The sequence below is a fragment of the Eschscholzia californica genome, unplaced genomic scaffold (assembly GCF_041429995.1).
Source record: "Eschscholzia californica isolate CP2 unplaced genomic scaffold, dmEscCali1.0.p SCAF_2, whole genome shotgun sequence".
NCBI lineage: Eukaryota > Viridiplantae > Streptophyta > Magnoliopsida > Ranunculales > Papaveraceae > Eschscholzia > Eschscholzia californica.
The window spans coordinates 55,044,342-55,116,430 of NW_028238309.1; the positions used below are offsets into that span (position 1 = coordinate 55,044,342).

Here is a 72,089-nt window from a genome sequence, read left to right on the forward strand (position 1 = left end):
TAGCCGGTAAGCCCCTCTCCCACTAAGGGACTCCGCAATCATTGAAGAGTTTACCTCATGATACATATATACCTTAAGTATCTAAATAAGTTTTTGATCACCGAGTTCGAATAAGAGAGCCGTCCCCCAATACCCATGGAAGGACCTGAACCTCATTCTCTTCGGTACCCTGTCATGCATCTAATGCGATCTTTTAAAATCAGTTTCATTCATTTATCAAAACCAATATTCATATTCAATTCATTATCTTATCAAACACGGAAGTGGAACAACCAATAGCCACATCACACACAAAGCAGAGGGATCCCAATCAATGTCGCCTCCCCAACGAGCGGTCAGGGTGTACGGCCCTGAGCCTCGAGCTAGAGGCACGAGCACCAATGGCCAGCAAGTGAAGCACTCTACTCCCACAGGTCTCATGACTAGTGTCGCCCACCTCAGAGGTCTCACACGGTTCACACCCGTGTTCACATGTCATCCTACCCTCAATGGCTACGTGCCCGTAGGTTGACATAATCCGCAGTCGGGTACATACAAGAAAATCCCAAGTAGTTCGCAAACAGTTCGAAAAACATTTCTCACATCACATCAAAACAATTCAAGCATATTTCAATTCATCACTTAAATATCGAGTTTCATGCTCCCTCACTCTAGTTATAATGACGCATATATAACTGTAGAACCTAAAATATTTCATTATCTATAAAACCATGCTGAGAAATGGATTCAGAACCCCTACCTCAGTCCTTGCATCACCAAAGACTCCCGCCTACCAGACGACCCAATTCCTCCTCATTCGCAAACTCTGGGATAAGGAAGAATAACCAAAAATCGAATAGAAACATTAGGTTCTTATACTAAGAACCTTCGTAAATAAAAAGAATCATTAAAACAAAACCATGAAAACTTAAAAGCAAATTCGCTAAATTCGGAAGACTTCAAGTATCTGTCGAATCGATCTCTAGCTTTCATAACCAAGTCCATTGAATACTTGAAATGCATCGAAACCAACCAGTATACCGAAGTTTCACACTAACGTTTAGGTGTCTGCCACGTGTCCTATAGTTTACCTTGGTCAACTTGATTTTAACTCAATACTTTGACCTGGTCTATCTTGTTCATCCGGACTCCGATTCGAGTTCCGCTTTCGCCGCCGGGTTCGTCTTGAACTCTTCTTTTCAATCAAGTACTAGAATTTCCAGAATACTGTAACCTCCAAATGAACAAAATGCCCTCAAGTGTGTCTTTCTCCCGATTTTATCTGTTTTTCGCGTTCAATTCTGTAAAAGAAAGAATAACCAAAAATCGAATAGAAACATTAGGTTCTTATACTAAGAACCTTCGTAAATAAAAAGAATCATTAAAACAAAACCATGAAAACTTAAAAGCAAATTCGCTAAATTCGGAAGACTTCAAGTATCTGTCGAATCGATCTCTAGCTTTCATAACCAAGTCCATTGAATACTTGAAATGCATCGAAACCAACCAGTATACCGAAGTTTCACACTAACGTTTAGGTGTCTGCCACGTGTCCTATAGTTTACCTTGGTCAACTTGATTTTAACTCAATACTTTGACCTGGTCTATCTTGTTCATCCGGACTCCGATTCGAGTTCCGCTTTCGCCGCCGGGTTCGTCTTGAACTCTTCTTTTCAATCAAGTACTAGAATTTCCAGAATACTGTAACCTCCAAATGAACAAAATGCCCTCAAGTGTGTCTTTCTCCCGATTTTATCGGTTTTTCGCGTTCAATTCTGTAAAAGACACCTGGACAAAAGAAACACACAATTCATCAGAGTAACTGCTCGAATTGGACTAACTGGCCCAAGTTAAGAGATTCAGATGGGACATTTTCATGTCTCATCAAGTGGTCAATACCAAGATCCCGAAGTAGATACTTCAACCATTGAAGTTCACTAGGTAAATGTGCAAGAACACGATATTCTGCCTCAACAGAAGATTTAACAATGGTCGGTTGCTTTTTTGATTTCCAAGAGAGTGGGCTAAAACCCAACATAGTGAAATAGCCTGTAGTAGAACGACGAGTGGATGGACATCCAGCCTAGTCGGAGTCACAATATCCAGTGATGTGGAGAGAACTGGTGGAAGACAGAAATAGGCCATGACCAATAAACTATTTAAGATATCGCAGAACGTGATGAGCAGCATCGAGATGAGTGGTGCTTGGCTTCTGGAGAAATTGACTGAGATTATTGACTGCATAACTGATACGAGGGCGGGTGACAGTAAGATATAAGAGACGAGCAATCAGGCGTCTATAAATGGTGGGATCTAGAAGAGGGTCACCATCGGAGGGACTGAGACAAAGCTTCAATTCCATTGAAAATGAAGAGGGATGACAAGCAGATAGACCCGAGTCTGCAATAATGTCAAGAGCATATTTACGTTTACATAAAAATATACCTTTAGAGGATCGGGAAACTTTGATCCCTAAAAAATACTGTAGACGTCCTAAATCCTTGAGAGAGAAAGTGGTGTGAAGAAAGGATTTGAGTTTAGAAATTGCGGATTCGTCATTTCTAGTGATAACATTGTCGTCTACATAAACCAAGACATATAGACTGACAGAGGATGTGCATAGAGAAAATAATGAATAGTTAGAAAGGGACTGTGTGAAACCTTTCTTGATTAGAACCGAAGAGAATTTCGAGAACAATTGACGGGATGTTTTTTTAGGCCATAAAGATATTTTTGCAAACGGAAAACTTTAGACTCCCCCTGTTAGGAAAACCCAGGAGGAAGTTTCATGAAGACCTCTTCATCGAGGTCACCTTGGAGAAAAGCATTGTTGTCGTGCAGCTAATGAAGGGACCAACTTTTAACAACCGCGATTGATAGAAGAACGCAGACTTTAACTAACTTTGCAACTGGAGCAAAGGTGTCATGAAAATCGAGACCCTCGATTTGCGTGAAATCCTTTGCTACAAGACGAGCTTTATAGCGTTCGATGGAGCTATCGGCTTTGAATTTAATTTTATATACCCATTTACAGCCAATTGCCCTTTTCAGGAAGGGGGGTCTGTAATGGTCAAAGTGTTATTGGATTCTAGGGCGGCGACTTCTTTTTGCATTGCCTCGCGCCAATGAGGTGATTTATCAACCTGAGAGAATGAAGTAGGCTCTACGGTAGTGATTACCGAGTTGAGAGAGACTTGCTGAGAGTCCGAAAGTGCTTAAAATTGAGGAAATCAATAAGGGGGTACACAACTGTAAAAGCTGGGTAAGAATGACAAACATAGTCGTCAAGGTGGGCCGGTGGACGCGGACGCGTGAAGGCCTGGGAGTGGGATCTGGTTGAGCCGGTGAGGGTGCCTCTAGAGGATCGGATGTGAGATCGGGTGAAGAACGGGAGGGGCTTGCGGTCCTAACTGGAAGCAGCTCGGAAGTGCTCGTAGAGGGAATAGTATGGAGCTGGCCAGAGGTGCCTGTAGTAGTAGGAGGAATGACGTTGTCCCTCAGGGGTGTGTCGATGGGCACACTGGTTGGGCCTCTCGAGAGCGAATAGGAATTCGAAGAGGGAGACGAGGTGTTTGGAAAGATGAAAGTTCCATCGACCGGAATGGATATCATCGGTCGCGTTTGAGTAGATGTAGTAGCCGGATTTGTTGCTATCATCGGAAACTTGTTCTCGTGGAATATAACCTCACGGAAAGTGAGAATTTTGCGAGACGTGAGACCAAAAACTCGATAGCCTTTTTGACTATGAGGATACCCAACAAAAATTCTCGTGGAAGCACGAGAATCTAATTTGGTCTTTACTAATGGTCGTCTAGTATAACATAGACAACCAAATACTCGAACATGGTCAAAATTGGGATGAGATCTCAATAATTTTTCATGAGGGGAAAGACCCTTTAAAGTGGGTGTTGGCAATTTATTTATTAAATAAAGGCCGCGGCTTTGGGGAATAAAAAAAATTCTCCACAGAATAAAGATTTAGTAAAGAAATATTGATATAGGAATATTTTTTTTTTTCAGTCCAAAAATTGACTTAATCAAACATTGCCTCCTAATATTCATCCTATTTCTACTTTCTCTCTCTACCATGGCTAGTGTTGTTAGACCTTCTCATTCATCATCAAACTTTTGCTTCTCTTGTTCTTCTCATTCCAACACTTTTTCCATTAACCCTACCTATACTTGCTTTCATTCTTCAATAGAGAGGTGGTTTAAATGGTCCGACTACTAGTTGCTCTACAGATGATACCCATGAATTTCCTAGTATAAATACTACCTCAATGATCATCTTTGCCACTCTTCTACTGATTGCTCTGATCTCCTTGGTCGAAGTTCTTCCCCCAGATTTCATTATTATTGCGATTGGAAGTTCGATTATGAACCCGATCTGAAACCCAAGGTCATAAATTTACTGTTTTTATCCAACATGGATCCGTTTTCCTTTGATTCTTTTATTGATTGAGTTTGGGTGATTATCAAATTATCCCTTTCTTCTCAAATTTTTCTGGGTATTGTTGGATTGTGTCTAACTGTAATGTTTCGAGTTATTAGATTGCCATGTATTAGGGTTCAGTCTATCAGTAAATTATATCAATTCTGTTGATTAGTTTCTTTATTTTTCACTTCAATTTCCTCAAATTGGTTATAATGTAAGTACAAGTTCAACATAAACAAAAATGGAATACGGGGTTCTTCTAGAAATTTGTTTAGGAATGAAATATCACCTCAATCTTATCAAGTGATATGATATGCCTTCTAATGTTGGGGAGCGAAGGGGGTTCTATGCCGGCACCGCCCATTTGATTCACCGTGACCTATCCTGGCAGTGAGAAGTCGTGGTGGCGAAGGTGATAAAGAAGGTGAAGATTAGGGGTCAATGTTTGATCAAGTGAATTTTTGGATTAACATAAAATATTCCTCCGAGAATGTACAAAAAAACGTAGATTCCCTAGAGAATTTATTCTCCGGAGATTATTCTTTATTCCCCAAAGCCCCGGCCTAAATAAACTGTCGTGAGAATACATTCTCGTCAAAAACAAAGCGGAAGATGAGCCCGAAGGCAAAGAGAACGGGCGACTTCTAAAATGTGTCGATGTTTTCTTTCGGCGATCTCATTCTGTTGTGGAGTATGAGGGCAACTAGTCTGATGGAGGATGTCCTTTTTATGGAACCATGATTGCATATCATTGTTCATAAATTCTGTACCATTATCAGATCAAATGGTTTGAATTTTTGGAAGAGGAATTGTTCCTTGTCCGGATTTTAAGTGAGAGATGGACGCATGATATTGAGTGGACACATAACTAGAAATTTTTTTGATGTGTCGAAAGTGTCAAATTTGTTGGACATCAAAGAAATCTAAGTACAACGAGTGAAATCGTCAACTAAAGTTAGAAAATAATGACAACCTGGCGAACAAAATCCAAGTACAACGAGTGAAAACAATAGTACCAATAGGACGTACTTGAATACGAGTTCCATCTGGGTGACGGACAAAATATTTGGATGGAACATTAGTATAATGAAAGAAACGAGACAATGAGCAACTTATGTGCTTGGCGGCACCGGAATCAACAACCCAAGGGGAGGAGATGAAATTAATACCTGTGAGGTTAATATTTACGTCGTTGAGGCCTTGAAGAGAGGCGGAGGTGCCCACAGAATTTTGTTGATTATCAAGGAGGGAGAGAAGTCCTTGTTATTTTTCTTGGGTCAAAGAGGTTGCTAGAGGCACACCCGTAATGGGTTGTTGTTCGGTCTGATCGACAACGGTGGCGGTCGTTTGGCCGATTTGGCCGTGGTGGCCGATTACCCTTGTTGGACCGATTTGGATATCCATGGAGCTGAAAATATGATGCCCTAACGTGGTCGTGTTGTTGACAATAAGCACAAAAGGGTAGTGGACGTTTTGGACGGGGACCATTCGGTTTCTCCATCCGAGAAGTCCTTGAATCGGAATTATAAGTGGCAAGAGCGGCGACTTCCGGCGGATTGGAAGTAGCTAGCATAATGTTTTGTTGGACCTCTTCTTGTTTGACAAGTGAATGGTTTTTTAAATTTAAGGAAAGGGATCCATTAACAAAACTTGACTTCGAATTGCCAAAAAAATGGTCATGAAGACCTTGAAAGAATTTCATTGCACGTTCTTGATTATAACGATCAATGAGTGATTTTCCTTGTCCACAAATACATGGATCAACAACTAAAAGAGATTGGAGTTCATCTTGAAGTGATTTTAGTTGTGTGAAATAAGAAGAAACATCGTCTCCTTGTTTGAAGGAAGAAATTGCACGTTTTAACTAATAAATTTTCGGAGCAGTTTGGAAAAACCTGTCATTGAGATTGCGCCAAATATCGACAGTATTATCGTCATATAGAACAGAAGACCGAATATCAGGATTAATTGAGTTGATTATCCAACTACCGACAAGATCATTACACCTTTCCCATGCATGTAATTCAGAGGGAGGAGAGGGTTTATCAATGGAACCATCCACAAACCCTAACTTATCTTTTGTTCGAAGAGCCTTCTTCATAGATCTTAACTAGGAGGCATAGTTATCTCCAGTTAATAATGGAGTAATGAGAACCGTAGTTGGTGAATCCGAGTGATGAACATCAAACACCGGATTAGGTGGAGTATGAGGAGTATAATCAGCAGAAGAGATATCAGTAGTCATGATGAAAGAAATTGATATTCAAAATATATTGAATTGGATTTTATACCATGTGAAGAGGGAAATCACCTCTTGAATAATTAAAGTAATAGTTGGTTGAACACAGAGAGAGTGAAAGAAATCGTGGGAGAGAGAGAGTGGTGTGAGAAAGAATTCTCTGTGTGTGTTATTAATGTAGTTTACATGGGTATTCATAATTTTACATGTAGGTTACAAATAACAGTAAATCTAGGAAACTAGATATCTTCCTTATACACAATATTACATAAAATAACAACTTCTAACTATTAAACCCTAGCTCATAGTCGGTTGGGCCTTGCCCTAGTCGTTCGGATGGCTACATGGTGTCGGTTGGGCTTGTGTTGATTGGGTCGGGTGACATACCTTAACAAAACTGAATGTTCCTATGTGTCCAGTCTTAATTTAGATTCATCTTTTAAAAGACTCATTACATCCATAACCCCATACAGCATGAATACATTAAGGGGTGGATTCATCTTTCTCACAAACGATCACATTTGTACACTTAAGTCATCATATCTGGTAAAAACTAGAAAACAACCGAAGTTGAGAAACTGCTAAAAAGAACAATGAACATAAAAAAGCCTAGTTATAGGCTTGACACCCTAAAATAATAGAAATCTAAAATTAGTAAAAAATCTAAAATAACTAGAATCTAGAATACTGGTAAAAATTAGGAAAACAACCAAACTTGAGAAATTGCTAAAAACTAGAAAATCTTCTCTAAAACAACTAAAATTCTGAAAATGCTAAAACTAAGAAATATAAAATCCGAAAACTACTAAAAATAGAAAATCTTCCTATAGGTCATCCAATCCTTGACTCGTCACATAGGGGTGAACATCGGTTGGATAACCAGACTTTTTGAGCCTATCCATAGTCCAATCCAAAGGGTTCGGTTATTCTAAATTTCATTCTGAACCAATCCGTTCATGGTTTGGTTCGGTTACCGAACCGAACTATGCATGAACGGTTTGGTTCGGTTAAGGTAAACAAAATTTCAAGAACAAACTTTTGAATTTTCAACTTTAAAACTAGCTACAATTATACTTCGAACGTGCTAAAAAATAGTATTATCTCACAAACCCTTAAGTCTACATGTACGTGATTAATTCGACATAGTTTATCAACATTCGCGGAAAGAGAAAAAAATGATAAACAATTGAATCATATTTCTCACATATATAATATATGGAAAGTAATAATAAATGGTTTGGTTCGATTTCTTCGGTTATCCGTCAAACAAATCCATAGACCGAACCAAACCACTCGGTTTTCATATTTTAGTATCCAAACCAATCCGGATAACCATTGGATCGGTGTCCAAACTGCCCAAATCTGTTTGGATCGGATTGGTTTGGTCGGTTCGGATACTAAATAAACACCCCTATTGTCACAGTCCCACTTAGCATAAAATCCTAATGTTATTTTGTCAGATGCATCATCTTCCCCAGGTTGGACAAAATTTGACCTCGAATTCGAATCATCCGAATTATCTCCAAAATATGAAAATAAATGTTTGACATTAAAAACATCCGAGGAGCGCACATGACTTGGTAATTTCAGACAATAAGCATTGGAATTGATTTTTTCAATTATCTCTAGTGGACCGAGTTTCCTTGCTAATAACTTGTTATATTCGCCGACTGGGAATCTGCCTTTGGTTAAAACGAGCCAAACATCCTCGTCCTTCTCATACGCCATGTGTTCCTCTAGGCTCATCCAATAATGAACTTTATTCGGTATGGTCGCACTGGAAACTCGATTTATTTGATGTTGAACATCTTTCAGTAGTGGTAAACCGCCAGATAGATTTTCAGGGAAAACATTCGCGAATTCTTTCAATGTTGGACGAAAGGTATATGGATTCACGTCATCCAAAATACTATTTTTTTTTACCAATCATCATATATCCAACATTAGTTTGTTCAACCTCTTCAATAAACAACCCCCGAGATAACAAATTTAATTTTCCACCTTTCTCAGTTGTAGGCGGAATCAACCTACTTGGTAGCAATATAATTTTCTTCTTGTCAAATAGAAAGTTATAGGTGTTCTTTCTACCATCATGAAGAGTCGATCTATCAAAATGCCAAGGTCTGGCCAATAATAGATGACACACATCCATAACGACGACATTACACCACACACTATCGCGATATTGTGTTCCAATAGAAAAGGAAATAAGACACCGTTTAGAAACAGTTACCTGAATTCTCTTCTTACGCCACACCAATGTGTAAGGATTTGGGTGTGGTTCTGTCTTCAAGTTAAATTTGGTTATATACTTTTCGGAAATAACGTTTTCACACACACTGTTTAGAAACAGTTGCCTGAATCAATGATTAGTTTACACACCTTCCCTCCGATTGTGCAACTAGATCGGAAGATATCATTCCGTAACCAATCTTTTTCTTCGTGGCTATGTGGTGCATAACACGACCGTCTAATTACTAGTAATGGTCCAACATCTCCCTCAACGAATTCTCCGATAAAGAAATAGGTGACTTGGAGAAAGAGGTAAGTTGTATAGAGATGTAAGGTGGAGAGAGATAGAGAGAGAGAGAGAGAGGTGAGGTGGAGAGAGATGTGAGGTGGAGAGAGAGAAGTAAGGTGGAAGTGAGGTGGAAATTCATGGCTTTTATTTAATTTTATTTTAAAAAAATATTTATAGGAAGGGTAGTTCTGACATTTACATTAAAAAATGGGGTCATATTTGAATTTACGGAAAACATGCAGTCATAGAGGAAGCTGGTCACAAAGTAGGGGGCAAAAAAAAAATTAACTCTATGATTTTCTTTAGGTTTTTTGAGTTGGAGGACCAAATATTAGTGGGTTAATAAGGTTCTCCTCCACCATAGATGAAATATGAGGTGCAGGTCCAAATTTCAGCTTTTGTGGTATCCCAAGTAAAAAGGTGTTTTGGAAGTTGTGTTTTTTTTTTTTCTCTTTTTACCCTTTTCAAATCTCTCTCTCTAATTAACACATTTTCTTTCTCTTTCATATTTCTCATTCTCAGTTTCTCTCTCAACTTAATGGGAGATTTACTTTCTCTCTCTAAAATATCTCCACTTAAAACCTATTGCTCATCATCTTCTAACCTGATTCAACTTAGAGTTACAAATTGTTGGCAAAAGTATATAATTGTAAAACACTAAATAAATTTCTAATCCAAATCACGAAGTAAAACAAAACCTCATCTTTTTTTTCTCTTAATGTTTTTTCCATCGATTTACACAGTTTTAAAAGAGTTCAGACCTTAGTTTCTTCTTTCTTGATTGAAGACTGATTAATCAATTTTAAGATCAATTGATAACACCAGAAACTTGTACGAAACTAAACTCAACTTCAAAGTTGAACCACATCTTCTTCTTCTTCTCTTCAAAGCCTTAGATTTACTTTCTCTCTCTAAAATAACTTAATATGAAAAAGAAATAAAACTTTAAAGATAGCGAAAATAGGAAAAATCTGGAGAGAAATTCCAAACTGGAAAAGAATTCTCGGTACAGAAAAAGAATAAAAATAGGAAATATGGAGAGAGAAAATTCCCAGGCTAGTACATAAAATAATTCCCGGTACACAAGAAAATTCCCAGTACATAACTAAATGACCAGTACATAAAACAATTCCCGGTACACAAGAAAATTCTCAGTACAAAAAGTATCTAGTACATAACCAAATGCCAAGTACATAGAACAGTTCCCGGTACACAAGAAAATTTCCAGTACAGAAGTGTCTACTACATAACCAAATGGTCAGTACATAAACGTTTAAATTTTTCAATTTAGGAGTTATCCTTAACTTTTTTTTCTTAAACGTTTAAATTTTTCAATTTAGGAGTTATCCTTAACTTGATCTGCGTTGACTATTTTATTTTCTTTACTAAAAAATTTCCAGTACACAAGACAATTCCCGGTACACAAGAAAATTCTCAGTACAAAAGTGTTTAGTAAATAACCAAATGGCTAGTAAATAAAACAATTCCCGGTACACGAGATAATTCCTAGTACAAAAGTGACCTAGAAATATAAAAAAATTGTATAGTACATAAAACAATTTCCGGTACACAAGAAAACTCCAGTAAAAAATGTTTAGTAAATAACCAAATGACCAGTAAATAAAACACTTTTCGGTACACAAGAAAATTCCCAGTACAAAAGTGTTTAGTACATAACCAAAGGCTAATAAATAAAACAATTCCCGATACACAAGATAAATCTCAATACAAAAGTGTCCTGTAAATAAATAATTTCTGATACACAATAAATTATCATATATCGTACAATTACAATGTTTTGTAAATAAATAATTTCCGATACAAGATAAATCTTAATGTAGGTTACAGACTTGTACATGTACATTTCCTAATTTACAGTACGTTTCCTAATTTACTGTATATTCCAAAATGTGAGTACATTAGATTATGCACATTTCTAAATGTAGGTTGCAAACTTCTATACGGAGTACATTAGACAATGTACTGCACATTTCAAAACGACATGAACTTACGGTTGAAATATCACCAAAACATAATTTTTCAACATATACATTCGTGTGCAATACACATGTCTATTAGTAAATAAGCAAAAATACAGTAAATGTTACAAAATACGGTAAATTGTTTCACTAAGATTATTTATGTTTTGGAAGAAATGTATATGACATTTGATTATAAATGGAATGAAACCTGAAAAGAAAAATATAAATCTGTAGATAAATTTGAAACTTGAAAGACTAATATAAATAGAATGAAATATTTGACAAAAAATAATGCAACATCTATCCAAAAAAGAAAAGAACTTTAAGATTTTAAGAAAATATCATACCTAAAATAAAAGAAAAAAATTACAAAGAGAGAAAGTATTTAAAGTACATTTCCTAATGTGGGGTACAGACTTGTACAAGGTACATTTCCTAATTTACAATACATTTCCTAATTTACTGTATATCCCAAAATGTGAGTACATTAGATTATGCATATTTTCAAATGTAGGTTGCAAACTTCTATAGGAGTACATTAGAAAATGTACTGCACATTTCAAAATGACATGAACTTACGGTTGAAGTTTTACCAAAACATAATTTGTCAACATATACATTCGTGTGCAATACACGTGTCTATTTGTACATAAGCATAAATACAGTAAATGTTACAAAGTACAGTAAATTGTTTCACTAAAATAACTTATGTTTTGGAAGAATTGTATATGACTTTTGATTATAAATGGAATGAAACCTGAAAAGGAAAATATAAATCTGTAGATAAATGGAATTAAAAATTTGACAAAAAATAATGCAACATCTATCCAAAAAAGAAAAGAACTTTAAGATTTTAAGAAAATACCATACCTAAAACAAAAGAAAAAAACTCACAAAGAGAGAAAGTATTTAAAAAGAGGAACAAAAATATATTTGTAGAAAGAGAAAGAATTTATTTTAGATTTGAGAGAGAGAGAGATGGAGAGGATGACGGTGGATAATAGAATGTAGAGAGAGAAAGTGGAGAATAAAGTGTAGAGAGAGAAACGTGAAAAGCCGGATTTTTTTATGGCATTTCTGTAATTTCGGGGTGGCAATTTATGTAAATAAGAGTAAAAGTTTCCCTAGTGTTGTAATTTCCCACCATCATTTAATTATTGGACCTGCCCCTCATTCCTTGTGTGCAGTGGGCCTGCTTCTCTTTTTGGAGAAAGGAATGGGCCTTTTGCCCAACCTCTCTTTTCTTTATGGATTATATAATTTTTTTTATGAAATTTATGGATTAAGTGAAAATGACTTTTTATGTAGTAAATAATTTCAATATAATTGAAAAAACCCTAATATTTTACTATTAACTATTTTCTATCAAAATATTAAGGCTAACTAGAGGTTAGGTTTAAAATAATTTCATTAATTATTTAAGTTCGAAATGTTAAAAGAGTTTTTTCATTATTCCCGTATTACCCTTATTCTATTTTGCTCTGTCTCTCTCTCTCTCCTTACGGCTGCAACTCGACGGGAGAAAACTAGGGCAGAGATTTTCGATCGAGAAGACGATGATTTGAAGTTTTCTTTCTTCTTTCATTGATTCATATGTAGTTCTAGGTCTTCATCTTCTCTTAGTTTTCTTTTTATACAAAGAATTAGGGTTTTTCCATCTTGCCGAAGTTATCTACTTCACTCATTCGGGACGTAATTTGTTCATCAACTATTCACATTCGTTTCCTAAGTTCATCTTCTTCATCTTCTTTACTGTAAGTTCATCTTCTTCATCTTCTTTACTGTAAGTTCATCTTCTTCATCTTCTTTATTGTAAGTTTGTTTTCTTCATCTTTAACCTAGTTTTATTTATATAATAAATTATAATTTATCTTTTGATTTGTTTGTTGTTTATATTCCTCTATCTACTTGATGAATCTTCAACCCTATATATGAATTGTTTATTTTTTGTATTATTGATTGCTTTATGTTTATTGTTTTGATTTTTTTCATACATGGTTTGTTGGTTCTGATGATCAAGTAAATATCTATTTCTGATGAATTTGTTGTGCAAATTGTGTTTGCACAATTGGGGTAGAGCAGCAAATGGTATTTTCACAATTGGGTAGAACATTACTTTTGTATTTGCAGCATTCTTAACAGATTTTTGATGAATCTTCAAACCTAAATCTGAATTGTTTATTTGATGTTATTATAGATTGCTTTTTCTTTTGTGTGTTTGATTATTTTCATACATGGTTTTGTTAGTTCTGATGAATGAGCACATTTATTTTCTGATGAATTTTGTTCTGCAAATGGTGTTTGCACAATTTGCATCATTGTTAACAGTTTTGTTTTCATGTTCAGGAGATGGATTTAGTTGAGTCATCTAGTGTGTCATCTTGTTTTACTCAAGCTGGTTCTTCATCGAACTTGTTCCAATATCCTCTCCGGTCTGAATCTTGGGGATCTGTGTTTACCGAAGTTGGTCAGAAGTTTGAAGGAGGTGTTGATCAATTTAGGTTTGCATTGAATAGGTATTCCATCAAATTTGGTTTTGGGTATAGATTGAAGAGGAACCATGCTCATCGGGTAGTAGCAGTATGTCCGGTTCAGGGTTGTGGGTGGAAGGTTCGTGGTTGTTCAAGGTTTGATATATCATCGTTATTTTATTTGAAGAAATATATTCCTGAGCACACTTGTGGTGGAGGTTTTACTGATATAAACAAGCCAGCAGTTCATTCTACTGTTGTATCTAATTTGATAGAAAGTGAAGTAAAGGTTGATCCAATGAAGAAAAACAAAGCTATTATTACTACTTTTCAATCCGATTATGGTATTAAAATCCCATACCATATTGCTTACAATGCAAAGAAAAAAGCTCTTCATTCTGCATTTGGTGATGAGGAATCTGGATATGCTAAACTTGATTGGTATACGAAGTCCATTATGAAGTGGAATCCTGGTAGTTATGTGCAGCTACAACTTGATATCGACACTTATCAGTTTGAAAGGGTTTTTGTAGCATACGACGCTTGTATTCATGGCTTTAAGTACTGCAGGCTTGTTATTTTGGATTGATGGGACGCATCTTAAATCCAAATATAAGGAGACTTTGTTAACAGCTTCTGCGAAGAATGGTAAGGAAGGTATGATTTCTAAGTTCATGAATTTATGTATGCAAAGATAGTTGGCTTGAAACTGTTATAGGTACTTTCTTAGGTTTCTGTATGCACACCTGATTGGGAACAATGTGTGGTATGCAAACATCTGTTTGCATGTTTTGTTATGCAAACAGGTGTTTGCATCTGGGTGTTCTGCAACCATATTTGCAAACATGTTCGCATGTTCAACCTTTGCAAATATATGTCATGCAAACATGTTTGCATGTTCAACCTCTGCAAATATATGTCATGCAAACATGTTTGTTATGGTTTCTTAAGTTAATGAACTTATATAGTTTTGTTTAACCAGTATTTTAGTTGCAATTTATTTATTTAATTACGTTTTCTTTTCAGTATTTTTTTACTATTGCTTTAGCTGCTGTTAGTGTTGAAAACAATTCAAATTGGAATTGGTTTTTGGAGAATTTGGCTCTTGTTGTAGATATAAGTCGTACATATACTTTCTTATCTGATCGTCACCCGAGTATTATCAAAGGAGTTAGTGATCTTTTTCCAAATGCACACCATATACTTACTTTAGTGTTGATTTAGTCGATTGTAGAGAAATTATAATCTTTAGAAACCCTAAAATTCGAGGAAGAAGATGAGATGAACGAAGATTTCACTGTGGAAACTCAAGGGTCTCTGAATCGCGAGGGAAAGAAGAGAGATTTGATTTTTTTATTTCTAAAAATTCCTTATATATGTTGGATAGGCGCGTCATTTGCAAATTTGTTAAGGACAAGGATGACACTTCACATTTTCGAGACACTCTCGGGATCTTTTTGACCTCTTTGATAATTTCCAAATGTTATGTGTCTTTCCAACTATTTTGCATATTTTTTTGACCTAAATAGTTATTACCTCATGGATTAAATACTTGGTGTCTTCTAACCGTTACTTTTTGATGATTTATTTCATACTAGGTTCCTACCGCGCCCTACGGGCGCGGTAGATCCCTTTTGGCTACGCCTTTGTGTCAAGAATATTGTAACAGTTGAATAGCCATTTTACATGTAGAGAAAACAATAATTATGCATTAAACAACCAAGAGGAGCAATCAAATACTAAGCTATTTACATTTAAAAAAAGAGAATTACATTCAAAAAAAGAAAAATAATATTTCATTGAAGCCTGCACTATAAAATAGATGTGAGAGATTGTTTTTTTTCTTATAGTGAAAAGATATCAGTCTCGCAAGAGTTCTATTTATATATTTTTCGAAGTAGTTACTTTGGGAAGTTTAATGTGGAAGAGAGATTTTCTCCCCCACAGAGAGAAGATGATGATGTGGTCGTGATAGGTGACTTGGCACAGAGAGAAGATGAGATGGAGGAGAAAGAGTAACGGGCAGTTAAAGATAACGGAAAAAGGGGGCCATACGGGAATATTTGCTAAAGTAGGGGGCCAGGCAGGAAGCTGGTCACAAAGTTGGGGGCCATTTGGTAAATAACCCGATTAACAATGTTGTTCCTCTGGTTATGATTTGAGTTCACTTTAACTCTGTCTGGTCTTGATTAAGCTAGAGTCTGGGTTGAATTAGGGAACTTCCTTTCTCTAAGCTATAGAGAGATAAACGATAAGCGAATACCGACTTTATCAGTAATTCCTTCTTTCGGATTAACCGAGATAGACAAAAGATAATGGAGTCGAGGCGAGAATATATTCTCTTTCCTTAGGGTGTATGCCTTCGGGATACAACGACTATCCTTTCAGAATTTTAAGATGGTACTTCTATATTCTGAAAGCGGACGAACCTTCGTAAATAATATGAGCTCTTGAGGCGAATAAATCTTCTAGACACTCGGATACTTCTCTCTTCCTTTTCTAGATATACTAGAATACTTTTCGTTTCTGAGTTTGACGAGTCGGGTCGAGCCAAAATCGGCTCTGATTCCAACAATCCCCCACATGAATGAAAATTTGAGGTTTTATGCTATGATATATGCAGACATTCTATACTGATAGACTGACACTGACAGAGCTCATAAGCGGAACTTCGCTGCATCGGAAGAAGGTAGTCTTTGGACTTTGAACCTTTCCTAGTGAATAACTACAAGGTCTAAAAGGACGGCAGTGAACTTTTCGTCTTGAACTGATACTAGGAATTGTAATCCAAAATAGCTATCACACAGCTAATCCCTTACTTACTTAGGTTCTCGGTTGTGTTCATTTCGGCCCTGAACAATCCCGATTTCATGTGTGCTTTAGAGAAGTCGGCATCGACGACCTTCCCATGGAACCGGCATCAATTCACACACATATAGGTTATCCGTAATAAGGTATCCTGCTATACCTCACGTTAGAATCAAGTTCTAAGTTTTCGGATTCATTAAAAGCTTAATGCTTAGCCTCTCACTGCAGGCAACACTGTTTTCATCCTATGAATGGGTAAGAGATAAAAAATCTCTTACAGTGTTACTGTCGAGTCAGGATATAGCTTCAGTTTCCCTTTGAACCTAGATTGTGGGATCTCCAGTCATCTAGGTAGGGTTTCACCATGCCTTCACTCATTTACTTTAGGCGTTTTTGCCACATTCCCCTTGATGATGCAATTTCAACTCTCTTGTTCACCCTTGTTCTTTACGGATCCGCCAGGTAACTTAGGATTGAGCATAATTTTAATTTATGCATTCCTTGAGAGCAATTGCTTTAAGGTGCTAGTCTATTTATTTTGAATTCTCTAGACTTACCGTATTAGTGCCTAGGCAACAACTACTTAGGTTTATTGCGTGCACTGGCTTCAATCACAAACAAATATCCTCCAGGAAGTTCACCTACTTCCTTTGCTTTCTCCAGAGCAATGTATCCATCAAGGCCTTTAGGATTACATTGTTGATCCAGCTATGCACGTCTGCCCTTTGAGGAATTTTGTGATATCGTAGCCCTTGGTGATTTTTCCAAATCCACTGTTAGACTTTGTATCTGAGATTCAAGTGTTGTCAACATATCTCCATTTTCATTCATTTGTGATATGTACAACCAAATTATACGAGTCTACTAAGATACCTAAAAACTATTTGTTACTCAGATAACTCTTTCTTGAATTTGTTCAAATTCATGTATTTATGCTTATCGTGGTTCTTGAGTGGTTATTCTACCATTCTCTGTCTAACCATGCACTTAGATTATCAATCATGACTAACGAGTCAATCTGGAAAAACATCGAATAATATCTTCTCAAACACTTTCTTATTCCTAACTAGTATTTTCTGTTATTTTGAACAGATGATTCACGGTTGAATCTCGTTACTTAGTTTAGGATTAGAAAGAGAAGTTCTTTCCATTTGTGTTTTTCCAGATTTGTTGAGTGAATTAGACATTCACGTCATCACTATATTCACATACTTGATTTCTCAATCCTATCACAACTTAGTGAATATAACTACAGTTCTTAGCTCAATGAAACCTTATCGACCAAACATTCTTTTTGGCTAAATCTGGTTTCCGAGGTGTTCCATAATTTCCCTTTTCTCACGTCCCTACGACGTTATATCTTAAGGAGAATTTGGAGACTTTTATGCCATTTATTTCTTTATAATTGGCTTTTTGGTTCGTTTTTGGTTCCCCCCACATTTCAAGAGTATTTTCTCTTATTCGTCAACTTGGGTGGAATCTTACAATATTCTATATAGGGTACCGTTCAGATATGTAACAATATCTGCCCCCACAGTTCTAGGGTAACCAATGGATTCTCCTATTTGACAAAACTATTTTCGTACACAATTTCTATAGTGTAGCGTTTTAGTTTTGTTTCATAACATGATCATTAGAACCTTGAGATATAACACAAGGTGAGTTTCTCTTTTAACTCTTTCTTAAGTTATATGTCTTAACATATATACTCCGTTGATAGATTTAAAACTATCGCATGATCATCAAAATTATTATTTTCTATTTTGTCCTTCATCGTCTCTAGATTTCGTTCACACTCTTGAATCGAAAATCTTACTAAGACCCTTGAATTTACTATTCGAGTCACGTCTAGACCGAATGATGTAATATTTAACTTTACGTCTTATCAACCTTAATTCTCTTGTCTATCCAAGAAGATTAGGTTGCCATGAGGATTTATGAAGAACTATTCTGTAATGGTACAGAACTAGGGACCTCCTTACAAAGACTTAGGGATTTATTTATAATAACTCCTGATCTCGAGATCTTTCAGCAAAGGTCCTTCCTTTTAACATATCTGAGGATCCTCTTGTGATTCTTAGACAGGTCTAAGGACCTTCTAGAGAATTTACCGTCTGAGTATGTTATGCGAAATAACTAACTTTCTCGAAGACAAGTTTAATTTTCTGAATTTTGCATTCTCCGTCAACTTTGTATTAGAGACTGTTTCACAAAATTTTCATTGTCTCAGACCGATGAGTTATTTCGAACATTTCATCGTCTTGTAACTCTTTGTACAATGAGAACATTCTGTCGTCAGCCTTGTCTAACCGCTACCCGTCCGCCCATACCCGAATTACTCGAGCTTCTTAATGGGCTTGGACGGGTAATGGACAAGGCGAATTTCAAAATTGCCCGTCCGATTAACCCGTTTACCGTAATAGCCATTGAAAATTGGTGCCTGACCCGCCCAACCTGATGCTTCAAGTGCCCATGGACGTCCATACCCGCCCAATTCCCACCCCTACTCTGTACTAGCAGCTCTATGCTTTCACACTCCGACTTAAGGGTTCATCATACGCACCACACACATTACATCTTTATCTACTTTCTTACACCTCGATGACATCACCACTTGACTCTTTTTTCTTGCAGTTTTATTTGTTTTCTTGCTCTAGTTTGAATTGCTTCACATTGTTTTTGTGTTAGTTTTCTCTTTTTGTTCATCAACTCCTCTGTTTTTTGTTAGTTCTCTGTTTTTCTATTTCGCAACCACCAAGGTTGCTTCCCTCTTTTTATCAATGAAATGACCTTATTAAAAAAACTAAACATATTCGTTCTTGACACTTTCTAAACAAATAATTTTGCCTAAATGGATTAACATAAAAGGCATGATATGGAAAGAAACCCTAGGTTCTAGTAAGTATTCAAATCATTTGGTTCGAGGCACGCTGACGATTCAAAAAAAAAAAAAATGCATTACAATCATTTTCTATCAGAGAACAAATCATTTTGCCTAAATGGATTAGCATAAAATGCATGATGGAAGTTAATAAAATCCCAAAGAAGATATTTCCTTCTTTATGACAGAGATAGTAAGAATATTTCCCTACCCAACAATTCCAAGGGATTAAGGAAAGTTTCTAATCATTTCCTTAATACCCTTCTCACTGTGATGGTCATTATATTATACTAATCATATCTCCAAATAACCCATTGGAAAAAACTAATGGGGAACAGAGAAAGACTAGGTTTCTCTCTCTCTCTCTCTCTCTCTCTCTCTCTCTCTCTCTCTCTCTCTCTCTCTCTCTCTCTCTCTCTCTCTCTCTCTCTCTCTCTCTCTCTCCTTCTTCTATTCATCTAACAATCAGGTGTAATGTTGATTTGCAGATGATGTAGATGAAGAAATAAATGACAACCCAATAGAGGCAGTGAGACAGACAGTACCCATCACGGATGATCCCACATTGCATGTCTTAACATTTAGAACATGGATAATAGGTCCAATTACATGCGCTTTATTGGCATTTGTCACACAATTCTTGGGTTTTCGGCAAACTCCCATCAGCATAGATTCTTCATGTGTCCTAATTTTCACCCTTGTAACTGGAAGGCTACTTGCAGCAATACTACCTGCGAAAACCATAAGAATACCAATCATAAATTGGTCTTTTTCGACAAACCCGGGTCCTTTCAATATTAAAGAACATGTTTTGTTAAATATGCTAGCAAAGTCCGGTCTGGATGGCCCGTATACATTAGTTATAGTTACCATTGCCAAGGCTTTCTACCACAAAAATGTTAGCTTTTGGGCATCATTTATTTTAATTCAAACCACACAGGTGAGTTATTTTATTTATATTCATCCCATTATAGTTTTATGTTTGATATGCATTGTTTATTAATATGGTTGGTATGTTTTTTATTTTCGGAAATGCTATAACCTGACAAAAAGTCGTTCGAATGGCCCCAGCAAGGTAAGTTTCTGACATCATGTGCGAAATTTGTCTTGTCGGGCCAATCAGACGAATTTTTGTAGGGACAAGTAACACTGTTGTTTAATTTTACATACGAAGAGAGCACTCCTATAACGTAAAGATTGACTTGTATTGTTGATTTACATTATTTCAATAGATGGTTGGTTATGGATTCGCCGGAACAGTCACGAAGTTCCTTGTCAATTCCCCTTATATGTGGTGGCCTTATACTCTTCTCGATGTCTCTCTGTACAGGTCTCTCTCTCTGTCTCTCTCACTCCTATATATGTGTTTGTCTCTGAGAATGTAATGGGGTCTTCTCTTTATGTAGGTTGTTGCATGAAACGGGTAAACCAAGAGCCAAAAAACAACTAAGAGGACTCCAATTTTTCATGATAGTAACCGTCTCAAGCTTTGCCTACCATATCATCCCATACTATTTCTTTCCTTCTATTAGTACTATCTCACTTGTCTGTTTGGTTTGGAGAAATTCGATTTTCGCCCAACAAATTGGTTCGGGGCTTCATGGTCTTGGCATTGGATCCTTCTCACTAGACTGGAATGTCATATCTGGTTTCTTAGGAAATCCCTTAGTTATACCAATGTCCTCTATCATAAATACAATGGTTGGTTTCATTCTAGTGGCATACATTACCGTTCCTATCTCATATTGGGGTAATGCGTACAATGCCAAGCGATTCCCTTTCTTCTCCAGTAGTGTTTATGATTCAAATGGACAACAATACAACATCTCCCGCGTCCTTAATAATGACGATTTAACTCTTAATAAACAATTATACGATAACTACTCAGTCATCTATATGAGTATTTATCTCCTCTTTTCGTATGGGTTTAGATTTGCATCTGAGACAGCTTCTTTGACTTACTTCTTTATTTACCATGGTAAAGAGAGTTGGATCATATTCAAGAAAGCTTTGAAAGGCAAAGACCAATTCAATGATGTCCATAACAGGCTAATGAGGAAATCATATAAACCCATTCCACAGTGGTGGTTTTACACTATCATAGTTCCCATGATTGCTCTTGCTATAATCAATTCTTTCTACTTGGGTACTGATTTTCAGATCCCATATTGGGGAGTTCTATTGGGATACTTGTTCCCTCTTATTCTAATTCTTCCTTCTGGTGTCATAACAGCTACCACTGGCAGAGTACGTATGTCGTTTGACATTTGTTCATAGATACTTTCAATATCTTTTTCTCTGAAGAAAGCTAATTTGTTTTATTATTTTCAGGAAGGCATTGATATTTATGGTCTTTCACAGTTAATTATGGGTTCACTATATCCTGGATACCCTCTCGCAAACTTGGCTTTTAAAAGTTATTGTTTCGGCACCTCGTATACAACCATGACCATCATCCCTGAACTTAAGATTGGACATTACATGAAGATTCCTCCGAAGTCATTATTCTTCACTCAGGTAAACAAACAACTAGTGCATTGATTTTTATTCATCCACGCTACTATTACGTTTAAACTTATGCATTTTGTTTAGGTTGTTGGCTCATTCATCTCATATTCAATTGGTCTTTGTACATTGTGGTGGCTATTGGGGAGTGTGAAGAACATTTGTGATCTAGACAAACTTCCTGTGGGTAGTCCATGGACATGTCCGTTTGAGCATAGACAATTTAGTAGCACGATGGTATGGGGAGGAGTCGGGCCGTCTCATGTTTTTGCACCTTATGGCCAATACAAGAATTTCTATTATTTCTTTTTGGTCGGAATTTTCGCAACTCTGCTAGTGTGGTTAGTTGGATATATGTTTCCCAACAAGAAGTGGATTAGGCTAATTAACGTACCTGTTATTTTATCGGCCGTACAAAACTCTCCCCCGATTGCGGCAATACATTTTTGGTCTTGGTTTTCTCTCGCGGTTCTTTTTAATTGGATTTTGTATAGGAAAAACAAAAGGTGGGCTAAATATAACTATGATTTGTGTAATGGGATTTCCCTAGGGGCGGCGATTGTGGCTCTACTAACATCCTTTACCCTTGGTCTGGGAGGTGTTTATGGATTGAGCTGGTGGGGATTGGATTATGATGATCATTGTCCTTTTGCTACTTGCCCTACCGCCCGCGGTGTTATCGTCGATGGTTGCCCTATTATTATCTAGCACATATATTCACTTACTGAAGCCTATATTTGTCATAGAGTACAAATTTTACTTTGAATTTCAAGGATTGTGGTTGTCTTTAGATAGAATCTTATGTCGATGCCTCATTCAATATTAATTTCTACTCATGCATTTATATATTCTAGTCTTTGGCTTACGTACCTTGGTCGATATATAACTTCTTTCTCAGAACTAGAACATGACAGATTATGTAAAGGTAGATAAGAGCTCTGAAAGCTCCCTCAAAATGAAAGGGGTATAATTTAGTTGCATCTGTCATGGATTGCTCATATAAAAAACATTGATTTATCTATGTATGAAGTTAAGGAATTGTACATGGTTAATCAATTTGTCTATGTACAACTGTAATATATATTTTCTGCACTATGATTACTATATATCTAGTACATATGTTTAGGAAGAAGAACTTGCTTGCATCTTCTACTCAATATTATGTAATATTGTGCCGAAGAGTGCTAATGAAACAACTAAGTTGAAATAAATAAATAATAAAATCCAACTTTTATATAGTTAAATATTTTATTTATTAAACCAATTATTGAATTACCCACCTCGATATATTGTTAATCCTATAATGCTCTAGTTCCAGACATTTGGTGTTCCTTCATGTCCACCTACAACTCTAATCATGGAATCCTTTTAAGCTCGTAGAAAGGACTATACTCAAGTACTTCTTTTTTTCTCTTCAACAAAAAAAAACAACCGATTTCATACCCAGGCATTCAAGAATCTGATTTGTAGTTGCTTGATATGGATACATCATTGTGAGGCTCGCCTTCTTTTGAACCATTGTGGCTTACCCATTTTAAGATTGCATGTTCGAGGAGAACAAGTTCCCGCATGGTCAAGGAGAACAAGTTCCCGCCTGAGCCCAAAACCTAGTAACGCATAGGTACTCATCATGAGAAAACTAGGCTACGACGAACATTGGATCAAGATGATCTATACTTGCATCTCTACTTCATCTATGTTAGTGCTTATTAATGGTCGACCAGGTAAAGCTTTTTATCCTTCTAGGGGTATTCGGCAAGGTGACCCGCTTTCCCCGTTCCTCTTCACCTTAGCTATGGAAGGCCTAAGTCGTAAGTTGATGATGAATAATAATCAAGCTAGGTTTTTGGGTTTTCCAACTTATCATGCCGACTTTGAGATCTCACACCTCCTTTTTGCCGACGATTGCATCCTTTTTGGTAAAAACACTATAGACAACATTCACACCCTCAAAGATATTCTTCAGGACTTCTGTGATAGCTCGGGACAAATGATTAACTATGCTAAATCCAACATCTTCTACTCTAAGGATTCACACCCCAAGTTCAAAAGACTGATTATGCGCACTCTGAAAGTTAAATATGCCTCCGCCTTAGAGAAATACCTGGGAGCCCAGTTGTTCATCGGAGCACAGAAAACCACAGTTTTCAAGGATATTCTAGAGCACATCGAAAATAAGCTCAACAAGTGGAACCACTCGTTCCTATCCCAAGCTGGTCGCACCGTGGTCATCTCAGCCATAGCGGCGGTCGTACCCCGATACCAGATGCAGTGCTTTGCAATTCCTAAAGGAATAAGCAAAAGCATCAAGGCCGTTCAACGGAATTTCTGGTGGGGTAAGTCGAAAGGTATTTGCACCAAAGCCTGGTCTGGTATCTGCACTCCTAAGAAACTTGGAGGGCTAGGGCTTCATCTGCCAGATCTGGATAATACAACTCTCCTCTCTAAGATGGCCTGGCGTGTCAAAACTGAATCTGAAGCAATATGGGTCAAACTCCTTAAAGCCAAGTACTTCCCGCACTCCAACACCCCAGGCTCTGCTAAAGCTCATCACTCCTGGAATTGGAAGACGATCAGAAAGCACTATAGCCTTCTTGATGATCTATCAACTTGGGAAGTGCAATCGGGAAACGACATTAACACCTGGACTGACAATTGGATCCCTGACATCAATGGCACGATTCCGAACAACAATCAATCCGATCTTACCAAAGTAGCTCAACTCATCTCGAACAACAACTGGAATAATGAAGTGCTCAGAGCCAATTTCGACATTAATACTCAGAATCTTATTAAAACCATCCCGGTGAATAGCAAAGGTAAGGACCAGCTCAAATGGAAACTTACCAAATCAGGTAAATTCACGGTTGTTTCCATGTATCAGCACCTCAGCAATAATAACAGTAATCACAACGCTACTAATCAGAACTGGAATTTCATCTGGTCTCTCCCGACTGTTCCGCTCATCAAAATGTTCATCTGGAAAATCTGCACTAAAGTACTCCCCGTTAGGGAAAGAATTGGTAAATATATCAACAATAATAGTATTTGTCCCAACTGCACTAGTATAGAATCTATTAAACATGCTCTTTTACACTCCGCGTTGGCTAAGAACATCTGGTTTAACTACAATATCATATCTGAAAATATTACATCCATATCTGACTGGATCTTCTCATGGGAAAATCATAGTCATCTCTGCTACACAAGAGAAAATATTCACTTTGCGACCATTTTATGAATTTTATGGAAAGTGAGGTGTGACCATTGATTTCAATATGAAATCAATGACCTAAACAAAATTATCAGAATGATCGAAAACTTTCCAAAAATAAATATTAAACAAGAAAAAATTAAACATACTTCTAGTGAGAAATGGCAACCCCCGCCCCAGAATTTTATTAAGGTGAATGTCGATGCATCTTTTACTAATATAACATCCAATGTGGGAATTAGCTTGATTGTTCACAATGCAGAATCGAAATTCATAGAAGCGAAAGTAAAATCCACTAGAGCCAGAAATAGTGAAGAAGGAGAAGCGATGGCAATCTTACTCGGCCTCAAATGGGCGAAAGCTAATCAACTCAAGAATATTATTGTAGAATGCGACAATATCAATCTCATCAAACATCTCCACAATAAGCATCACACGGTACACTGACAATCTTTAATTCAGATCCGGAAAATTCGAGAAAGCAGAAAAGAATTCGAAGTGGTGAAATTCAAGTATAAGAAAAGAGAACTCAAATCCAGTGCATACAGACTAGCTAAATGGGCAAGGAAGAAAAACGCGAGCAAAATGTGGAAGAATATACCTTGTATTTTAGTTAATAAATATTGTAATAACGCTGTTATTTAATCTATGAAAGTTAGTTCAACAAAAAAAAAAGGTACTCATACCATCCAATTCCCACCCTACTTTCGAAAATGAATTTTGTAAAGACGGGTTAGTTCACAAGAATATTTATCACTAAAGTCAAATATTACTTGCTTCTATAGGGATGCCCCACTACTAACTTTGATAATACTAGTTAGGCCTTAATCTCTTAAAAGGGAAAATTTAATGCCTACATCTTTTTAGATTTGTGATATACAAACTGTGGCTTAAGTTCAACCGCCGAAAAATGGGAAAAAGCTTATGTGTAGAAAGTAAGTATATGGTTCGTCGGCATAGTATTTTCAACTTCGTTAAGTCGGAAGTTGTTTGAAGGTCTACTCCACTCGGCTAAACCGAGTGGATTAGGACCACGTTTAGGATAGGATTCCTAATATAATTAGGTTTCCTAGTATGATTAGGATTGTTGTATTTTAGATAAACATGATTAGATAGAGATCATAAGAGTTTCATATCTCTAAAACTTCTCCAATATAAACCTATATAAAGGGATCCATACATGATGTAAAATACAAGTTGTAGTAAATAAACCAAGGTATTTACCCATACCTCTCTCTCTCTCTCGATCACACTTCATCACCATCACCTCTCGGTATCACCCGAGAAGCTTCATCATCTACTTTCGGTTATACCCGAGAGCTTCAAGCTATCAACCTCGGTTATACCCGAGAACCCACGTCATCATCCTCGGCTTAAACCGAGAGCTAGCTAACTCACTTCAATCTCTCTCGGTTTTCACCCGAGCTCTCCCTCCATAACTCGGGTTCATCCATGTTTATCACATAGAGGTTTTCACCTCTTCACATGGTATAAGAACCTAATATTTTTTTTCTCTTGAATCATGACTACTCCCGAAACTTCGGAAACTTCTCAAGTTCACACTAATATCAATAGTGGGCCGTTTGATGTTCACCATTCGGATTCCCCCACTACTATTCTCATTACACCACTTCTAACCGGTGATAATTACTCCTCATGGTCTCGAGGAATGTCAAAAGCTTTAAGAGCAAAGGCAAATTTGGTTTCGTAGATGGAAGCATCGACAAACCCACCGATTAATGAATTAGAAGAATGGGGACGATGTAACGATCTCGTTTCTAGTTGGCTTATCAATTCGGTAGACCCACCTCTTTGATCATCCATCTTATACGATGAGACGGCATCCGATATATGGCATAATCTCTATGACCGATTTCATCAAAGTAATGCTCCAAAAATTTTCCAACTTAGGAGAGCAATTTCTTGTCTTAAACAAGACAATTCCGACGTTTCAACGTATTTTACTAATCTCAAGGCTCTTCAAGACGAACTCAATTCCTTGTTGATCACCAAGCCTTGTACATGTGGTCATGGTCGTTCCTTGGTAGAAAGAACAAACCAAGATAGAGCCATGGAGTTTCTCCAAGGACTTAACGATAGATTCTCATCTATCCGGAGTCAAATTTTGTTGATTGAACCCTTCCCATCAATCCTACGTATTCATTCCTTTATTAAACAAGAAGATGTTCAAAAAAATCTCATTGCTCCTATGAGTATCGACTCCAACAACGCTGCTTTTGTCGTTGGGACTAATGAGTATAATCAAAACCGATACAACGGTTCGGAGAGGCAACGTACAAAACGACCTCGACCCTTTTGTGACAATTGCAAGATTTATGGTCATGATGTTTCTTCTTGTTATAAGATACATGGTTATCCGCCCAATTATGGTCAACGCAATTAAAACCGCAACCGACAAGACCCTATGGCCAACTCGGTTTCGGATCAAGGGACGGGGGTGCCTACAACAACTTCATAACTAATGAACAATATCAAAACATCCTTGCTCTCTTGGAACGAACACAACAACCCACAACCACTCACTCTAACGGCACCAACAAAGATCCTCTTATTTACTAAACCGGTATATATTCTTCTTCTTTTCATCCTCCATGGGTCGTTGATTCGGGAGCCGCTAAACATATTTGTTCAAATCTTTCACGATTTTCTTCTTATTCCCTTGCACCACCGGACTTATATGCCCGATTACCGGACGGTTCCCGAGTCAAGGTAGATCACATTGGTACCGTCTATTTTACAAATAGATTTTATTTACAAGATGTGCTTCATATTCCATCTTTCCAATTTAATCTCATATCTATTTCTCAAATATCTAATTCACTTCGTTGTACCGTCCTATTTGACCGCAATTTGTGTGTGTTTCAGGACCGAACAACGAGGACGAAGATTGGGCATGGTCTTCATGATGACCTTTACTTCCTTCGCACGGAGCGTCCCATCCTTTCGGTTTCAAGTTTAGATAGTTCTAGTCATGAGTCTTTTTCTTTATGGCATTCCCGTTTGGGACATCCGTCTTTTAGTCGTTTTCAATTTTTTAATTCTAAACTTCCATGTTTAAATTTTAAATTTTTATCTAATAAAGTACCGTGCGATATTTGTCCACTTTCTAAACAATCTCGGTTACCTTTCCCACTTAGTACTTCTTCCTCCTCTCATATATTTGAGTTAGTACATGCGGATGTATGGGGACCCTTTCCGATCCCATCCACCTCCGAGTGTAGATATTTTTTAACCCTTGTCGACGATTTTTCACGTTATACTTGGATTTTTCTTATGAGTTCCAAATCGAACGCTAGCAAATTCGTAACTAATTTCTTCAATAATTGCAAAATAAAAACATTAAGATCGGACAATGGATCCGAATTCATGAACTCTTATTTACAAAATTGGTTCGTTGACAAAGGAATTGTACATCAACGTAGTTGTACTTATACACCCCAACAAAACGGGGTGGTTGAACGAAAGCATCGCCACATTCTTGAAGTGGCCCGTTCTTTACGCCTTCAAGCGAATCTTCCTCTCTCTTTTTGGGGTGAATGTGTATTAACCGCCGTTTATTTGATAAACAAATTACCAACACCCAACTTAAAGGGTAAGTCTCCTCATGAAGTTATACTCGGTTCTCCTCCGAATCTTTCCTACCTTCGTGTGTTTGGTTGCCTTTGTTATGCCTGAATTCCTTTGGTCAAAACAAAGATGGATACCCGCTCTTCCGCCGGCATTTTTCTTGGTTACCCTAGTGAACAGAAGGGATACCATATTTACGACATCTCAACACGACAAATTTTTATTTTCACATATGTCACGTTTGTCGAAACTCGGTTTCCGATGTCCTGTTCTCCTCCGGCGGCAGCATCCTCTCAACGTCCTTCGCCACATCTGTCCATTGACAACAATGGTACGTTTACCTTTCCGGCAACCGGTTCGAAACACACCGTCCAGACGACGGACAGCAGCACCTTCTCTGACGAAGCTGCTGTTCCTGTCAGTTCTGGACAGGTTACCGACACAGGGGTGCCTTCATATACCCCTGCTGGACCTGCTTCGGGTCCTGAACAGTCCATCACCCCTTTGGGGGTGCCTGCAGACATCTCTGACGAGCCTCCCTGTCCAGGAGTGCCTTCAACGTCAGTCACTCCATCACCTACCGACGCCTCTTCGTCGCCTCCCTCGCCGAACGCCACTCTAACTTCGGATTCCGACGACGAGAATTCCGGCCGACCCAAGAGGTCTCACCGGCCACCAGCCCATCTTGCGGATTACATATGTTCACATACGAGTACAATCAAGTATCCACTTGAAAATTATTTCTCTATTAACTCGTTTTCCACTTCCCATCAACATTTTCTCTCTTCGGTCTTGTCAACTACCGAACCAACTTCTTTCACTCAAGCAATGAGGTCCTCCCATTGGAAAGACGCCATGGCCAAAGAAATTTCGGCTTGGAAGAAAACAAAACTTGGACGATTACCAATTTACCACCTGGCAAGAAACCCATCGGTTGTAAATGGGTGTATAAAATCAAATTTAAATCTGATACGCTATAAAGCACGTCTGGTAGCTAAAGGCTACACCCAAATCGAAGGATTGGATTACAATGACACTTTTGCTCCAGTCGCTAAACTAGTTACTGTTCGTGTCCTTTTCTCCATCGCCGCCATAAATGGCTGGACTCTTCATCAGTTAGATGTTAATAACGCTTTCCTTCAAGGCGATTTGAATGAAGAGGTTTACATGAAACTTCCCCCCGGTTTTTCATCTCAGTGGGAGTCTAAAGTATGCCGACTTCACAAGTCCCTTTACGGACTCAAACAGGCCTCCCGTCAATGGCTTTCGAAATTTTCATCCGTTCTCATCGAACGTGGTTTTTTGCAATCTAAGAGTGACTATTCTCTTTTTACTTTTCGTTCTCACTCCACTCAGATTTATGTTCTCGTCTATGTAGACGATATAATTATCACGGAAAATAATGATCATGCTATTTCCCAGTTAAAAGTATTTCTCAATAAGGCATTCTCATTAAAAGATTTGGGCCGCCTACAATACTTTCTTGGTATTGAAATATCTCGCTCGTCACAAGGCATTTTCCTATGTCAACGGAAATATGCACTTGATATTCTAAAAGATTCTGGACTAACCGCTGCACGTCCTTCGGAGGTTCCTATGGAACAAAAACTCCGCCTCTCTCACCGACGGTACACCATTGGCCGATCGGTCAATTTACCGTCGCCTCATCGGCCGACTTCTTTATTTAACGGTTACACGACCGGATATCACCTTTGTCGTAAATAACCTCAGTTAATTCATACAAACACCTAGTCAAGTACACTTAGACGCCGCTCATCGCGTACTACGATACTTGAAAGGTACACTTGATAAAGGAGTCTTCTTATCCGCAAACAGCTCTCTCCACATTACAGGATACTGTGATTCGGATTGGGTTGGTTGTCCTTCAACCCGTAGATCAACTACAGGATACTTTACAATGATCGGGTCCGGCCCTCTTTTCTGAAAAGCAAAGAAACAACCTACAGTTGCCAAATCTTCGGCAGAGGCAGAATATCGAGCTTTAGCCATACTCACATGTGAATTACAATGGCTCACGCATTTATTACTTGATTTTGGAATCGATCACTCCGACCCGATGACAGTTTACTGTGACAATCGGGCCGCTCTCCACATTGCTGACAATCCCGTCTTCCACGAGCGTACCAAACACATTGAGATAGATTGCCACATCGTTCGTGAAAAGATCAAAGATAACGTCATTGCCACGCGCTTCACCAGTTCAGATAATCAGTTAGCAGATATCTTCACAAATCCACTTGGGGCAGAACCGTTCAAGAACATTATTGGCAAGTTAGACGTTACTTCCATTCCCGCTCTAACTTGAGGGGGAGTGTTGGAAGTGAAGGAGTTGAAGGAGATGTCCTTCGACCAAGGTGACAATGCGAACAATTTGTCGGATAGGACAATTGATGTGGAAGATCATCAAGTCCGATTGATTTAGGGATCGTAGAGTTGTAGCTAGAGACCAACTACGATCGTCGAATTACGAAGTAATTCGCGGCTAACTTCGATCGGATCCTACAACGGGTTACACATAAGAGTGACAAATTGATCTAGGATATGACTAGTGGGAGTGAGATATAATCATGGGAGTGTCCCATAAACATATCTCATAGGCCTAAAAAGGAATTAGGCAAAGATAGTACAAAAAGGCCAAAAACAGGGTTTTTGGGCCTAGGCCGATTCGGGCACTTTTAGGGCTCGGATTGGGCTGATTTTTGGAGGGACGTTTCCTTATGTTATGAACATTAAATCTGCCAATTTTGGCTGGGTTTGGACGTCATCTCCTTAGGGAATTGAGAAAATACCAATAGTTGCTATTTTCGACTATTTCCCTAAATCTTATTCTAAAGGGTGTTTTAGGAAACCTAAAAGGAGGTGGATTCTTATTAGGGTTCTATATAAACACTCTTAGGGCAGAGAATAAGGTGTGGAATTTCTCTCTAAGCTTTCTTACTCTACCACATCAAGTAGAGAGGAGAAAGTGAGCTAATTCCCATTAACTATCTATCTAGTCAAGCAAGAAGAAGGTCTTCTTATTATCCAACCACCATTGGTGTGCTAGCTATACAACAAGGTGGGAGATCAAATTGATTGCTCGTGTCCCAAGTAGAGGAGCTACACTTGAAGCTCTTGGTCTTCTTCAATCAATTCAACTAGTTTGAGGGAAAAGCGATTAAGGTAATCTACTATCTCCATTAGATTAATTACTAGTTTTGCATGTGATCCTGGGAATACTAGTGTAGACATTAGATGTCATATTTCCGCTATAAACACTAGTAGAAGGGTGTAAATCCCTACAGTGGCGTCAGAGCCTCTTGCTATTAACTAGTTTTTGCTAAGAATCGAACTAGTTCATATTAGATATAATTGATAGTTTGATAAAATTGAGTTTATAAAAGTATTTTAAAAGTGTTTTAAAACTATTTAAACTCACAATTTGATAATATTGAATGGGATTCAATGAATTTCAAATTAAGAATCAAATTGATGATTAAAAGTGTTTTAAAACTCAATTAGATTGAATTTCGGACTAATCCATGCTTGATTAAGTTGATAGTTATGTTTAAAAGAGTTTTAAACATAAGAAATTGATTGATTTTGAATGGGATTCAAGAATTTTTCAAATAGATTTCAAAATTGTTCTTTGAAAAAGTTTTCAAAAACCTAGACTTTGATCCAAAATTGGTTTGATTAAGAGTTGTTTTCAAGTTTTGGAAACTTTTGAAAAACAAAGATTTTTGGAATTTTAGAAGTGTTCTAAAAAGAAGTGTTTTGAGTTTTGGGAAACTCTCAAAACAAAATTTGGAAATTTTAAAAGTTTCTACAAGTTTTGTAAAAATTTTAGAAGTGTTCTAAAAGATTTCAAAATTTTAAGAAAAGTTTTAAATTTGGAAAATAGCAACTTAGAGTTGCAAAAGAAAAAAAAAAAAAAAATTTTGGAAACTAGGGTTTTGAAAAACCCTAGTGTCCGGCCAGGAAGCTTCCTGGCCGGACCGGGAGCTCCTGGATGCGTCCTCTGGACGCATCCAGAGCAGCTGCTGAGACGCGTCTAGGACGCGACCAGCAGCTGCGACAGAAGCTTCTGGACGCGTCTTGAAGACGCGTCCAGAGCAGCTGTTGGGACGCGTCTTGGAGACGCGACCAGCAGCTGCGGAGGGAGCTTCCTGGACGCGTCTAGGACGCGTCCAGAGCACTCGACCAGACGCGTCTTGGAGACGCGTCTGGGAGGTTCTGGGTGTCTCGGACTAGTCCGAGACACCTAGTGCTGGTCCGGTCCAGCACCAGACACGTCTAGGACGCGTCTGGTACATGGACTAGCGTCCTGGCTCCGGCCAGGACGAGACCAGGCCTTGATAGGCTTCGGCCAGGACATGCCGGCCTATGGGCCGTGCTATGTCCGGACCTTGTCCGAGCCCTTTTTTTGGGCTTGGGCCGGGACTTGTCTAGGACTTGTCCCGGGCTTTTTCGAGGCTTTTCGGACCACGAATAGGGACCATCATTCGAGTGGGAGTTTTTGCCAAAATTTCTTCCGATTCCAACCAAATAATTCCAAAATCAATCCGGGCCATCCAGAAGGCCAAAACGGATTTCTCTTTAAATTGATTTATGAAATCATTAAGAATCGAACCAATATTTTTCCGAAATTGACCCGGGCTTTCAAAACCCGAAACGGAGTTTTTCTTAAAGATGATTTTAGAAATCATAAAAGATAAAACCGGAACGCACCACTAGTTGAATTCTTCGAATTTAGACTTAAGGTCCGTAATGTGACATGTGATGTCAACAAAAGTATCTCCCAAGATAATCATGCATATATAATTCTTAGCCTTGATATATTATATGATTGCATGTGATGTGAATGCGGGAAACTAGTATGGCCATAGATTTATATCTTTATTCTTGTTTTAAGCACGGATGGGTGCATGCTTTGTAATTAATTTTAATTTCAAGTTTATACGATCTGCGAATCGTTAGAGTCTTGTAATTAGAGTTTAGGGTCAATGAGTCCATTGAAGAAAACTCAAGGATGGAATCCAAAGGCGAGTGGGAGAAATCAATGGAGGTTCAAGGATGGAGATCTAGACGAACCAAAAGGCGAAACAAGAAGAAAACCAAAGGAGATTAGATCTTCTAGGTTAGGGGCCATACTAGGATCCATGTCTGCTTGATTTACTTTCTCGCGCGCATTTACTTACTTATTTACGCTTTATGTCGTGGATGTTAGTTAGGCTAAATAGTTCACTATAACAAACGCCAGACTAGCGTAAAAGTCCCCAAAAGTAATCTTGAGTAATCGCCTATCCAGATTAAGACACTCGTTGCGCCCTTGTTCGAGGAAGGTGGGTCGGCCTTCGCAGAGTACCTCCTCTACCTTGGGACAATGCGGGTAGGCCTATAGAAGAGGCCTACACGTCTAAATGGTTCTACTCAACGAGATCAGCAAGAGAGTCTTGGATACTCGAGGCAAAAGGATAGATTAGTCATTCATTAATGAAATCTATCAACCAAGAGTCATAAGGTATGATCAGTGAAGTAGTTCACTCACCCGGAACGACGGAGTCAAAGGGTAGGGCCTTCGTCCGCTTTACTTCGAAGAACTGGGGTCTTGGAATCACTTATTCAATCGGGGACGATTTTTATTGAATAATGTGGGAAAACTAATGTTTTTCAAAAACGATAACGAGTTTTAAAACTTTGCCATTACTTTATGTAGTTTTAAAGATGACAAAAGATATTTTCAACTTCCGCTCACTTCTCGACAAGGAGAAGCTGAATGAGCACAACTTCCTTGACTGGGAGAGGAACCTGGGAATAGTTCTCAGGATGGAAGGAAAGCAACATGTACTAGAAACTCCAATTCCTGTATTGGATGATAATTCGACTAAAGAAGAGATAGATGAAGAAAGGAGTGTACGGAAAAAGGCAGAGCCTGTAACTTGCTTAATGCTAGCAACCATGGAACCGACTCTGCAAGAGCAGTTCATAGACATGGATGCTTACTCCATGATGCGACAACTTCGGGAAATGTTCCAGAAACAGTCGAGATTGGAGAGGTTTGAAACCTCTAAAGCAATTATGGACATGCGCCTTGAAAAGGGAAAACCAGTTGGGCCTCATGTTCGTCAAATGATCAGGCTCATGGGCAAGCTGGCTAAACTAGGTTTCCCTTATAGCCAACAGACGGCTACCGACACTATCCTTCACTCCCTCCATAGTGGTTTTAATCAGTTTAAGATGAACTACAACATGAATGGATGGGATAAAACGTTGGAGGAACTTCATTCTATGCTTCTAACAGCCGAAAAGGACGTCGCTATAGTGGAGACTAAGAAGGACGTTCTTATGGTACAAAAGGACAAAGGGTTCAAGAAAGGTGGAAAACAGAAGAAGAAAACCGCGTCAAAAGGAAAAGGCAAACGAGTTGCCAAACCTAAAGACAAAGGTCCTCCTTCTGACACCAAATGTTTCTACTGTGATGGCAAAGGCCACTGGAAAAGAAACTGCCCTAAGTTCTTGGAGGACAAAAAGAATGGAACAGTGGCTTCCAATTCAGGTATAAACAGTTAACTTATCAAATACTGTAAAATTCCCAAACCTTGGTATATGATACCTAAAATTGCCCTATCATTGTGAATGTACAGGCGCAGCTGGGAACTGAGTATTTGGCTAAAGAAGACAAGATCCAAGAGGGAGCAGAAGCCTCGACTGCTAAGGATGCTGAAAGGGATCGAAGTCTACTTTAGGCACTATTCTAGATTAATAGTTTTTCTAGTTTTTAACATCATCTCTGTACTAAGTATTACGGAGAATCAATAAAGAACTTTATTTCTAAATTGGGATGTTAATAAGTGCTAGATTTAACAAACTATACCAAAAGATTCTAAACTTGGTCAAAAACCTATAAGATAGGTTCATCGGAAAGGGATGAGGACAACAGGTCCACTATAACCAAAACATGAATCAAACTGACAAGAAAGAAAGTCTTAAGTCAGAAACAGAGATTGATCTTCAAACGTACTTCTAACCTATCCATATTTGGAGCGTCCAAAAGGATTAAGATGAAGAACACGAATCAAACTCTATCCTCCAAAATCCATTAGTCTAGACATAGCTTCTCACAAAACTACCAAAGTCCGTCTAAGCTTGTAAAGGCATTACAAAATTAGCTAAAGTCTGACGCAATTTCTTTAGAAGAAATTTGGGCTTTTTCCACAAGCAATCAAGAGAACAAAGTGTTTGTTGCTCATGATAGTATTCTTCTAATAATTAGCGCACCTAGTAATCTGGGAGATAAACACTAATTATTACAAGAATAAGTGGGAGAAAAGTACAAGTCGATTTAATTCGATCATGAGAAAAATCATGGAGTTTCATGAAGAACAATCATGAAACTTGTACAAGACGATTAAATTCGACCAAGAGCAACAAACTGCGACTCCTTGGAAAAGGAAAGGTTAAAGATATGATCTTGTAAACCCACCGCACAAAAGCGAATGTCATTCGCAGGAGAACTCTCAAAGCGAGTGAAAGTGTCTCTAAAGGAATATCTCAAAGTAGTTGAGATAACTCCAAATTGTTGTTCAAAAGCCCTGAAAGGTCAAAATAAAATCTTAAAGACTCAGAAAATAAAGGTTATTTCTGAAGAGATAAAAGACCTGCGCAGAAACGGAAACTGACTCTAGATTTTGGCTAGAAGCCAAAATCATCGTGGAATCCATATCTCGTCAAGACATGAAGCTTGATAATTTAAGTCAACAGAAGACCTAAATTGGTTTTCCAAAATAGAAAACTGAGAAGGATGGAAACATTCATGTTTCCCGAAACGAGACAAGAAGAATAAAGATTCTTCCAATCAAGTTATGTCCACAAGCATGCTTCAGAAATCTATCGACGGATTAAAAGCACGCAAGAGTTAGAATCTTCGATTCAAAAGGCAATCAAAGAAGTTTGATTCCTGAGGAATGAAGAAAATCTTGAATCACGAAATTTCAAGAAGGTAAGTGGGAGTAAACAAACCTTCCGGGACGTATGCAGAGTACATACAAAAGATTGAGTACGACATAAGGTGTTGTATAACAGTAACGAACTGACTCAATAAAGGACCACACACAAAAGGATAAAATGCCATTTTGGGCATCTGAAGATCTATAAGCATAGATCAAAAGGATGATAGGATTAGAGAGACTCAGTACGCTGAGATGCTTGAGATCCGAAACAGAAAATCTAAGACTCGGAAAGTCTAAAAGAATTTCGACCCAAAAACTCATGACAGAGGGCGTTGCAAAAATCGGAGTCTGAAAAGACACCGATGAGCTAGCACGCATGAGAGAGACATTTATGTTCGAAAACATAAAGTCAATCATGTTGGACATGATTAGCATTTAAACATCCGAATTCGGATTGGAAAACCGAAACACTACTTAGTACATCCTAGAAGGCTAAAGGATGAAGTAGTACAAAATTGAACATGTCATCGTAGCAAACTTTCAGACATGGAAGGAAAGTAGGCTAAAAGTGTTTAAGCCGGGAACTGTTGCAAATACTACATAAAGAATTAAAAGCCTTAACTCTAGTAAAAGTTATTAGAAATTATCAAGGTTGAAGATAACCGTCTTCAAATTAATTGATAATTAGCAAAGTTTAAAACCGACTACCACGGTAGTCAAACTGAACTGTCACCTAAGACATAGTATGAGAGTCATACACAGTCTAAGGCATGAGGTATAATTTTAAACCTCGACGAGTAAAACTGAGTGGGTAAAAGAGTTTTACGGAAGAGGCTCAGATTTACAACTCTCGTTATCAGAAATAATAGAGTTATTTCACAAGTCGTCTAAATTTGGTTTAGTATTTAAACGACAGTCCATTGATGATAAAACATTCCGAATAGGTTTGTCAGATACGTGATCTGATGAATGAAACCCTATTAAGTGAACTTGGAATATTTATTATCAAATCCCTGGTCCAGGTCATTGCATGGACAACAATGACTCACGAAGACTAGCACGGGAGTCGATGGGATAGCGCAGTTTCATGGGCTATAGGAATAGTATATTCTATTCGACTACGTGGGTGTGTAAAAGGTTTATACACTGGATAACCCTCAAATGAGAAGTACATCACTCGTGATGAACGTCAATACTTCTCATAAAGACAATTGGAGAGATTCCTCAAAACATGAGTGCTCCACTCATCTTATGTAAGGAATGCCCGACTTTGGTTCCGTTAAACGCCGCGCCGTAAAAGGAGGTTATAAAGGCGGACACTGGGAAGGACAGGATAGACATGAAGTTAAGTGGGAGCGCAAGAATGGATTGTGTCACCCTAATCACATTAGGTACAAAGTGTCTCAAGGCCACTTGATGAGTAGCAACTGAAAATGCGTGGCCGCGCTCAAACGGATTAAAAGTTAATCGTTTGTCTTTTACAGTTGTACTCGGATATCAAGAAAGTCTGAATGACGTGACGTATCAGATGGGATACTAAATTGACACGGGAATCGAGGCATTGCACTTGTTCTAAGTCCAAGTGGGAGTCTGAAGGAGTTGAAGGAGATGTCCTTCGACCAAGGTGACAATGCGAACAATTTGTCGGATAGGACAATTGATGTGGAAGATCATCAAGTCCGATTGATTTAGGGATCGTAGAGTTGTAGCTAGAGACCAACTACGATCGTCGAATTACGAAGTAATTCGCGGCTAACTTCGATCGGATCCTACAACGGGTTACACATAAGAGTGACAAATTGATCTAGGATATGACTAGTGGGAGTGAGATATAATCATGGGAGTGTCCCATAAACATATCTCATAGGCCTAAAAAGGAATTAGGCAAAGATAGTACAAAAAGGCCAAAAACAGGGTTTTTGGGCCTAGGCCGATTCGGGCACTTTTAGGGCTCGGATTGGGCTGATTTTTGGAGGGACGTTTCCTTATGTTATGAACATTAAATCTGCCAATTTTGGCTGGGTTTGGACGTCATCTCCTTAGGGAATTGAGAAAATACCAATAGTTGCTATTTTCGACTATTTCCCTAAATCTTATTCTAAAGGGTGTTTTAGGAAACCTAAAAGGAGGTGGATTCTTATTAGGGTTCTATATAAACACTCTTAGGGCAGAGAATAAGGTGTGGAATTTCTCTCTAAGCTTTCTTACTCTACCACATCAAGTAGAGAGGAGAAAGTGAGCTAATTCCCATTAACTATCTATCTAGTCAAGCAAGAAGAAGGTCTTCTTATTATCCAACCACCATTGGTGTGCTAGCTATACAACAAGGTGGGAGATCAAATTGATTGCTCGTGTCCCAAGTAGAGGAGCTACACTTGAAGCTCTTGGTCTTCTTCAATCAATTCAACTAGTTTGAGGGAAAAGCGATTAAGGTAATCTACTATCTCCATTAGATTAATTACTAGTTTTGCATGTGATCCTGGGAATACTAGTGTAGACATTAGATGTCATATTTCCGCTATAAACACTAGTAGAAGGGTGTAAATCCCTACAGGAAGGTCTACTCCACTCGGCTGAACCGAGTGGATTAGGTCCACGTTTAGGATAGGATTCCTAATATAATTAGGTTTCCTAGTATGATTAGGATTGTTGTATTTTAGATAAACATGATTAGATAGAGATCATAAGAGTTTCATATCCCTAAAACTTCTCCAATGTAAACCTATATAAAGGGATCCATACATGATGTAAAATACAAATTGTAGTAAATAAACCAAGGTATTTACCCATCTCTCTCTCTCTCTTTCTCTCTCTCGATCACACTTCATCACCATCACCTCTCGGTCTCACCCGAGAAGCTTCATCATCTATTCTCGGTTATACCCGAGAGCTTCAAGCTATCAACCTCGGTTATACCCGAGAACCCACATCATCATCCTCGGCTTCAACCGAGAGCTAGCTAACTCACTTCAATCTCTCTCGGTTTTCACCCGAGCTCTCCCTCCATAACTCGGGTTCATCCGAGTTTATCACATAGAGGTTTTCACCTCTTCACAGAAGTAATGGCAGAGACAAGACAAAATACGACGATACTTGGGGACGAGGGTGCACATCAGAATGATCCACATGCCCATCAAGGGAAATGATATCCCGACCAACAACAACCTCTTCTACATGGGTTGTAACATGCACTCTTTCTACAATGGCCGCAGCACAACCCCAACCCAAGCCGTGATTCAAGTACTGAATCGTAATGCCTTTCTATAAATAATTATATCTTCCTCTTCACTACATTCCTCCTTTTGTTTGTTTGCCATTTCCAAAATTTCAACTATGGAGAAACGTATGGCTCGTCACTTATAATGGTGTTAGGAACAACAACAACAACAACAACAAGAACAAGAGAGATCCAAAAATATCTCCCACGTTGCAACAAGTATGAAAGGAGGTGTTGCCCACCGGAGTATCATCTCTCTTGATACCTGCAACAATGGAGCAGACATCCTGAAGAGTCCCCTATGTTTAGGAATAGCTTAAGTCTCGTGGTTTGTGTGTCTTTTCATGTGTTTTTACTTCCATGAGGGTTTAGCTTCGTGTATATGTGTCCTAGGTTGTGTTGTTTGTAATAACGGGGTAGGGGTGTTTGTGAACTAAAGACGTTTCTGTTAAAACAAATACATTGACGCACTGTAGTAATTGACCTAATTGTAATGTGTTATTTGGCATGTGTTAATATGTTATGTGTGTTTCTCCACTTCACCTGTATAATTCTACCAATGAATACATATAATATTACGAAAAAAGAATATAACTCTAAAGGCAACCACAAACCTTGAAATTGAAAGAAAACACATGTGTGTTTCCTTTTAAAAAATTACAAAATATAAAGTAATGCCCAACAGTTTTCATCTTCTTCTTTCCTCTTTCTTTGTTAAGTCCCAAATCGTTTTTTCACTGATCTCTAAATCCCTCGCTAAACCTTAAGATACCTGAAGTATTTGAATTTCTAGATGGGAAAATGGGTATTTAGGTTTACAAAATTATTGTAATAACTAAAAACACCTAGATTTTTTTCAAGGGAGATTTTAAAAGGCCTCCCCGTTTTTGTTAAAAGGCCTCCCCATGGTTTCGTTGACTTAGTAAAAGACATTTGACTTAGCTTGGTTAAAGGACCCCCCTCTTTGAATGGGTGAAAAAAACCCCCTTTAAAGGTGTATTTCACCCACATTTTCTCTGCATCATTTGACCACGCCACATCATCATCTTCTCCGGCAGGGTCACCGGCCGGCGACCTCCAAATTTTTTTTTTTTTTTTATTCTCTCTCTCTAAAAACAATTTTTTTTTTTTTCTAAACTCTCTCTCTCTCTCTCTACAGATCTAGAGAGAGAGAGTCCATTGAAGGTCTGCGAACAGACCTTTTGAAGGTCTGTTCGCAGACCTCCAAAGGGTCTGCGAACAGACCCTTTGAAGGTCTGTTCGCAGACCTCTAATGGGTCTGCGAACAGATCCATTGAAGGTCTGTTCGCAGACCTTCAATGGATCTGTTCTCTCTCTCTCTCTCTAGATCTGTAGAGAGAGAGAGAGTTTAAAAAAAAAAAAAAAAAAAAAAATTTGTTTTTAGAGAGAGAGAATAAAAAAAAAAAATTTTGAAGGTCGCCGGCCGGAAGTTTGGCCGGCCGGCGACCCTGCCGGAGAAGATGATGATGATGTGGCGCGGTCAACATCACCGGTCTTGGGTTAAGTTTGACCTAACGGCGTTAACTTTGCCATTAGGTCAAATATTGATGAAGGAGGTGCTCTTTTGTAGAGGGGGCCCTATAACCAAATGGGTTATAATGAGGGGTGCTTTTAGCGGGGAGGCCTTTTAACAAAAACGGGGGGCCTTTTAAAATTTCTCTTTTTTCAATTGAGTGGAAGTTACTAAAATATTATGGGTAATAATAAGTTAAGTTTGAAATAATATTGATAATTACTATTCAAGTCATTTTCTAATTATTTGATTCCCAAAAAATCCCTGCACATCAAAACCGACTCTCTCTCGAAAAAACTCAGAAATTTTTAGGGTTCTTCTTCTTCTTCTTCTTCTTCTTCTTAAATCTTTGTAATCTGTGAAACATGAACGATTTCGATCTAAAATCAAGGTTCGAAATAAGTACAGAGAACACGAAAGTACCATAGATGAAATTCATCTTGTTCTTAATAGGTTAAACCCTAAACCCAAATTCTATTCTATACACACGAAAGAGCAATCTCCTTTCTCCTTCAACAGCCGCTGCTGATTACTTCTCTCTCGATATGAATTCAGACGAAGATGATGTTTTAGTAGTTAGAATACCATCTGATGTTTCTCCATCTCCTTCCAACATTGCTACTCCAATTCCAACCACAAACCCTAGTTTAGAACGTGGTTGGTTTCGAGCTAATAATAAATTAAAATCCCCCATGATTCAACTCTACAAAGGTAAAAAAGATAACTCATTTAAATATACTCAATTTCTAGGATTTTGGAAATTTTATTAGTTTATTTTGCTTGGTTTGTAGACTAAATGTGGGTTATTCATAATAGAGATACTTGATTTTCGTGAGTTTCTCTCGCCTACTCAAGAAGAAGAGGCCGCAAAAAATGTTGTTGTTGATTCTGTCCTCGATTTAGTTATCTGTTGAATACTTTCTACTTAGTCATTTGCCATCAAAGTTCCTTCAGGTGTGGCTGAAATTCTCCATTTTTCTCGGTTTTTGTCTGGTGAGTATGAATGAAAAATGGTTCTGTTTGCATTAGGAATGGTCAATGAAGAAATTATATGATTGTTAGCATTATGGCTTCCGTCCAATTAGTGGATCTATTTTCGAAAATAATAGGTTCATGACTTGTAGGTAAGGTTCATGCTTGATGTGAAAGTCTGGGAACCTTCTGTTATAACTTTGTTTCAGTCACTCGGAAATACCTTTGCCAACTCTGTCTGGGAACCCTAGTCATAATGATCCGATTTCAATGAAGGAGAAGTTTATTCATGCAAAGGTATGAGTAACAATTGACTTGAAGCAACGATCTTTTAGCTTAGAAAGGCTTCTTTTCTTACTTTTAAATGCAATGCCTATAGTGAAACTGGGTTTAATTCTTGAAACATTTATTATCTGGGTGTGTCTTCTCTAAGGTGCGCATTTTAGTTGTCGTTCTTGTAGCTTTTTATCAGGACCTCGTGGAGATTTTAGTACTTTTTGTGATAGGTGAACCCTCTTTTTTAGCGTCAGAAACTCGCGTACTCTTGCCAAATACCCATACACTTCAGTGGGTATAGATATAATTTAAAAGTTTCCATGCCCATATTGTGGTAGGACCACAAATTACATCTCTAGGTTTATGTCTTTCATCTATGACGTAAGTCGTGACAATTGGATCCAAACAAAAAGTTTGCAAGTGAACAATAGAGCTCCTACTAACTAAGACAATAAAATACGTAGTCATATCCTTGCGATGGACTGTTTTCCTGTGTCTGATACACCTCGTTCTGGTCTCAGAAACGATTTACTTCAGGTTGACCATTACTCTATACGGTTTTCTGTGTATGCATTAGTTGGATATGAGATGATTATGTCTCTTCTTATTTGCAGTATGAAGAAAAACTGTTTGTACGGAGACCAAAGGCAGATCAACATCTTCTCTCTGCGGCCTACGATTTGTGGGAGAGTGTGCGCACCAACTAACAAAAAAGCAGTATACCGTCATATAGCTAATAGTGATGCACATGTTAATGCAGTGCATGGAAAAGCATCATTTAGTACTAACTTTAGCTAAAGTTTGAACATGATATAATTAATCAAGACTACAACTTCAGTTTGAACATGATATAATTAATCAGAACTTTGGTTGACATTCATAGACATCATGTCTATATATATATTTTTATTGATAACGGAGAGTCCATGGACTTTATTGGGGTCTTATATCATTTCAATGAGATATCGGTTGATATTGTATAATCCTTCGTGGATTTTCATTGACAGGACTTTCATGAATTTCATGTAAATAACAATGTAATATATTGTGATAAATAGATTATAACCAATATATTTTGTTATATATTACATCTAATAAAATATATTCCCACAATGTCTTTTTTATTTTTTGACATAGACCCCAAGAGTCAACAATATAATATTATATATCAATTTAATATTATATAACAATATGATAATACATATTATTATTGCTGTAATGGTGTAATTTGGGTCGACTGGATTTCATCGGCATAAACAAGACGATTAACCCGCACATCATATATCTTTTAAATTTCGAGATAGATATTGAGGTTTCAAGATAGTTTTGAAATATCAGTAAAAATATGTCATTATAAATGATAATAAGGAGGGGTAGCCAATTGCGAGTTTCGTTGACATTCCAAAGTCCGCGGATGTCCGGGACATTCAATCGCGGATGTCCGGGACATTCAATCGCGGACATTTCAAGGAGGTTAATAGTGAAACAGTATTTGCCTCTGTATTTGATAAGAGTATTAAGAAAAGTGATATCTGGAATACAAAACTGAAATCAATAAAGCATCCGAGAGTCCATTGGAGTCTCAATTCAATATCTTAGCTTGGTGGAATATTAATTCCACATAATTAAGGATTTTATCATATATTTCGAGAGATGTTTCAGCGTTTCCAATTGATGATCCAAAAATTAGTCATCAGTTGACTAGGTCAATAAGTTAAGCAAAAGACCAAAAGCTCAGCGGGTCAACCCGTATCAAGTCAACCGGGAGGTTGACGAAAGAGGTCTGCTACTCAAGCGCAGAACTGGATTGGGGGGTGTCGGTAAGATTATCTTACGGCGCCTTAAGCCCTTCCCTGACTTAAATACAACAGGTTTGTCTTGGGGTGCAAGAGTAGATTAGGGGGTCCACATAAGTGAAGTCGATACATCAATCCCAAAATATGGGGGGAAGAGGGGGTATACACGTGTCTAATGCTTGCCCACTTAATCTTGGATCCTATCGAAGATTCCAGTCAGCGAGGATCGCAAGTGTTTTATAAACTTGGGCTTTGATGGGTCATGAAAATGTCCCATCTAAGTCGTTTAATTTAGTCGAGTTAGTTCGTTTCGGGTCTTTATTATAATAAAATGGTTGATTTTCTTGATTAGGTGTGTTTTGTGGAGTTAGGTGTAAAAAATGGTTAAAAAAGAGGAAAAGATGCATAAAGGGTATTTTGGTCATTTGGAGTAAAGGACATTCTGGTAATTTGGTCAAGGTCAGTGCGTGGTTGGAAAGTAGAGGTCGAGACGAGTCCGTAGGAGAAAACGGAAGTCAAATCGGAGTCCGGACGAAGGAATAACCCAAGGTCAAAGTTCAGTTAAAAGATGTTGACTAGTGGGACACCTCCGGGCATAGTTCTGGCGCGCGGTATAGAAGAAGACACGTGGCAGGCTTTGGAGGCTGGTATATGCGATTCCCATGTTAACGCTCAGCAGCGAAGTGACCCTTATAAGCTTGATTCAGTGTAGCGCGTCGCAGCTTGCTCCACTAGTCCCGCTCCCACGTTATAATCTGGACCGTAGCCTTTCGCGTGTCCTAGATCGGACGGTTCCTGTGCATCCCGTGTTTTATTCCATCCCGTGTAGCCCGTAGCAACTTTAAGGTCTCCCGAACTCCGGCGAAGGGTAACTCCCCTTCGCCGGAGTTTAGAGAGAGAGAGAGAGAGAGGAAGTCAAAAAAAAAAAAAAATTTTTTTTTTTTTAGAGAGAGAGAGGAGAGATGAAATAAAAAAATATTTTTTTATTTTTTAGGTTTGAAGGTCGCCGGCCAGAAAATTGGTCGGCCGGCGACCTTCCCGGAGAAGATGATGAGTTGGCTGGTTTTAACGAGGTGGCAGGGAGAGAAAACATGTTGGAGGAGAGAGAAAAGAAATGGAAGAGAGAGAGTAACGGTGTTATAACGGAAGGGGGCCATATGGGTATTTTTCTTAAAGTAGGGGGCCAGGCGGGAAGCTGGTCACAAAGTAGGGGGCCATTAGGGAAATAACCCTTTTAGATTTGATGCATCGTGCTTATGTTAAATCATTTGACGGTTCATACTTATTAATTGATAGATAGTAGTTTAGAAATATATTTTTCAAAAGAAGACAAATACCATTTTATGATCTAAAAACCAATTTTATCGAAAACATCTTCCGAAATTCGGATAGTTTATTATCCAGAATTTTGAGTTATAGAAAAAAGAACTAGTTAGTTAACTATGTGTAATAAAGGTGATTTTATGTGGTGAATTCCTAAAACCTAGACTCCTTCCCCATTTGAGTTCCTTGTATCATTTGCATTTATTTTCTTTCCGTAATTTTATTATTTTATCACCAAAAACCCAAAAACAATTTTCAAAGAAAAACCGATTTATTTTCAAGTCTTAGAATAGATTGACTTAGTCTCTGAGGAACGAACCGGCTTACCGGAACTATTACTTGACGCCCGTATACTTGCAGGTGGAGACCTATTTAGGGTAACCTTTCTAGGCCCATCAATTATACAACGCGTCCAATTAGTGCAATATTGGATGTTCTTTGTCGATACAAAAAATCGACAAAGAAATTTGTTATTGGTGGTGTGGAGTTGGAATACAAAGCCGAAGATGTATCTTTATTGTTGGGAATGCCAATGGAGGGTGTCGAATATGAGGCTTTTCCAAAGAAAAACGAACTTGATCCTTTGAAGTGTGCTTTTTTAACCAAGTATTTCGAGGAAACACTTGAGCATCAAGGTCTTTCTAGTGTTGTTGTTGGAATTGCACTTCAAAAATGTGTGAGGAATGGTGAACCAGCAATTGAATTTGTTGGTCTTCTAATCATGTTGTTATCGGCAAGCTTCCTGTTTGCAACGTTGACGGGTTTTACTGTATTGCCAAGCATATATCAGAACATCCAGTCGAGGAGGGCTATCAACCGGGGTGTCATGGCCCAGCGCCATACACTCATATATGATGGACACGATCGACAAGCATTCAGAAGACCCAACCCAAGCCTCTGGATGCTTGTTACTGTTGCCAGTGAGTTACAACCCAAACTCAACTTTGATTTAGAAAATACATTTGTTTCCAATAAATTATGAGTTATTTATAATTTCCTTTTTTTTTAGTTCTACGTGTGCATGCACACAAATCTGTACCAGAAGAATCCCCTGAATGCAAATAGATACCCAAGGTTTTTGAGGTGATTGGTGGATGAATTTAGTCAAGGGATAGAGAAAGATATAGCTGGATTGAAACCTGATCAGGTATAAATGTTGAAACATTTGTTGTTCATGAATGTACATTATATATTTGTTTTAGTTAATATTTAATAAGTATATATCATTTATTGTAAATGATGTGTACTTTATGTAAACTACTGATGCTGTGACACTTGGTTGTATTCAATTAGTGCAATTGATAAAAATTTTGTAAAATGGGATGCAGGTTAGTGAGAATGTTGTGAAAGATGTAAGTGAAGAAGAGAAAGAAATGTTGAAGTTTACGGAAAAGGTAGTATTGGAATTACCTTTTGATGAGCAGTTGAATAATACGGAGATGATAGAATCTCTGAATAGAGAAGTGAATAGTCAGAGAGAAGAGTTGAAGAAAAAAGACAGTGAAATTGAAAGTTTGAGAAAGGAAGTTCTAGATCTAAGGAAACAAATAAATTTGGATGATAGATCTGAAAAAGTAATCAATGAGGAAGATCAGGTGGAGATGGTGGAGATGATGAAAATAAAAATGAAGAAGAAGATAATGGTGGGGAGAGAGAGAATTAGCCTGATGAGAAGGCTGATGGTGATGAAGATGATAAGGTGGAGGATCATCATATTGATGAAGAACAGCAACAAGAAGGTCAGTAAATTAGGAAGTGTTTACATTAAGATTATATCCTTTACCATAAATTATATATAATTTATGTTACACTATGACTTATTTAGGTATATTGCATATACTTTATAAGTGTTTATGAGTAATGTATATTAAATAACATTGGGTTAATCTTTCATCTGGATAGTAATAAAATGAAAACGAGATAATTTCATGATTGCAGATCTTGGTGATAATGTACCATCATGCTCAGCCATTGTGCTAGTGGAGACTGTGGAAGAGAGCAATTATAGCTCAACTCCGAACTTTTCTTTGGGGATAGATGATACAAATCCACATGACTTCTCCGACGTTGTTCAAGTTGCTAAATCCTATACAGATAAAGCAGAAAGTGAAGCAAAAGATGATGATGTTGTAGAGACAACTCCAAGAACAGTGAAGAAGAAAAGAACAAAATCAAAAGCTGTGAAGGGTGAATTGGAGAAGCCAGATGTTACTGTTCAAACACTAAAACAAAATTTTCTAATTAAGAGGATCAAGGAAGCTCCAAGAACCATGAAACTCACTGAAAAAGCCGAGCCAAAAGAAAAGGCTGACAAAGACAATAAGAAAAAGGATGCACTGTCGAAAAAAGATCTCGTCAACGTTAAAGATGTAGATAAGAAGGGAAAGGAAGCAGAAACAAAGGATGATGAAAAACTTAGTAATTGAAAGAAAAGTAAAGTGCGGAAAAAAGTGAAAGAAGATGAAAAAGGGCTGCTTGAGGAATTTAACCAAGGAGTAAAGATGAAGTAATGAATAATTTAAATATAAGTTTGTTTTGTCGTAGTATGTTTTAAATTACATGTTGTGTGTGAAACATTATGATATTTGTAACTGACTTTATGTGTTATTTATAATATAATATAAGTATTAATCTATAAATTCATTTCTAAGGACTAACAATTATATGGGAAATCAATCTAATGAGTGATATTAGAGGGAGAGAGGTGGATTTGTTTATGATGAACTGCGAAACAGATGCTCAAAATATCAATTGGTGGTCAAAACATATATCTTCCCAAGTTATGGTTGGAGCTGGACAAGTCTTCGTTCTCGGTACTGAGTTATGGGTAAGATGATGTTAAAGTATGATATACTTTTTTGAAGAACTGTTTCATTTATTATACATTACTATTATTCATTGATACATTATGGTTTACTGACCATAAAGTATATGGTATTTATGGTTGTAAATATATATATATTTTATATGATTATGCTAAAATTTATTGTAAATTATGCATACTTATATGTACAAAATATATGTTTTCTCGCGCAGACATTGATAAAATGCAAAGCTACTCAAGCAAACATAGACTACCACCTAACAGATCGGATTAGGAATGAGGTTGAAAGAGGGCTAATATCTTATATAGTTGCACCAATGTGTCACGCGATGATTACAGATGTTAGTAGGGGTATCCAGTGGACGTTGCTAGTTTTTGATTGGTCAAACTTGGACACAATACAACTCGTTATTCTTCGATGTAAAGCTACGTAAACGGTGGAATGAAAATGCTCTTAAGTATGGGCAGGAGATACTCGATGTACTGCACTTTAATACATTTGTGAGTCCTGAATTCAGAAAGAAATGTAGGGACATTAAGACGTCGTATGATCATCAACAAGAAGAAAAGTAAGTAACAAACTTGTAATATTTATAAATTAGTATGAGTTCAACATGGTTTGATGTTAATTATTTCATGGTTTAATGTTTATTATTTCATCAATGATGGACAGTGCGGATTGTAGTCCATTTTTTTTTTTTTTTGAAACCATTGAAACCCTTTTCATTCATAAGTGATTAAATCACTGGTTTACATGGCAAAATTAATCCCTCTCTGTTCAGCGACATGAGAGTTACATAAGTAAATGCTAAGAACTTCGAATGTAAAGTACCTCATGAGGTGAGAGAACTTGGACTAGACTCTGACGAAAAAGATAGAAAAAGATGAAAGGATCCTAAAGATCACGAATAAAAGGACCCTAAAGGTCAACAAAATATTAAATAATACAGAATAAAGAAAAAACTAATTTAAATCCCCGTCGATTTCGCCGGAAAACCGCCATTGTCGCCGGAAACAGTCGCCGGAAAACCGCCGTCATCATCGAAAAACCGTTACTACCATAGAAAAAAACCGCCGTCATCATCGGAAGACATAATTAACTCAGCAAGTCTCAACGAGTCAATTCATTCTTCTTTGTTCCTGACGAAAGCGATTCCTTGTTCTTTCAACCAGATCTTTTAACTGGTTTGATCTCATGCAAGGTAGTTATAAACATCAGAGTAAAAGGACCCTTTTTCAAACTTACTTGCATTAATGTTAGAAAGACACCCAAAAGTTTCAACGGATCATCTATTTAGTTTTACAGATAGAAACTTAGCCTGATCCTTCCTTCTTCCATCAATGGGGCTAACCACCAAATTACTGTTAAATAAACATAAGGGTGATCTACATGGATCTATTGCTTCTCAGTATTTGGTGGTTTGAAACCAGACTCTTTATCTGAGATTCCTTGATCTCGTAAATGAGATTTTGTCACTGCATGCATGCTTCAATGATTATTGTGAAAACCATTTTTTCTTAATCATCTTCAGCAACTTTAATAAAGAAGGTTTACCCCTTACACTAAAGAACAGTAAAGTGGATTCAAACAAAAGTTGAAATGGAAGATAAAGTAAAGAAAACAGAAAAAAGAAACATAGAAGAGGAAACTCCGACGAAGGGAGACCCTTCGCCGGAAAAACTATATCGAACTCACTTTTTCTCTCTTATTGAAAACAGTAAAGTGGTCCATTTGTAATGATACAAATGGAGTTATTATTCATGAAAAATTTCAAATGGGGAGTACCAAAAAAATTTATTGTCGACGATTGGAAAGAATTGGCACATCGAAAGAGGGCGGAGGTGATATACGAGCTTCTGTATGAAACAAGAGATCAGTGGAGAAAGAATTTACTATAGTTTTGCTTTTAATTTGTTTAAGTGGTAGATTTGAACTTGAATTTAATGACTCGTTATTTGAATGTCTGAAATTTAATAAAAATACTATATGTGTTTTTTTATTTATAAATGTGTGTATTTTCATGAAAAATAGCGTAATCTATAAAATTTCTATATATTGATGGAATTATATATTCTTTACTTACATATATTATGTATGTTTTTCGCTGGAATTTTGTAATGTACATCGGATATAAATGTATCCTTGTGAAAAGTATACATTTGATCCGTTATAGAGTTAATTTGTAAATATTGCATTATGTAAAGTTTAGGACAAAGTATGCAAACTTTACACAACATAACATGACACTTCTTTGAGAAAAACTGAAATTTATTCATTATTAATCTGTTTTTATTTGAAGCGGACGTACATAACTGAAACAAAAAATTCAAATATTAACCCTACATGTGGTGCGGTTGTGGTAGGCAGGTTGCTTACACCTGCCACAAATCCTCAATTTCCTTAGTATGTTGCCCGAGCTCTCGATCTGTACTGTTCTCGGCCTACCAGGTCTACGCCGAATCAAAGATCGAAGTGTTTTCGACTCTTCATCAAATGTACGTGGTTCATCATAATTAGGGACGGGCATTATATGTTCCTTGTAAGTCTTCACATAAGACTCCGTTGTCCAAACAAGATCATAGAAACAATCGTCTTCATCTAAATTTAAACTTTTAATGCACAACATGCCATGGTCACAAGAAACAACATCAACCTGCCACCTTCTACATGTACAAGTAAGTTGTTGAAGATCAACACAATGAGATGGATCGGAATAAACCTCAAATATTAATGGAGCTGCCTGTGCAATCTTTCAAGTTGCGGTAATATCGTACTTTGCTTTCAACAGATCAGTGATGGTTGAACACAAGAACGTAGTCCATTTCTTAGATAATTCGCGATTCACATTCATCTTGTTTATTACATGAATACGAATTGCATCCAACATTGTTGTAATTGGGAGTACCCGAGCATGTCGAATCTGGTTGTTAAAGGACTCTGATAGTTGAGAAGATATAACTGTGTACCTGTTTATACAACAACACTATATGATTATTTCACCATTAAAAATCTTATAACATGTGTATAAATTATATATTGCTCTGCATAGACTATGATAATGCAAACAAAATACATATAATCTCAATCTAAAAGTTCAAATATTCACGTAAAGTACGTATAGTTTATCTGAGGGGATTCATAGTTTGTCGATTTGATTTGATTATTTACGAGTAATAACAAAAAAAATTGAAATATTGAAAAGTTTGAGTGTATTACCTTGGACCGGGAAAGAATGAATTTGCCCATGATGCAGGGTCTAAGGATTAAAAGAATGCAGCAACTTTAGAACCACCCATATGTACCATCTGGTTAATAGTAGCATTATAGCCAGACTCAGGAAGAGCCTTAGCAGGCTTGAAAATCAAGGTTTGGAAGAACTTGGATTTTCGGGCTCCATTAGCCAATCTTAAGTTTAGATTGTTCCTTAAATGCCAAACACAAAATGAATGGTGTGTTGTTGGGAAAATATTCTTAACACCATTGATAATATCGTTGTGATGGTCTGAAATAAAAGTAGATGTCTTTTCCATATTCACAACATTGCGTAAATGCCTTAAGAACCAGTCTCAATTAATGTCATTCTCCACATCAACAACAGCATAAGTGAAAGGAAATAGACTTGAAATTGTATATTGCAACCCAAAAATTAATAGTAGTTTATAAATAAATTTCGGAACTCTGAGGTAAAGTATACGTAATGTTCGGTAAAGAATGGGGTGTTTAAGATAAAATATGAACATGAAATATACACCTACACGTAATTTTGTTATGAAATAATATAATTTAATGTACTTCAGGGTTTACCATTGTTCCCGTCTTTAGCAACAGCAGCGAGAATGCACCCATTAAAACGATATTTGCAAAAAGTCCCATCAACATATATAACAGGTCGACAGTATTGAAATCCAACTATACAAGCATGTGGTGCAATGAAAATTCTTTGAAATCTCAGAGTTAGATCATCAACTTCTAGTTATACAATGCTTTTTGGATTTGTACGTGAAAAGGCATCAGAATACAATTTAAGTTTTGCATATGAATCTCCTTCCTGCCCAAATTCTTCATTCATTGCAACTTTCTTACCCTCGTAAGTGTAGTAATATGGAAGTTGGACACCGTAGTCTTTCAAGAAATCATTCTTCAAACTTGCTGTGGAACGATCGGGACTTCTTGTAACATCATCGAGAATAAGTTTACCAACAAAAGAATTGTTGATTTTGGGTTTCTTGCTCTTTTTAAAAAAATCTGCACAGTCATGTTTCATTTCCATATCTTTCAAAATGAACATAGATTCGCATTTCAATGGTGCCCATCCATGTACTCTCCATTTGCAGTCTTGAACAGGACAAACAGCAGTTACACGTTTTGAATCATTTTTTATGTAATTGAAATCATGGCCCGTGTTTATACTATATTGCCGAAGAGCATATCTGAATGCTTTTGCACCACCAGTAAATAACTGACCAGTTTCAGTAAATATTTTATCCCAACCATCAGATTTAAGTTTAGTTGGCTTACTTTGATTTGATGATTAATTCTTTATGAAATTCCATCTGAGTTATCAAAGCTAAAAACGATATACAAATACAGTAAATAAAAAAGTATATAATTTACTATAAGTGATAATGAACAGTTCTGTCAATTATGTATAATGTATGACAAAGTTTATCAGGACTTGGAGGATACGAGAAGTTTGGTCTACTTGAAATGGCGATTGTTTTGGAGAAAAAGTACGCAGAATTTTCAATAAAATATATATAATATATGATAAATTGTTATTTATAGTATTGATAAAGTATATATAATTGTTAACAAAATATATATATATATATATTTTACATTCTGTTATAAAAATAAAGTACGAGCGATGTTTGCGTAATGTACTTGAAAGTATGCAAACTTTATTATGAACTATTTATAATGTAAATTCTGTTAAGAGAAACCGAACGCAAATTTCTGATGTGAAGAAATATGAGAACATAAAAACCGAAAACCTAAACACAGATCTGAAGCTTCTTCAAAAAGAGAATGAATATATGTTTCGGTTTTAGAAAGATAAAAAATTCTGGTTGGATGTAATTTATGTTTGTAAGTGATTAAAAACATTTATAATAAATCGAAAGCCTAAATCTAATGAAAAATGATACTGTATGATTGAAGGATACAATGATTAAAACCATTTATAAACAAAATCGTAGAAATCTTAGAAGATGTTAATGAAAAACATGAAATTGAAAGATGAACCACGTTACCTTAAACTAAGATGAAACTGTAGATAGTAAATTTAAACTTGAACTGAAGATGTATAAATGGAAATAGAGATTGCAGCTGGTGTATTGGAATGGAATGAGATCTGAAGCTTCTTCAAAATGAGAACGAATATAGGTTTCGATTTTAGAAAGAGAAAAATTCTAGTTTTCCGATTTTGATTATAAATGAAGATAATTGTTTCAGTTGTTAATATGGTGATTGGAAAGATAAAGAGGGAGATAAAAAAAGGAAGCCGAATATTAGTGGATTTGATTAAAACGGAAGTGTTTCATTATATATAAGGTTAGATCAGGTATTATGGAATTATAGGCATCTTAGGGATTTCGGTTTTCTATCGAGATGGATACAAATGGATTAGATATCCATTTGTTTTAATTTTTTGGTTTATAAAACCGTTTGAAGGTTAGAGTGGATTAAATGTGTTATTAGGGGTAGATTTTTGGGTCATAAGCTCAAAAATTATAAAGTAAAACCTCTATCACCCGATCCCTCCACCAATAGATATTTTGATGGGATGCACAACCAACTGTACTACAAGCACATGTACCATAATTATGCATCTCAAAGATTTTCTTTTACTTAATGCATGTTGAAGAAAATTTTCATAAGATTTCCTAAACTTTACACATTTATAGGAAGGATTGATTTTACTAGCTCGAGGATTACTGAATCTTGAAATTAAATGCCATAGGACTCTTGATCGATAAACCAAAAAGCAACTATAAATATGAAGAGTGCATGGGCATTGTATTTCACAAATTGGTATTACAAGAAAGAGTAGTCTATCTTTAAAAACAAGTTTCTATTCACTTGAGATGGCAACGCACTCCTCACTCTTTTTCTTCGTCCTCGTTCTCGTTGTCTTCGCTTCAGGTTTTTAAATTCCACCATCTTTTTTCTATAGTTCGGTAAATCATAGTTACTTTTAGTGTCTTTTATTTTTACGTTAAAATAATTAATGTATTTTATGTAGTGACAGAGATGGTGGATGCACGTGATCCGTCCAGAGGAGTATGCAGTGGCTATAGAACGGGTTGTGGTTATCTATGTCGTACAATTTGCGGTTTCAGACAAGGCAAATGGAAATGCATCAATGGCAGAGTTTGCGAATGCACATATCCTTGTGAATCCGTCAACTCTTACTCCCATTGAAGAAATCAGTTAGGTAGAAGAACGTCTTTTACCTCGGTTAAAGATTATAAAACACATTAATAAGAATACATTAACATCAAATATTTGATTCCTTTTCTCATGGTTGAATATTTGATGTATTCTCACTACTTTTAGTTCATTTAATATTTTATTTTTTTTCGAGAAAATTACTCAATAAAATTGACGGAATACCAATCCTAATGCAAAATAGGGAATCCATAGTTGAGGGTGATTGGCTTTGTTGTTTTGCTATTGGTTTCTTGAGGGTGTTTTCTTGGTTGCCTCACTCTTTCAAATTATAAGAATAGTTTTCTTCGAAATCGAATTTTGTCCATCGATGAACAATCATTTTTAGATGATTACAATATCTACAATTGAATTCAGTAATTTAACCGAATTGGAATGAGACGTCCTGCCCGTAAAATTATGTAACACAAAAGTCCATGTTCTTTGGCAAGGATCAATTGGTTAGTTTCTCCTTCCCTTTCTTGTACCTTTTATTCTCACTAGAATACGCATTGTAATTACTTTTCTTGTACCTTTTATTCTTCTAAAAAATTAATGGAATTTTTTCTTATGTCAAATCTCATTGTTAGTCATAAAATTTCCCTACTTTGAAACCACATAAATAAGATGAATTGGATATGTAAAAGATGTTGGAGTCGGAATCGATTTCTGATCTTTTATAATCTTCAAAATCAGAATTATGATGCGTCATTGCATTTGTCTCGTTGAATTGTTAAGTTTAGAGTGCATAATCGTTCAAATCCAATTCTAGAATAATGATATATTCTCGTGAAGTGTAATACTGTAATGATTAAAATATGGCCACCACCTTGGGAATACAAGAAAGCTTTCCAAGGTACACAATTATAACTAATATATATATATATATATATATATATATATATATATATAGTTTTTTTCTTATGTTTCTCTCTTTTGCCCCCAACACCCACCACCATTACCATAATGGTGAGTAACTGTAACACCCCAAATCCAGATTTCCACATCGGTTGTCATGAAAACCTAAATTTAAAGCATTTCTTCGCAGAACAGTAAACATATACGATATATTCATCAAAGAGACAAATATCCTCAAACATGAAGCTCAAAAGGAAACGATAAGTCAACTAATGAAACTTTACCAAGTTTCTCAAAACTCACAGATGTCTCTAAATCATCGACACATATGTCGGACAAGATCAAATAAAAGCAACAAGAAGTATTTAGGAGATACAAGTTCAAAAACTACATAAAGAAAGAAAGAAGACCACTAAAGAAACTCCTTCAAGGCTAACTATGACTCAAGCAGGTGACACTTTCCGATTTCCTTGTCCTAAAAAATAAAAGGTTCGGTCAGACCCCAACAAGTAGATTTTGAAACCTCTAAAACCTCAATAGACAGTTTCAAGAGCTACCAAAACAAATAGACAACCGCATAACATATAAAGATGTCCAAATATAGTATCCGAGTTGTGACCATTAAAAATAAAGTAAACCACATATGTAACAAACAATCAAAAGCGACATGACGAGTTGCTGTCCACCCTATGTAAGAGTGTGGTCCACAAGGCTACCCTTGTGTTAGCGCCAACCCCATACGCTCCATACCTGTATCGCATCCGGTAAAGAGGGTCGAGCCAACCACAAAACTCCTACAACCCTTCACCAACTCCATCACATCACACATACATAATAACATCACACCATTTGTAATAAACAGTCAAAAGCGATATGACAAGTTGGTATCCACGTTGTATAAGAGTGTGGTCCACAATGTTACCCTTGTGTTAGCGCCGACCCTATACGCTCGATACCTATATCGCATCCGGTAGAGAGGGTCGAACCAACCACAAAACTCTCACAACCCTCCACCAACGCCATCACATCACACACATATAATAGCATCACACCACAACATACATAAATCAAAATCATATTCGTCAAAATATTATGACATACGAGTTTCATATCTATAACATTTCCAAGTAATGAATCAATGTATAATAATAGCCTAAAATTCTCATATCATGTTGAGTTCTAGCACATGTTCATGTATCTACATGAATGATATTGTCCAATAGTGAGAGACATCTAATTATAAGAGTTATATGTTAAAATCATGGCAAATAAAGGGGTTTAGCACTAAATATCATTGTAGTACATGTATGTAGCATGCGAATGTTAATAGTGATTGTATGGTTCATCAAGTATGTCATTTGGACAAATATCCTTCAAACTCTAACACATAGATGGGATTCAAAGTGACCTAAAATGAGTTTGTAGAAATGTAAATCTACTACTTCTAGTATGTTTATTTGTGTCAAAACCCTAATCTATGTTCAAGTAACACTAAAATCTAGGGTTTATTGTGTCATCTAATTTGTCTAGGTGTTTCTATAAAAATGACTATTTAAGCCCTAGAGAGATAGAAATCTACCTTAGATCTAAAGAAAACTAATTAAGAGAACTCCCACACCAAGAACAACAAAGAAAAATGAAAACCCCAAGCTCCAAGCCCTTCTTCTTTCTCTCCTTCCCTTTGCCTAGCTCTTTCTCTCTCTAGAACCAAAATCCCCCTCTCTCTTGCACAATTTTGGCTCTACACTAAAGAAGGAAAAGAAGAAATTAATAAACCAAGAGAAGGGAGTAGGGTTTAGGGGTAGTGTTGTTATAAAGGCCAGGCCGGCCCGGGTTGGACCCGGGACCGGCCTGGACCGTAAGGAAAACGGGTCTGGCCAACCCGGGTTCTATTCCGGGCCCGGGCTAGGCCTATGGTTTAGGCCCGACGGGCCCGGCCCGTCAAAACCTGTTTTTTTTTCATGCCTTATTTTAAAATTTTCATAAAGAATTTAAAAACATTCATTTTCGAAAAGATCTATCCAACAAAATCGTTCCTAAAAGATTCATTTCCATAAAATATTTTCTAAAAATCTTTCCTAACTTGTTAATTTATCTGTTTAAATCATTCTCTATATTATTTCCAAAACGTAATTTCTAAAATCACTTTCACTTTCAAAAATCTTTCTTAAACTTGTTAACCTATTTATGTAAATCATCTTCTATTTATATAAATCATCCTCTACTAATTAGTTTCAAAATATAATTTCTAAAATCATTTCCCAAAAATCTTTTCATAGAATCTTTCCCAAACTTATTAATTAATTTATATAAGTCACCCTCTATTAATTATTTCCACAAAGTAATTTCTAAAATCAATTCAAAAAACTCTTTCTAAAAATTTTTTCTATACTTATTTATGAAAATTATATCCTATTCACTAATAACTATTCCTAAAATCTTTCCAAAAGTCATTTCTAAATCATGTCATTATTTATAGAAAATCGTCTCTAAAGTTTTAATTTTTTATATTCAAAATAAACAATAGATTTGTATTTTTTTTAATTTAAATTTTGGTTTCTCAAATTAAAAAAATATATATATTATAGAAAATCCGGGCTGGCCCGGTCCGGTTCGGATTCAACCCGGCCCGGCCAGGCCTGGGTCTATACCCAGTCCCGGGCTGGGCCCTTGTATAGCCAACCCGGGTTGAGCCCGGCCCGGGACACTTTCAACCCGGGTTGGCTAGGCCCGGCCTGGACAGGCCCGGGCCGGCCCGACCCGGCTTTTTAAGCATCACTATTTAGGGGTAAAAAATGGTTTAAATGGTTTGGGACAAAATTGGAATGGAAGGAATTTAAATCCCACCAACATAGTGAGACATTCTCACGGTAGTGTTTGGTGTCATGAGGTTGGGTTGTTAAAGGCAACCCAACTATTACTCATGGGTGTTACAGTAACAAAGGGGGATTTTCGACGAAATATTTAGAGAGTAAGAGAGAGGGAAGAAAGACGAGAGAAAGAGAGAGATAGAAAACATAAGTGGCGGTGGGAGGAGAGGAGGAAGATGAAAGGTAGGAAAGAGAGGGGAGAGAAATTGTGGTGGTGATGGTCGGAAATGGATGGTCGGAGAAGAGAAAGTAAAAGAAGTTTCATTGCGCCGGAATGTTAGACAAAATCCATATTTTTTCCTTGAAAACCTTGTGCCTAAGAAAATTTGACAAAACACACAAATTCCTTTTAAAATTTGTACTCCAGAATATTTTCTTATTTCACCAAAACACCAGACAAAATATAGACTAAAATGTAATGTTGAAAGTGTCTTGAATATCAGTTGATATCTAATCGGTTTTGCGACCAACCAACCCGCTTAGGCCTGATTTCCGAGGCAGAGTTGGTATGCACGGCAAAGTTGACATGTGAAGCAGGGTTCCAAGGCAAGGCTCCATGTTATGTCGGTTATTAGTGTTAGTGGTATCCGTGTGTATTCCGAATTCAAAAAGAGAGAGTTGGTGAGGCGGTGTGTCAGTGGGATTAGGTTTTTAGTAGATATATGAACTAAAACCTAGAGATGTCTGTTAAGGAATTCTCACAAATCTCTTGTGTAACTTGTTTGCTTATGATAGTGGAAATCATCGCGCCATTGTCGTCGTGGGGTAGGTCTCACCAATCGAACCACGTAAATCTCGTGCGTTCTGTCTGATTCTTCTTTATTTCCTGTTGCTTTTTTTGGTTTACTTAATTTCGGCATAACATGTAAGACATGAAAGTTAGATAAGTCATTTGCAACGAGGGAATGTCTAGATCTACGACTTAAATCAAACCCAAACGAAATAATCCTAGCGTTTCTTCAATTTCTGTAAGCATGAGCCTGATCCAAGGATTCAGATTCTCTCCGCCCATTTGTTGAAGATCCAAGGGTGTTGATGTAGACGCAGCGGAATTAAAATAAGAACAATAAAATAAACGAAGAACGGTAAAGAAAACGATAAATAAACTAAAACTTAATTGACTTCAATGGTTTTTCTCTTCAATATGAATATCAAAATAGACTAGACCTCTTTTTATAGGATAATAGACTTTCCTAGATAGACTCAAACTAGGATTCCTAAATACTAAAGATACTTAAAACATAGAAACTTCTAAATAATAGAAATACCAACATAAGGTAATTTCCTAATCCTAAACTAACTAGGACCACTAATGTAGCCGACTGGGTTGTGGGCACGCGTGAACGTGGGCCCACGCATTATGCGCCTACATCAGCTCAACTTTCTCCAGAAGGTTCGTCCCGAACCTTTTCGATGAAGAAAACAATTTGGCGCAACCGCATACATCACCGACTAGAAGCCGAAACCTACAATGCGAAGACTCTCGCAAAATCAATAGTAGTGAATAAAAATCCAACAAACTACCGTCATCTAGTAATTCGATGAAGAAATCTCCAACCTCGTACTCAATCTCATATGACAATGGTTCTCGCAAAATTAACTTCAGTGAATGACGAACATCCATCTCGCCATCTGAAAAAAACTCGTCATCAAGAGCCAATGAATAAACGTAACCAACTTCAATTAAGTTGAAACGTATAGTGTTGATATGCCACTCAAAATTTTCCTTCCCACATTCATCTTCATGAAGTTTATAGAATATAATTCTATCAAAATATGTGAACTTATGAAATCCCCGAATTAAGACATCACACTGTCGACGAATCAAAGTTGACAAAACCGTATATAGAAGCTTAGGGTCGATTTTGCATTCACTAAGGATTCCTCCAACATAGTTTGCACTAATCCCTTGCCAGATATCTTTCTTGAAAGAAATCTCCTTGTTGCAATAAAAGGTATCGACGAACAAACTCAAAAGCTGGTTGGTCTTAGCTTGGAAAACAAACGTCTCAGTGTCCACCATCGAAGATGATCGAATAATTAAAGAGGTAGCCATTGAGTTTCTAGTGTTCATCTGAAATTTAGGAGATGAAACCCATGACTGTTTATATATGAATTGACATTTTTTTTCGCTTTTGTCAATCCTGCTTTTACTTCGTTGGATATACTCGTATCTTCGAGCATGAACTCGAGAAATATAACAACACAAGTACTCGAGCAACATGTCTTGTAGTTGTCCATTAACATCTTCCCTGATGTTTTATAGTTCGGTGTAATGTCCGTAGAAAGATTTATGATGTTTTTTGGACCCACCTCTTGAACTACACTATCAAATAGATTCATAAGTGGTTTAGGAGACTTTGAAATCTTGGAAGCATCAGCAGATTTAAGGAATACGGTACCTTTAGCAAAATACACGTAAAAGTTTATAAGAGTATAACCAGTTCTGTTTCTCCACTTAACAACCATAACCGAACATCCACTTACCTCCCATGACTTTTTCAGTTCTTGGAGGAGATCACTTACTTCTAGGATATTTTTTTTTTGCAAATAGTCTCTCAAAGAAATATATGAAGGCATCTCATACCCAGGGCCCACTGTAGTGATTGCATCAATTAGGGTACTTAACCCATCTTCATCAATTTCCAATTTATCAATGAAAGAGCTTCCATAACACTGTGAACCAGGGGTTGTTTTGTACCATAATTTCCATACTAAAGTAAGATGTAGTCATTATCATCTAAACAACAATGATCACTAAATTGAGAGTTAAAATCTTGTTCATTATTCAACATCACCTTTTGACTACTTTTTCTTTTCTTGTCTTCTTTTATTACTTCTTCATGGTTGATGGAAATAAGAGGCTGTGAATAATAATAGTACGGCGGTGGTGGTGGTGTTGTTTCTGGTGTTTGATAGTAATAAAATGGAGGTGATGGTGAAAGAGGTGATGTGGGACATAATTGATGTGGCAAAATTTTATGATTCGAAACGAGGATGTCTTCTCCCGGAATCGCATATGGATCAAATAATTCGGCTAGACATGGATGCTTCCTATCACAACTAGGGTGTAGGGTTAACGAAGGAAAATTACTTTTTTCTGCCTCCTCCGTTATTGACTGAATTTTGTTTCTTTTTTCCAGAACTTCTCCCTCAATATCTTCGATCTTAGTGATTGAAGTAACTTCGCAGAACTGTCTTCTTGATTCAATTTTCGTTTCGACACATGACAAATACTCATCAAGAGGAAGAAAACCATACCTAAGGATGCTTTTCAACGTCATCCAATCGTCTATGAGTCTCCATTGCATTGCATTGAATTTTTCATAAATTCTTTCGGACATATGTTGTTCAACCAAAAAAATTTTATCATTGTCATGAACTTCTTGATTTCTGAACCAATCTTCCATGTGTTGAATCCAGAAATTTATATGGAATTGACCTTCGAAGAGTGGAATTTTAGAAACTTGATGAATTTTTCTTTCATCTTTCCGATCAATATAAAATTGAGTTGTATCTCTAATAAGATCCCAACATAAACGTGGAAAATTTTTCCAACATTCAAGAGGAGATGTATCCATAGATATATAAATATATTTTTTTTTTTTTTTTTTGAGAAATAAAAAAATTCCAGAATTTTGATGGCTCTGAATACCACTTGATGTAGACGCAGCGGAATTAAAATAAGAACAATAAAATAAACGAAGAACGGTAAAGAAAACGATACATAAACTAAAACTTAATTAACTTCAATGGTTTTTTCTCTTCAATATGAATATCAAAATAGACTAGACCTCCTTTTATAGGATAATAGACTTTCCTAGATAGACTCAAACTAGAATTCCTAAATACTAAAGATACTTAAAATATAGAAACTCCTAAATAATAGAAATACCAACATAAGGTAATTTCCTAATCCTAAACTAACTAGGACCACTAATGTAGCCGACTGGGTCGTGGGCACGCGTGAACGTGGGCCCACGCGTTATGCGCCTGCATCAGGTGTACTCGCAATTGACACTTCTTTCTCACGAACGATCATATTTGTACACCTACGTCATCATATCTGTCCCTATTTAAATAGATTTGTCCATAAAACATGTGTTTGTTCGGTTCCTATAAATATGACCAAATCAACTCCGGATTGAATTTCGTTTTTAGTCGAAATTCAATTGTAGGGAATAATGTTGAAGAAAAACTTCCCTGAATTTCGAGAAAGTATTTTCGTAAATTTCATTTGTTTTATAGTCATTTCAAAACTCGAAAGTTCACAATATTAGTCATTGTCTGCAGTGTTCCTTTTCGATGTACTTGAAAATGAGAACAAAGACGTTTTCTTCTAGAGGTGAAACACCATTGATCTGTGGGTACACACAAGGTGTAATTCGTTTTAAGTCCAGAGTATGTCACGCCGACTTTTCCGTATTTTAAAAGTTTCTTTTGATCAACGATTCAGAGGTAAATCCGCCCACCCATGGGCGGAAGTAGGTGTAGACAAAGCTTTATTGTGAATATTTTTTTGTTTATTGTACTCTATGTTATCTTCTTATTCCGTGTCGAAAGTTGATAAACTATGTTGGATTAACTTGGTACATGTATACTTAAGGGTGTGGGTTACTGTGTTATGTTGGATTAAGTTGAAAGCAGTCTAGTTTTCAGCAGGTTATAATTGTAGCATATTTTAAAGTCAAAATTTTGATCTGGTTGAGGAATCACTTTGTGGTCCGGTTATCCGACCGATCCAAACCATGAAAGGATTTGCTCAGAATGAGTTATCAAAATAAGAGACCATAGCTACTTTCATCAGAAAAAAACAAATCAACTCGAGTAGTTGGAGTTTTGGATTGGAGATGCTTTAGCAAAAGGGATACTAAGAGCATCCCTAATGTAAAACTACAAAGCAAAACTGAATGATCCTATGGTCTAGTCTTAATTTTTTTTATGTTGAGCTGTCCAGTCTTAATTTAGATTCATTTTTTAGAAGACTCGTTACATCCATAACCCCCTACAGAATGAATACATTAAGGGGTGGATAAACGGATAACTACTGTACTACAAGCACATGCACCATAAATATGTATCTCAAAGATTTTCTGGTACTTAATGCATGTTATGAAGAATTTCGTAAGATTCCCTCAACTTTACATATTTACGCAATACTACATTACTTATTCACATATACATACAATATATATGACAATCATAAATAAAGTATGTGACCTAGATTCGTTTCTAGGTTTAGCTATGTCTCGTATAGCTAATAGTGGGATATTGTGACATATCTATGTCTTATGGGCTTCTAAGTCAATTTTCGTAAAATTCAGACTTATGACCCACTTTGTTTCTTCCTTTATGATTTCTAAAATCAAACTCGGAAAAACTCCGTTTTGAACTCTCAGATAGCCCGGGTCAATGTCGGAAAAACAACGTTTTGGGTTTGGAAGAGAAGGCAAAAAAAACTCCCTTTAGAGTCAAGGCCCAATGGGCCCAAGTCCATTCCGAATAGACTCAAGTCAAACTTAGTCAAACAGTCATTTGACTAGTCTTGGTCAAACTAGTCAAAGGTCCGGACTCATAGGGATTGGTCCTAGACCAAGTCGGATGGCCCGTGCTAGTCGCGTCCTAGACGTGCTCTAGCACGGCATGGCCCTAGGCCATTCTCGGTCGGAACGTGCTGGACGCGTCCCTAGACGTGTCCAGGTACGGCACTTAGCCGTCTCGGACTCCAAGTCAGAGACTGAAGGAGTTGAAGGAAATGTCCTTCGACCAAGGTGACAATGCGAACAATTTGTCGGATAGGATAATTGATGTGGAAGATCATCAAGTCCGATTGATTTAGGGATCGTAGAGTTGTAGCTAGAGACCAACTACGATCGTCGAATTACGAAGTAATTCGCGGTTAACTTCGATCGGATCCTACAACGGGTTACACATAAGAGTGACAAATTGATCTAGGATATGACTAGTGGGAGTGAGATATAATCATGGGAGTGTCCCATAAACATATCTCATAGGCCTAAAAAGGAATTAGGCAAAGATAGTACAAAAAGGCCAAAAACAGGGTTTTTGGGCCTAGGCCGATTCGGGCACTTTTAGGGCTCGGATTGGGCTGATTTTTGGAGGGACGTTTCCTTATGTTATGAACATTAAATCTGCCAATTTTGGCTGGGTTTGGACGTCATATCCTTAGGGAATTGAGAAAATACCAATAGTTGCTATTTTCGACTATTTCCCTAAATCTTATTCTAAAGGGTGTTTTGGGAAACCTAAAAGGAGGTGGATTCTTATTAGGGTTCTATATAAACACTCTTAGGGCAGAGAATAAGGTGTGGAATTTCTCTCTAAGCTTTCTTACTCTACCACATCAAGTAGAGAGGAGAAAGTGAGCTAATTCCCATTAACTATCTATCTAGTCAAAGAAGAAGGTGTTCTTCTTTCCAACCACCATTGGTGTGCTAGCTATACAACAAGGTGGGAGATCAAATTGATTGCTCGTGTCCCAAGTAGAGGAGCTACGTTTGAAGCTCTTGGTCTTCTTTAATCAATTCAATTAGTTCGAGGGAAAAGCGATTAAGGTAATCTACTATCTCCATTAGTTTAATTACTAGTTTTGCATGTGATCCTGGGAATACTAGTGTAGACATTAGATGTCTTATTTCCGCTATAAACACTAGTAGAAGGGTTTAAATCCCTACAGTGGTATCAGAGCCTCTTGCAATTAACTAGTTTTTGCTAAGAATCGAACTAGTTCACAATGGATATGATTGATAGTTTAATAAATTGAGTTTATAAAAGTTTTTTAAAAGTGTTTTAAAAATTATTTAAACTCACAATTTGATATTATTGAATGGGATTCAATGAATTTCAAATTGAGAATCAAATTGTTAAAAGTGTTTTAAAAACTCAATTTGATTGAATTTCAAACTAATCCATGCTTGATTAAGTTGATAGTTAGTTTTTAAAAGTTTTAAACATAAAATTTGATTAATTTTGAATTGGATTCAAAGATTTTTCAAATTGATTTCAAAATTGTTATTTGAAAAAGTTTTAAAAACCTAGATTTTGATCCAAAATTGGTTTGATTAAGAGTTGTTTTTAAGTTTTGGAAACTTTTGAAAAACAAAATTTTGGAATTTAGAAGTGTTCTAAAAGAAGTGTTTTGAGTTTTAGGAAACTCTCAAAACAAAATTTGGAAAATTTTAAAAGTTTCTACAAGTTTTGTAAAATTTTAGAAGTGTTCTAAAAGATTTCAAAATTTAGAAAGAGTTTTAAAATTGGAAGTTAGCAAATAAGATTTGCACAAAAAAAAAATAAATAAATAAATTTGGAAACTAGGGTTTTGGAAACCCTAGTGTCCGGCCAAGAAGCTTCCTGGCCGGACAGAAGCTGCTGGTCGCGTCCACTGGACGCGTCCAGAGCAGCTGCTGAGACACGTCCAGGAGACGCGTCCAGCAGCTGCAACCAGATTGCCACTGGTCGCGTCTAGGACGCTTCCAGAGCAGCTGGGACGCGTCTTGGAGACGCGTCCAGGTCGAGTCTAGGACTCGACCACCATCTGTAATGGAAGCATCTGGACGCGTCTTGGAGACGCGTCCAGAGCAGCTCGGACGCGTCTAGGACGCGACCAGAAGCTGCACTGGTAGCTTCATGGACGCGTCTGAGACGCGTCTAGGACGCGACCAGAAGCTGCACTGGTAGCTTCATGGACGCGTCTGAGACGCGTCCAGAGCTCTCGACCAGACGCGTCTTGGAGACGCGTCTGGGAGGTTCTGGGTGTCTCGGACTAGTCCGAGACACCTAGTGCTGGTCCGGTCCAGCACCAGACGCGTCTAGGACGCGTCCGGTGCATGGACTAGCGTCCTGGCTCCGGCCAGGACGAGACCAGGCCTTGATAGGCCTCGACCAGGACATGCCGGCCTATGGGCCGTGCTATGTCCGGACCTTGTCCGAGCCCTTTTGTGGGCTTGGGCCGGGACTTGTCTAGGACTTGACCCGGGCTTTTTCGAGGCTTTTCGGACCACGAAAAGGGACCATCATTCGAGTGGGAGTTTTTGCCAAAATTTCTTCCGATTCCAACCAAATAATTCCAAAATCAATCCGGGCCATCCAGAAGGCCAAAACGGATTTCTCTTTAAATTGATTTATGAAATCATTAAGAATCGAACCAATATTTTTTCCGAAATTGACCCGGGCTTTCTCGAGCCCAAAACGGAGTTTTTTTCTTAAAGATGATTTTAGAAATCATAAAAGATAAAACCGGAACGCACCATTAGTTGAATTCTTCGAATTTAGACTTAAGGTCCGTAATGTGACATGTGATGTCAACAAAAGTATCTCCCAAGATAATCATGCATATATAATTCTTAGCCTTGATATATTATATGATTGCATGTGATGTGAATGCGGGAAACTAGTATGGCCATAGATTTATATCTTTATTCTTGTTTTAAGCACGGATGGGTGCATGCTTTGTAATTAATTTTAATTTCAAGTTTATACGATCTGCGAATCGTTAGAGTCTTGTACTTAGAGTTTAGGGTCTACGAGTCCATTGAAGAAACTCGAGGATGAAATCCAAAGGCGAGTGGGAGAAATCAATGGAGGTTCAAAGATGGCGATCTAAGACGAACCGAAAGGCGAAACAAGAAGAAAACCAAAGGAGATTAGATCTTCTAGGTTAGGGGCCATACTAGGATCCATGTCTGCTTGATTTACTTTCTCGCGCGCATTTACTTACTTATTTACGCTTTATGTCGTGGACGTTAGTTAGGCTAAATAGTTCACTATAACAAACGCCAGACTAGCGTAAAAGTCCCCAAAACGTAATCTTGAGTAATCGCCTATCCAGATTAAGACACTCGTTGCGCCCTTGTTCGAGGAAGGTGGGTCGGCCTTCGCAGAGTACCTCCTCTACCTTGGGACAATGCGGGTAGGTCTATAGAAGAGGCCTACACGTCTAAATGGTTCTACTCAACGAGATCAGCAAGAGAGTCTTGGATACTCGAGGCAAAAGGATAGATTAGTCATTCATTAATGAAATCTATCAACCAAGAGTCATAAGGTATGATCAGTGAAGTAGTTCACTCACCCGGAACGACGGAGTCAAAGGGTAGGGCCTTCGTCCGCTTTACTCCGAAGAACTGGGGTATTGGAATCACTTATTCAATCGGGGACGATTTTTATTGAATAATGTGGGAAAACTAAGTTTTTCAAAAACGATAACGAGTTTTAAAACTTTGCCATTTCTTTATGTAGTTTTAAGATGACACAAACGATTTCAACATTGAATCACACCTAAGGGAGGTGCTGATCAACTTCCTAGAATGGAAGAATGAATCTGAGAATAGTTCTCAGATTCAAAAGGAAGGTCACTAGAATACCCAATCCCAATGTTGACTCATACAAGAGAAGGTCAAAAGTCATTTGCAAGCAATCGTATAACATTCTCCTTGGAAGAGTAATGAATGCTAGCATAACCATTAAGACAAACTAAGGAAGAAATTCCTACAGAAGTCATAAATGGAGAGGTACGAGACCTCCAAGGCAATCTGAAAGTCATCCTAACGGAAGACAACAGAATACATCTATCACCCAATTCAATATCGATTGAACAAAGATAGATAAAACCTTAGATGAGTCACTCAGGTTGTTACGAACAAACTGAGCAGAACATACGGGAATATCCAATCTAAGAAAGGTTCTTGAGATTTGGTACAAAAATCTAAGAAAGAGCTCTTAAGATTCAAAAGGGCAAAGGGTCAGTCAAGTGAGACAAACATTTGATCGAAGAAAAGGCAAACAGTTACCGAGTACATGATCAAGAGTATTTCTCATTACTGTGAATGTTTCCAAACAATGGCTAGACCATTCAAGAGGAAACTACCCTTAGCACCTGGAGGACATAAGGAATGGAATTACGAATTCCGATTCCAACATCCTTGTTAACAAAGTTAAAAACAAGTATCGTAAAATTTCTTCATCAGGTATTTTATACCGGATGTACGGCTCGGTAAAGCTCAAGGAAATCACATACTTGACTAAAAGGAGTAAAGATCCAAGAGGGAGCAGAAGCAGTAATGCTAAGGATGCTGAAAGGGATCAAAGTCTTCTTTTAGACACTGATCTAGCTTAGAACTTAATAGTGATTATTTTGTTCTTCTAGAAACGCCTGATGTTTTAAACCAGTGGTAAAATTAACTAAAGGTTAACATTGATAATGGCTAAAATCAAGAGATTCAAACTCATTAAACTTCAGCATTTCAATTAGGTCTTAAGGACTAAATTGACAAAGTCACCCTTTTTAAAAGGCATAGAGACTAGTAATCTATTAGGACTCATACAGTGTTATGCAGACCTATAAGTTTACTTGCAAAAGCTAACGAGAGCTACTCCAATATGTACTCTGACAACTTCATGAAGTATGGAAACGTACAAATCATAAAGTATAAGTCAAAATGTTTGAAAGGTTCAAACAAAGTACAAACCGAAGTAAATAATCATTTTTACAAGAGAGTTTAAGTCACCCTATTAGATTGGAGTGGTAAAAACTTGAGTCAAACATTTGATAACCATCAAAGGAGTTGAGAAATCGATTCCCAACTCGCTGCATGGAACACATCTGAGGGATGATGGATTCAGTGGGAGTAATCGAACATTGCTATGCATAATTCGATCAAAGATGGGTTTAAACCAGTCTTCCGAATATTTTGGGACATATTCTATAAACGATTGTTTTCACACTTACCAAAGTCCGTCTAACAGCTAAGCTTGTAAAAGCAGCTAAAGTCTGACGCAATTTCTTTAGAAGAAATTTGGGCTTTTTCCACAAGCAATCAAGAGAACAAAGTGTTTGTTGCTCATGATAGTATTCTCCTAATAATTAGCACACCTAGTAGTCTGGGAGAAAAACACTAATTATTACAAGAATAAGTGGGAGAAAAGTACAAGTCGATTTAATTCGATCATGAGAAAAATCATGGAGGGTCATGAAGAACAATCATGAAACTTGTACAAGACGATTAAATTCGACCAAGAGCAACAAACTGCGGCTCCTCGAAAAAGGAAAGGTTAAAGATATGATCTTATAAACCCACCGCACAAAAGCGAATGTCATTCGCCGGAGAACTCTCAAAACAAGTGAAAGTGTCTCTAAAGGAATATCTCAAAGTAGTTGAGATAACTCCAAGTTGTTGTTCAAAAGCCCTGAAAGGTCAAAATAAAATCTTAAAGACTCAGAAAATAAAGGTTATTTCTGAAAAGATAAAAGACCTGCGCAGAAACGGAAACTGACTCTAGTTTTTGGCCAGAAGCCAAAATCATCATGGAATCCATATCTCGTCAAGACATGAAGCTTGATAATTTAAGTCAACGGAAGACCTAAATTGGTTTTCCAAAGTAGAAAACTGAGAAGGATGGAAACATTCATGTTTCCCAAAACTAGACAAGAAGAATAAGATTCTTCCAATCAAGTTATGTCCATAGGCATGCTTCAGAAATCCATCAACGGATTAAAAGCACGCAAGAGTTAGAATCTTCGATTCAAAAGGCAATCAGAGAAATTTGATTCCTGGAGAATGAAGAAAAATCTTGAATCGCGAGTTTCAAGAAGGTAAGTGGGAGAAACAAACCTTCCGGGTCTGTATGCTGAGTACATACAAAAGATTGAGTACGACATAAGGTGTTGTATAACAGTAACGAACTGACTCAATAAAGGACCACACACAAAAGGATAAAATGCCATTTTGGGCATCTGAAGATCTATAAGCACAGATCAAAAGGATGATAGGATTAGAGAGACTCAGTACGCTGAGATGCTTAAGATCCGAAACAGAAAATCTAAGACTCGGAAAGTCTAAAAGAATTTCGACCCAAAAGCTCATGATAGAGGGCGTTGCAAAACTCGGAGTCTGAAAAGACACCGATGAGCAAACAAGCATGAGAGGGAGATTTATGTTCGAATACATAAAGTCAATCATATTGGATATGATTAGCATTTGAATATCCAAATTCGGATTTGAAAACCGAAACACTACATAGAAACATCCTAGAAGGCTAAAGGATGAAGTAGTACAAAAGTTGAACATATCATCGTAGCAAACTTCCAGACATGGAAGGAAAGTAGGCTAAAAGTGTTTTAAGCCGGGAACTGTTGCAAATACTACATAAAGAATTAAAAGCCTTAACTCTAGTAAAAGTTACTAGAAATTATCAAGGTTGAAGTAAACAATCTTCAAATTAATTGATAATTAGTAAAGTTTAAAACGGACTACATACGTAGTCAAACTAAACTGTCACCTAAGACATAGTATGAGACTCATACACAGTCTAAGGCATGAGGTAAATTTGGAATAAACCTCGACGAGTAAAACTGAGTGGGTAAAAGAGTTTTACGGAAGAGGCTCAGATTTACAACTCTCGTTATCGGAAATAATAGAGTTATTTCACAAGTCGTCTAAATTTGGTTTAGTATTTAAACGACAGTCCATCGATAATAAAACGTTCCGAATAGGTTTGTCAGATACGTGATCTGATGAATGAAACCCTATTAAGTGAACTTGGAATATTTATTATCAAAAACCCTGGTCCAGGTCATTGCATGGACAACAATGACTCACGAAGACTAGCACGGGAGTCGATGGGATAGCGCAGTTTCATGGGCTATAGGAATAGTATATTCTATTCGACTACGTGGGTGTGTAAAAGGTTTATACACTGGATAACCCTCAAATGAGAAGTACATCACTCATGATGAACGTCAATACTTCTCATAAAGACAATTGGAGAGATTCCTCAAAACATGAGTGCTCCACTCATTTTATGAAAGGAATGTCCGACTTTGGTTCCGTCAAACGCCGCACCGTAAAAGGAGGTTATAAAGACGGATACTGGGAAGGACAGGATAGACATGAAGTTAAGTGGGAGCGCAAGAATGGATTGTGTCACCCTAATCACATTAGGTACAAAGTGTCTCAAGGCCACTTGATGAGTAGCAACTGAAAATGCGTGGCCGCGCTCAAACGGATTAAAAGTTAATCGTTTGTCTTTTACAGTTGTACTCGGATATCAAGAAAGTCTGAATGACGTGACGTATCAGATGGGATACTAAATTGACACGGGAATCGAGGCATTGCACTTGTTCTAAGTCCAAGTGGGAGTCTGAAGGAGTTGAAGGAGATGTCCTTCGACCAAGGTGACAATGCGAACAATTTGTCGGATAGGATAATTGATGTGGAAGATCATCAAGTCCGATTGATTTAGGGATCGTAGAGTTGTAGCTAGAGACCAACTACGATCGTCGAATTACGAAGTAATTCGCGGCTAACTTCGATCGGATCCTACAACAGGTTACACATAAGAGTGACAAATTGATCTAGGATATGACTAGTGGGAGTGAGATATAATCATGGGAGTGTCC

At 37.3% G+C, this 72,089-nt stretch overlaps 1 protein-coding gene and 1 long non-coding RNA gene across 2 annotated transcripts; both read left to right on the forward strand.

Annotated features, from left to right (window-relative positions):
- Positions 1–13,505: 13,505 nt before the first annotated feature.
- On the forward strand, positions 13,506–22,529 carry LOC147559165 (oligopeptide transporter 5-like). The gene is made up of 10 exons (XM_086659150.1): positions 13,506–13,910; positions 14,010–14,201; positions 14,434–14,568; positions 14,654–14,750; positions 19,805–20,256; positions 20,549–20,640; positions 20,723–21,563; positions 21,648–21,833; positions 21,909–22,162; positions 22,316–22,529. Exons 1-10 carry the CDS (start codon positions 13,506–13,508, stop codon positions 22,527–22,529), a joined length of 2,868 nt encoding a protein of 955 aa, XP_086515276.1.
- A 19,568-nt stretch (positions 22,530–42,097) lies between these two features.
- Positions 42,098–43,488, forward strand: LOC147559166 (uncharacterized). The gene is made up of 3 exons (XR_015233593.1): positions 42,098–42,319; positions 42,451–42,595; positions 43,189–43,488. It is a non-coding gene; the product is annotated as an uncharacterized LOC147559166 (long non-coding RNA).
- The last annotated feature ends 28,601 nt before the right edge of the window (positions 43,489–72,089 follow it).

What these genes read in the sequence shown, in the direction of transcription:
- LOC147559165 (XM_086659150.1), top strand. Translation starts at nt 13,506, where the DNA reads ATGGATTTAGTTGAGTCATCTAGTGTGTCATCTTGTTTTACTCAAGCT. An exon ending in ATGCAAACATGTTTGTTATG is followed by an intron (nt 14,569 to 14,653) that starts GTTTCTTAAGTT and finishes TTTTCTTTTCAG; the next exon opens with TATTTTTTTACTATTGCTTT. An exon ending in AGTCATTATTCTTCACTCAG is followed by an intron (nt 21,834 to 21,908) that starts GTAAACAAACAA and finishes CATTTTGTTTAG; the next exon opens with GTTGTTGGCTCATTCATCTC.